This window comes from Taudactylus pleione, unplaced genomic scaffold (assembly GCF_031769625.1).
Source record: "Taudactylus pleione unplaced genomic scaffold, aTauple2 ptg000053l, whole genome shotgun sequence".
NCBI classification, from domain to species: Eukaryota; Metazoa; Chordata; class Amphibia; order Anura; family Myobatrachidae; genus Taudactylus; species Taudactylus pleione.
Genome location: NW_028284455.1, coordinates 436,921 through 509,009, shown reverse-complemented (window position 1 = coordinate 509,009; position 72,089 = coordinate 436,921).

Here is a 72,089-nt window from a genome sequence, read left to right as displayed (position 1 = left end):
CGCCTTCCTGCAAGCGGGACTAGATCATGGGCTTCGCCTTGCTTCTTTGAAGGTACAGGTTTCGGCCCTATCTGTCTGGTTTCACCGTAGGATTGCTACAATCCCGGATGTGCGCACCTTTATGCAGGGCGTTCTCCGCATTCAGCCGCCCTTTGTTCCACCTGTGGCGCCTTGGGATTTGGCTGTGGTCCTGAGGGCTCTCCAAGGACCGCCGTTTGAACCACTGGGCTCAGTGGATCTTAAATGGCTAACAGCTAAGACTGTTTTCCTTCTGGCCATTGCTTCGGCCAGACGTGTTTCTGAGTTAGGGGCTCTTTCTTGTAGACCCCCTTTCTTGGTTTTTTATGGGAACAGGGCAGTGCTCCGCACTCGGCCCGAGTTTCTTCCCAAAGTTGTTTCCCAGTTTCATATTAACGAGGAAATAGTTGTTCCGGCCTTTAACTCACCGGGTCTTTCCGTGGGTGAGGCCTCTTTGGATGTTGTGCGGGCCTTAAGGACTTATGTTGACCGCACTTCTTCGTTTAGGAAGTCGGACGCTTTGTTTGTCCTCTTTGGCTTCCGTAAAAAGGGTTGGCCTGCTTCAAAGCAAACTTTGGCAGCCTGGATCCGTATGGCTATTTCTGAAGCTTATCTTCATGAAGGCCTACCGGTCCCTCCTTCTCTGAAGGCTCATTCCACTAGGTCTGTGGGTCCTTCGTGGGCAGCTCGACGTGGTGCCTCGGCAGTTCAGATCTGCAAGGCTGCTACGTGGTCTTCTGTCCATACCTTCGTGAGGTATTACAGGTTTGACACCTTCGCCTCTCAGGATGCTTCCTTCGGGCGGCGGATTCTCCTTTCTGCACAGGAGCGTCCCCACCCTTAAAGGATACTGCTTTGGGACATCCCCAAGGTATCCTGTGGATACCCTATGGACCCTGAAGTAGAAAATATGAGATATGGTAAGAACTTACCCTTGTTATCTCTATTTCTACGAAGTCCATAGGGTTCCACAGGACTCCCGCCCTGTCGCACCTGTGCTGCAGATGGGCTTTGCTCTGGTCACCGGTTTTCCGTCTCCCTCTGGTGAGAATGTGATTCTTGTATGTGTCCAGATCTTTGTTCTCTCTCTTCCTTCTCCTCCTCCGGCCTATGGCTTGGTAACTAACTGAGGTGCCTTGGCCCGGGGGCGGGGTATAGGAGGGGGACCTAGTGCATCCTGGGAGGCTGAAAGCTTAACTCTTTGGTGCCCTGCGACTGACGTCACACCTATACCCCAAGGTATCCTGTGGAACCCTATGGACTTCGTAGAAATAGAGATAACAAGGGTAAGTTCTTACCATATCTCATATTTTCTTTTATTTATAACTTGAAAAGCTAGGTGTGGACCCTGATTCAACCTAACTGCTACGATCCTCTAGCAATTGCTAGGACCGAGATGGAGGTGTTGGAGATACGTGGCACATCGAAGAACAAACACAAGAAGTATAGTTAAATCATGGCAGTTTACTAAATAAATGATATGATGGACCAGTGAAAACACAACATGTCAATGGTGCAATAAGGAGCTGAAACCATAGGACAGTCAATAGAATATACTGTAGGTTTACAGTCCAAACTAAAGTTGTTAAATGGCCAGGAGGCCTAGTAGACAGCAATGCTTGAAACGTGGTGAAAAAGCAGGATTGCTGGATGGCCTGGAGGGCCTAGCAGACAGCGATGCTTGAAACCTGGTATAGAAGCAGGATTGCAGTATGGCCTGGAGGGCCTAGCAGACAGCAATGCTTGAAACCTGGGGTAGAAGCAGGATTGCTGTATGGCCAGGAGGGCCTAGTAGACAGTGGTGCTTGAAACGTGGTGTTGAAGCAGGATTGCTGTTTGGCCTGAAAGGCCTAGTAGACAGCAGTGCTTGAAACATGGTGTTGAAGCAGGATTGCTGTATGGCCTGAAGGGCCTAGTAGACAGCGTAGCTAGAAACGTGGTTTAGAAGCAGGATAGCTGTATGCCCTGGAGGGCTTAGTAGACAGCGATGCTTGAACCGTGGTATAGAAGCAGAATAGCTGTATGGCCTGGAGGCTCTGTAGACAGCAATGCTTGAACCGTGGTATAGAAGCAGGATAGCTGTATAGCCTGGAGGGCTCTGTAGAGAGCGATGCTTGAACCGTGATATAGAAGCAGGATAGCTGTATGGCCTGGAGGGCTTAGTAGACAGCGATGCTTGAACCGTGGTATAGAAGCAGGATAGCTGTATGACCTGGAGGCTCTGTAGACAGCGATACTTGAACCGTGGTATAGAAGCAGGACAGCTGTATGGCTTGGAGGGCTCTGTAGACAGAGATGCTTGAACCGTGATATAGAAGCAGGATAGCTGTATTGCCTGGAGGGCTCTGTACACAGCGATGCTTGAACCATGGTATAGAAGCAGGATAGCTGTATGGCCTGGAGGCTCTGTAGACAGTGATGCTTGAACCGTGGTATAGAAGCAGGATAGCTGTATGGCCTGGAGGGCCCTGGAGACAGCGTTGCTTGGACCCAGGGTACTTGGGTCACTTAAAAGCCGGTGAGCAGAATACACGCAGCATGTAGAAAATATAGCTGGAAGTCTGGATGCACAGAGAGCAGCTTGCATAACCAAAAGGCCTAGTAGACAGCGGTGCTTGAAACGTGGTGTTGAAGCAGGATTGCTGTATGGCCTGAAGGGCCTAGTAGACAGCGTAGCTAGAAACGTGGTTTAGAAGCAGGATAGCTGTATGGCCTGGAAGGCTTAGCAGACAGCGATGCTTGAACCGTGGTATAGAAGCAGAATAGCTGTATGGCCTGGAGGCTCTGTAGACAGCGATGCTTGAACTGTGGTATAGAAGCAGGATAGCTGTATAGCCTGGAGGGCTCAGTAGACAGCGATGCTTGAACCATGATATTGAAGCTGAATAGCTGTATGGCCTGGAGGCTCTGTAGACAGTGATGCTTGAACTGTGGTATAGAAGCAGGATAGCTGTATAGCCTGGAGGGCTCAGTAGACAGCGATGCTTGAACCATGGTATAGAAGCAGGATAGCTGTATGGCCGGGAGGCTCTGTAGACAGTGATGCTTGAACCGTGGTACAGAAACAGGATAGCTGTATGGCCTGGAGACAGCGTTGCTTGGACCCAGGGTACTTGGGTCACTTAAAAGCCAGTGAGCAGAATACACGCAGCATGTAGTCACTCTACCAAGCTAATTACCCCAAGTCATCACAATATATATACACACATATAATATATACACACACACACTATATATATATATATATAAATATATATATATATATATATATAATGTATATAGTGACAAAAGCACTGGAGACGATGTTGATGGGAGGCATATACAGGTTGTCCCAGGTTGTTTGCTCAGCCTTTAATCCCAGACCACCTGTGGGAGGCAGTTTCTCTGGCAGTGTCTCACTACCTGGGGAGCAGGCTAACAGACCTGTTAAGAAACACTGCTATGGCTTTCTGTAAGTGCTGTATGTAAATGCTGCTTTGTGTGAGTTGAACATTATTATAAATAATTGAGCATTCAGTGCTAAACCTTATTAAATATATGGTTAGTGACCATAGAATGACAGGATGATACACAGGTTACGATTGTAGGTGCGAATATAGTTTTACTTGTTAAATACTTGAAAATCAATCAATGTATTTGTAGACATAAAATCAAACTACATACGAATACATATACAAATGTTAAAACCGAAAGTGCTAGATGTGCACTATCTGGTATTATGTCAAATACCCACTGAAATCTCACATTGAATGCACTGTGCTGAGACCTTCCTGACATGAAACTTAATGGAAATGTCAATCGTCAGTGATTGGGCATGGAATGGGGGTGCAAGACTAGCACATCCCGCTACCTCTTGCAGTGCATGCAGTAAGGATATCCTTGTTTGACAAGTGAGGTATGGATAATAATTAGTCCTGATGCAATGTTGATGGTGGCTGGAGATATCTTTTGGTCAAGTAGGAGGAGACCACTCGTACTGGGGTACAGGGGCTCCGGACTGGGGTTGTGTTGGCTGGCAGCCTGAGTGAGTGGTACATCTATTGAAAGACTGTATCCTACACCCTGCCTGGGTGGCCTCACAGAACCCTGTCTGGGGAGGGGAACCGCTGGATGAGATCGCTCACGACCACAGCCTGCTTCCCCCTCCGATACAGAGACTCACCTGTCTGCCTGTCGCTGTTTATGGCTGGATCCCTCCTCCTCCCGTCCGTGTCCTCTGGTCAGTGAGTGCGGGTGCTCGGTGGCAGTGTCCTGGACTTCTGCTTCTTCCCGGGTCATGTGATCGGGGCCACTCACGTGATGCGTCTGTGTGTGGTCTCAAACAACAGTACCCTGGTGCGAGTGCCAGCGGAGAGAGATTGCAATACTGTTGTGGATGTCCCCAACGCGTTTCAACCCGCATATGGTCTTCCTCTGGGAGTGGTGTTTGAACATTAGGTCCTCCCAGAACAGGATTTGTGCTGCAAAATAAAACTAGCTGCAGGTACTTGTACCAAAGCCCTGGACTGCTGTGCTATTATTTAGCTGCTGCAAGAGAAATGCTGCCATTTACCCCAGGAGATGGCAACCCAGGGCCGGCTCCAGCAGGAGCTGCGTCCTGTGGGTCAAGGGACCCAGACATCGAATTGTCATAGGCCACGCCCCCTAAATGACTCAATTTGCGGGCTTGCCCATATTGCACGCCTCCCATTTAACGTCAGGCTGGGGGCGAGCCCAGAACTATGTCAGTAGCTGGGCTGCCCAAAGCTCTCTCCCTGCACTGAATGGATGCTGTGCGCGTGCGCATTAAATCTTGTTCCCAGGGGCCGGCACTGCCACACAGCTGCGGCGGTGGAGGTGCCCAACATCCCAACCGCCCGTGGGACACTTTGTCCTGTGGGTGGAACAGTGGGGCAGTGCCTGAAAAATGGGACTGTCCCGCTGAAATCAGGAATGCCTGGGAGGGGTGCGACCTCTATGGGATGGCGACCCTGTTCGACCTCACTGGTCGAACATGCTTGGAGCCGGCCCTGTGGCACCCCTTGAACTGATTTTGTGACACATGATTTAAATTGCAGCCATGAAAAACTGTGAAATGCTGCAATCGATGGCGCGTAGAAAGACACACTGAGACAGATTAGCGCCACTGCCTTTGCGCGTCTCAGTAGGAAGATTTTCAGTTGCAGCATTATCATAAAGATGTAGTCACAGCTGCAGGAATGATGCAGTAATGACTGCTTGCACTTCTGAATCAGGACCTATGTATCAATTGGTATGAACTAATCTGTTTGACAGCAAAGTGACAGCACCCAATATAGGGAGTTCTGCAAGTCATTAATTATTCTAAATAGTGGTCTTGTTTAGTTAACTATGTATTTTTCACTGTCGTATGTACTAAAGATGCTTGAAAATGCAGTGGACATTTTAACTTACCCTCATGTATATAACCGACTCAATAAAAGTATATCCTTCACACGCCTATGTAGCAAAATGTAAGTACAGGTTGAGTCTCCCATATCCAAATATTCCAAAATACAGAATATTCCGAAATACAGAATTTTTTTGGCATGACTCAGATAATGAAACCTTTGATTTTTGATGGATCAATGTACACAAACTTTGTCTAAGGCACAATTTATTAAAAATATTGTATAAAATTACCTTCAGGCTGTGTGTATAAGGTGTATATGAAACATAAATGAATTTAATTTCTGTACACAAACTTTGTTTGAGCCACAAAATTATTGAAAATATTGTATAAAATTACCTGCAGGCTGTGTGTATAAGGTGCATATAACACATAAATGCATTCTGTGTGTATATTTGGGTCCTATTCCTAATATATTTCATTATGGTATGCAATTATTCCAAAATACGGAATATTCCGTTATCCAAAATACCTCTGGTCCCAAGCATTTTGGATATGGGAGACTCAACCTGTACATATATTTCAAATTAATGATGGTGCTCACATTACTTCTATCAAATGACCAAACAGTTCTATACACAGACATGATTGCCGACAGCACAAATATTGGGGTGCTGGAGACACCACATAGCTGGCTCCATTCTGTATGTATGTATATATATTTACAGGAGGAGAACACAGAATGTCTGCTATACATATATATAGGAGGAGAACGCAAGCAAGTACTGTACAACTAGCAGAAAGAAGAGCCAACACTTACCCCAGATAGGGCTTCAGCACCATCAGATGAGGAGACGCCCTACAAAGGTCTAAAGAAACTCATTCTGAAATTATACCTATGATCAGAAGGAACACATTACCTGGAGTGATAAGCATTGGAAATTGCCTAGCTGGTACAATGCCATCTATATATATTTTTTGCACGGAATAAGCACTTTATTGTGTGATTCCCAAACTTCACTTCCCATTTCTTTTGTCTTAATGCTACACCATCTGTGGCCCTTTGATTCTCTCATCATAATTGGGAGCTCCGTGGAGATCACCAGTACCACATTTTGAAGACGTGGAACCTCGGCTCATCATTCACCATCTTTTGAAGAATACAGTTCGAACGACATACAGATAAGCCAAATCCGAATCAGGCCCATGGTGTCTGAATACAAGTATAGGTGCTCTCTCTCTCTCTCTCTATAGCAAATGGAGCTGGGGATTGGATCAGGATTAATACTGAGAAATACAGGCAGGTACTTATCTATCATGCAATACCATTAGGGAGGCGTCTGATTGGCTCCAAATTTATCCTGCAGCAGGACAACGACCCCAAACATAAAGCCAATGTCACTAAGAACTATCTGCAACGTAAAGAAGAACAAGGAGTACTGGAAGTGATTACACAGAGCCCTGTTCTCAACATCATCGAGTCTGGTCCTGGATGTGATTACACAGAGCCCTGTTCTCAACATCATCGAGTCTGTCTGGGACTACATGAAGGGTAGTGTGTATATATATATATATATATATATATATATACATATATAAAACATGTTATACTAGTATAGGTATATATATATTATATACAGTAAATATATGTATTAGTATAGGTGCTGTGTGTATATATATATATATATATATAATTGAAAACAAAAAGTGAATACTAACGTACAAATTTTTAATTCCTTGTCTAGATAGAGTCATAAAATATAATGGTGATGATACGTTGTGAAGAACAGGTGGCTGCAGTGGCTCAGTTTCTCAATAATCTGTGTGGCAATCGGAGAACAAAGTGCTGAAAAATAATGAGACGTGTGCCTAATAGTGTAGTATTTTAAAATAGAATAAACTTGTGCTCAAAATAGGTAATGTGCGTACCAAAAATTAAACAATTAAAAGCTTATCTGATGTCCAGGTGGTACTTTCAATGGTCAGATTAACCCAAAACGACAACACTTCCAAGGTTTTCCAAGGGGTACTCTTTCTGTAGTAACTTGCTAGGCAGGATCAGGAACAAAGAATTCTGAATTCTTATTCTCTCATACAGAGATCCTTGCAGACAAAATGTGTCCAGAAGGGAATTTGGGATGTGGGCAAATTCCCTTCTGGAAAACCTTGGAAGTGTTGTCGTTTTGGGTTAATCTGACCATTGAAGGTACCACCTGGACATCAGATAAGCTTTTAATTGTTTCATTTGTGGTACGCACATTACCTATTTTGAGCACAAGTTTATTTAATCTTAAAATACTACACTATTAGGCGCACGTCTCATTATTTTTCAATATATATATAATTATTTAATGAGACATTCAGAAAATAGCAGCACTGAAATTCTGGGATTCTAGAACTTTAATCAGTTATCACTTCTATTGACATTGAAATCTTCCAGTACTACAGTGAACTGCAGGAGATTTAAGGTTGGAGATGAAAGAGATCATAATATAATGAGCTTTGTCCTTACGCTGACTACACATGTGCAGCACCGGTCTTTTAGAAGAGGAGCCAAGTGACAGGGTCCATTTAATAAAATTTCAACCAGTGTTGATGGAAAAATTAGAAATATCTAGTCATTAGCTTATAAGTAAAGTGGATAGATGACTGCACAACAGATAGTGGTAACCAGTGGCGAAAGTTCATCCCAGACGCCAAGAGGCAAGTTATAATTTGGTCCGAAGTTACTCGATGTTACCAATGTTTTTGCCGACTTGCGGATGTATATAATATAGTGGTTGGCTTTATAAGCTGGGGGGCATCTTGATATAGTGCCAGTGGCGTAAGTTCATCCCAGAAGCCCGGAGGCAAGTTATAATTTGGTGCCCGCCCCCCCTAAAAAAAGGGAAAATAAATATGATGCATATCTATCTATCTATACCAGTGGCAGATTTTGCCTAGGGGCTGCGAGGCTGCAGCCCCCCCCAGTAATATCCGCCATCCACCGCAATGTAGTCCATGACTGCACTCTCTACACTGACTGGCAGTGGCTTCCTATTGGAAGCGCCACCTGCGAGTCAGATATACAACAGGCAGTCTCAGGGAGAGGTGTCTCCTGCCCCTGAGACTGCCAGTCTGGTCTGCTATTAGCAGAGAGCGGCTTCCAGTAGGAAGCGGCTACTCTGCCTTTTCGCTAGCCCTAACCGGCTCCTAGGGGCTGCAGACAATGCAGTCCTTTGGAAGCCGGTTGCATGCGCGGCTCCCAGCTGCTAGTGCCCATGCGCCGTGCCCGGCGCCTGACAGATTGATGCCAGGACCCGGCATGAAGAGGTAAGTGACCCTCTCATTTTCAGTGGCAGCAGACCCCCTCATCTAAGAGAGATGGAGCTGCTGCTGATCTATACATACTCACAAAAACAATAATATAGAATATGTGAATTTGTTTCTATTAGGCCTATTTACTAAAGTAAATTTGCAGGATATCCCCCCCAAAACACCCTTTTTCGGGTTTATACAGCTATGCACAGATAAGCTAGTGACCTGTATAGTGTAATTAGCATGAGGCTCAGAGTCCTCCTGATGGAGGCGAAAACCATATGATACCCCTGACCGAAGGGAAAACCAACTGATGTGGGTAGGGAGCCCTCCTAATATCCCAGATATACCTGTTGTTGGTGCTTTGAGGACTGAGGGTCTGATTCAGACCCGCTCGTGAGTGCCTTTGGTGGGCGTGCCGGGGGCGTGGCTGCCCAGATGGAGGCGTTCCCGTGGGAACGCCTACCCCCTGGGGCCGGCCCCACTGACATCACTAGTGATGTCAGTGGGAGTGCTTTTGGCTCTGATAGAGCCAAAAGCACTCCAGGGCTTGTGGCAGCGATACCCTACCACAGGGTCTCGTCGTAAGCCCGATGGTCGCGATGGTCTTGACTTGTAGTCACACAGCGAGTGTGACTAATACACTGTGAAAATGTAATTCATTGGTTGTAAAGTGGAAATAGTTTAGTTCACTGCGTTCTTTCAGTCTATAAAACAAGTTACATATACTGCATAATACTGTGGTGGTCAGGGGCAGAACTATGGGAGACAATGGAGGCGCCTGCTGCCAGGCTCCAGCTCTGAAGGGGCACCTTATCCACAACATATTCACCCCACTTAGGGCTGTAACTATGTACCCAGAGTGTACCGTCGTGGGCGCCTAAAACATGGCACCTCTTCCCAGCACCTGAGAAGCCACCATACACTAGTAGAGAGCTCCATGTCAGACCATCAGCTGCTGCCTTCGTCTATCTATAGCCTGTCTGAATGCGAATTGCCACATTACAGTGTCAGCGGCTGTGACGGGGGCACCAAATTATAATTTGCCTCCGGGCATCTGGGATGAATTTACGCCACTGGTGGAGGTTAGCATTACTGACTCATAAAACTAAGTTGAATTCACAACTAAGGGCCTACCTGTGTGGAGTTTGTATGTTTTCCCAGTTTTGGCACTGGCTTGGTACGGGATCACGGCAGTCGGGATGCCGGCATCACAATACCTACAGCGGCATCCCGACCCAACTAGGTAAGTACCCTAAAACTCCCCCCCCCAACCTTGCAGCCTAACCCTCCCCCCTTGCAGCCTAACCCTACCCCCCCCACCCCACAGCCTAACCTTCCCCCTAGTGCCTAAGCCTAACTCTCCCCCTAACCCTATTGGTTACTGCTAGCATGCGAGTGATTCTGGTGCCCGGGAGTCCGACTGCTGTCGGGATTATGGCGCAGGTATTCTGAGCGCCAGCATCCCGACCACCGGGATCATAACTACATCCCTTTGGCATGGGTTTACTCTGGGTAATCCAGATTCCTCCACACTTCAAAAACCTGTTGGTACAGTAGGTTAATTGACTTCAGACAAAAATAAAAACTAGTGTTTGTGTCTCCATGTGGCAAGGAACATAGGGCCTGATTCAGACCCGCTCGCGAGCGCTGTGCGCTCACAAGCGGGTCGATGGTGGCCCAGTGCACATGCACACGACGGAGCCGGCTCCGTCGTGTGAATGCGTGAGACCCAGATAGCGACGGGCAAATCGTCGCTCCGGGTCTCATACCAAAGGGGGCGTGCTGTCGATGTTGAGTGACAGCACGCCCCCTTTGGTGGGCGGGGCAGGGGCGTGGCTGCCCAGACGGAGGTGTTCCCATAGGAACACCTACCTTCTGGGGCCGGCCCCACTGACATCACAAGTGATGTCAGTGGGAGTGCTTTCGGCTCTGTTAGAGCTGAAAGCACTCTTGGGCTTGCGGCAACGAGACCCTACCACAAGGGTCTCGTCGCAAGCCCGATGGTCGCGATGGTCTTGACCATCGCGACCATCATTATGGCCTCTCGCTATAGCTGTGGGTGGTCACCCACAGCTACGCGAGCGGCCAGGAGGCCGTTCTGAAAAACCAGAGGGCCGGCCTTGATTCAGACCAAGCGCTCTGTCAGAGCGTCCAGCTCTGAATCAGGCCCATAGATTGTAATTTGTTACCTGGGGCAGGGACTGATATTAATGACTGAAATATTCTCTGTAAAATGCTGCGTAATATGTGTGTATGTCAGTACTTCCCAAGCTTTCTTGAACCACGGCACCCTAGAGTATCAGCATTCTTTTCACAGCACCCCTAGGCAAAAAGTTTCTTGTTGAGAAATTCAGAAAAAATATTAAATTAAGTAAATTGTGCACAACTATCATCTTTAGGTCAGTTATGTGATGGTGGACAGGGTTGTGCTTCTGTTTGTCCACATATTTTATGATTGACAGCCACTATCACTGGCTTTACCTATCGCATTGAACATAAATAATTTGAATTGGTCCTGGACCACCAACCTGTGGCACCTCTGCAAGCGCTCTGCAGCATCTCAGGATGCACAGCACCCAGTTTAGGAACCACTGGTGTGCGATATATATATATATATATATATATATATATCTGTTCATAAATAAATAATAGCATCCATCAAATCCTATTAAATGAGCAACTATTTTTTTACTGATATTTTCATTACCTCCTTTAAATATGTCAGTATGTATAGCAAATATAAAGAACAATGTACTGATTAATTACTGCAATTTGTACACCGAACACAGCAGGAATTTTGAAAATGTGAAAGCAGGAAAAGGAAGCCAGATACAATCAATACTTCACTATCGTGGGCAGCAAGGTGGAGGATTAGGCCAGTAGAAGTGTTTCTTGTTCCAGGAGAAAACATGACTTTTGGTATGTAACAGATCCTGTCACAGGTCACTTTAAACTCTCACATTTCTAAGTGGAATGTGCAAACTCCTCCACTTCAGCTTTCTGCTCAACACTCCAACGTCTTTCAAACAACACAAGAGGGAAAGAACAACCTGAAGAGAGTCAAAGGAATGTTATAAAGACGTCATGAAACCAGCCATCTATTTCAAGTTAGCAGCACTGTATCACAATGTATTCTACAACATTTAAAATATCATTACTCTATTCCAAATAGACAATTATTGCTATACTACACTGTATTTATATAGAAACAATATATTTCACAGCATTTACCCCTGTCAGAATAGAAAACCCAAATTTTGCACTCTATAATCTGATTTTAGAATACATTCTGCTGACATTAAATGTATGAACACAGAATGAATGTTGTCATATGAAGCCCTTGTGCTCTAATGGGAATTTGCAACATTTAGGCAAAATATTCCTGAAACTTGTCGTCTGTCTCTTGAGACACAAGGAGAATAAAGAGACCAGAACTGCAAAGGGCATCAACCTCTGAGCCCTATTCTTTAGATGGCATTATTTGCCAATCATTGAAAGGAACAGGGTTAAGTTAAAGCTGAACTCCTGCGTAAATATCTTACTTTAACGTTTTTTTTAAAGTTCCTTTCATTCATCTTGCGATAATGAAATAACCCTTGATGCTGATGAGGATGACAGTGGTTGCAGTCTAATACCTGGAAATGGGATACAGTAAAAAAGCAGACGGCCAGGAAGCCGTCTGACGCCGCAGGACTAAAGACAGGTGTCGATATTGCGACGACCGTCTATATCCCGATGCTGGAATCTAGACAGACGGCTTGCCGAACGAAGGTAAGCCGGGCAGTGAGGGGGAGGGTTAGGTTTAGGGACCCCCGGGGGGACTTAGGTTTAGGCACCACCCCGGGAGGGTTAGGTTAAGGGTGCAGGGAGGGGGGTTAAGTTTAGGCATCCCTGGGGAGAAGTTAGGGTTAGGCACCACCCTGGGAGGGTTAGGTTTAGGGTGTGGAGAGGGGGGGTTAGGTTTGGGCACTCCGGGGGGAGGCTAGGGTTAGGCACCACCAGGGGTAGCATGGGGTCGTTCATTAAATTGACAGATTGAGCATGCATGCAGCTCAATCTGTCGATGCAATGAACGACCCAGCAGGAGCGCGCAGGGTTGTCCATAGTGGGTACACATTTGCCGGATCAGGTGACATATCGTCTAATGTGTACCCACCTTAAGACTCTCAGTGGTATATTTACTAAAGTGCGGGTTTTACAGAAGTGGAGTTGTTGCCCTTAGCAACCATTCCAATTCTAGCTATTATATCCTAGAGGCTGCTAGATAAATAAGTAGAATCTAATTGGTTGCTATGGGCAACAACTCCATTTCTAAAAACCCGTACTTTAGTAAATATACCCCTTAATCTGAAAAGACCTAACGTCCCTCTGTCAAAGCAGAAGTATTTAGCACAGCACTTACATTCAGTAATAAGAGTGTCTCTCAACATTCCTCTGAGCAGTGAGAGAAGACTACAGAGACTGGTACACCCTCTATCAGCCTCTCACAGGTGGTCTGGCAATGAAGGCTGCTATTAAGCTTCTGTCTACCAGGGGCATATATATCTCCCCTCAACACATTTTCCAGTGTTTTTGTCACTCTATATATATATATATATATATATATATATATATTAGCGACCTGTCACGGCTTCGAATGGGAGCATTTTTGAATTTGCTGCAATAGTCTTTTTTAACCGAGGTCTAATAAGATTGCCTTGTAGACGACATTAATCATTTTTCTGCCTCACGTCAACATGAAAAGATTAAGTTTTCACATGACCCGCAAAAGGGCCATGTAAAGTTGTCCATGAACAAAACGGTCTCCACTTAGGTCAACTCCAGCCACAGTAAATATCTGACCCTATGCTTTATTTATTGTCATGGGAATTGGACTCATTTGAAATATAAGAATCATTTTTTACATAAATGAAATAGGAATGGTAAAAAAAGGGAAAAACTTAAATTGTGTATCAGTAAACAGGGCTTACATCAATTTTTCTGGAGAAACCAGATAATTTGTATCAATCTCTACATGGTATAAAATAAAGTCCATCACTGTGATATATCTTTAATGGTTTAGGCAGCTTAAGCCAAGAAAGTGCTCGAACGTCCATATTTCATTGACTTGCTCCCTTTGGTCATATCTTAATGTTTCATATGCCTAAACCTTCCTCAACAAATGCTCTATAGAATAGTGAAAACGGCATCAAAATCTGTCCAGTGGCTCTCAAAATTAGCCCGAACAAACAGACAGATGCCTACACAGGGAATTTTTTATACTATGTATAGCGATGTTCTAGTAGCACTAAAAAAGGTTAGCACACCTTATTGCATACAGAAAAAGTTCAAACCATATTGTTTAGAGTCACATTTGCCATTAGTTAACAGAAAAGTCGTGCAATTAAGTGCTCAAATACTAATCAAATGCCATTCAATAGATGTGACATCAGGCTAAGGGCCCGATGTCCATTTCGGTGCCCTTAGACACCTTTATCATGGGGCTAAGCAGCTGATCACTTCACAGAATAGCCTTAAAATACCTAGCATAATGGGCTACACTCTGTATCTGGCGCCACACCTATTGTGCACTCAGCCTGAAATTAGCAAACACAATCAGACTATGTTCTGTGTCATGTGCATTTCCAAATTGTTGCATACTGACTTCAGAATAATGATGAACAGTGGCATCACTATGGGGGTGTGGGCCGCATCGGGAGTCATCCTCCAAGGGTGTGACACCAAAATGACCTCAGTGACCAGGAGCTGGGTGATGCACTGTGATGTTATTGTGCAGCGCCAGAGTCTCGGTCACTGAGGAGGAGCCAGCAGTGTGGGAGCATCTCTAGGGGCAGCACGGCATCTCTGGGAGTGCTGTTCCCCTCCCCCAAAGTGATAAAACTGAGAGTGTGCCCCACCCTCCCGCACACAAGGCCACACATTAGGGTTAGGCTGCAGGTGGGAGAGTTAGGCTGCAAGGGGAAGTTAGAGTTAGGGGTAAGGATTAGGGATAAAGGGCCTCATTCAGAGGCGGTCGGAGGATGCAAGCGGTTGCTCAGAAACTGGGCGGCCACTTGCATCCTGACCGCCCGCCTCTGTTGCGGTCGTTAGGCTGTGGGTTAACACCCACAGCTCTAACGACCGCTCGGGTGATGGTCGCGATGGTCAGAGACCATCGCGACCATCGGGGCTTACAACGAGACCCTATGGTAGGGTCTCACTTGTCGTAAGCCCCGGAGAGCTTCTGGCTCTGTCAGAGCCGGAAGCTCTCCACTGACATCACTAGTGATGTCAGTGGGGCCTCCCCCAAACGGCAGGCGTTCCCATGGGAACACCTCCATTTGGGCTGCCACCCCCCCGGCCTGCCTTCCAAATGGGGCGAGCTTTTAATCAACATCGATAGCTTGCCCCCTTTGGAAAGAGACCCACTACGACCGGCGCTGTCGGTCGTAGCGGGTCTCACGCATGCTCACTGGCAAAATATCGAGGCGCCCGTGCGGTCGTGACCGTACGGCCGCCTCTGAATAAGGGCCAAAATGCTCACCAGAATGCCAGAGGATTGGAGTCTGACCCGGCAGTCACAATCACATGTCCACCAGGACCCTGACTGTGAAAGAAAAGCATACCCATCTATTGTACAAGAACCCCACTGATCAGCTGCTATTTTCTGCCAAGACAACAACCCAGACATAGCTACCTAATATAAACCATGTAAGATCAAACAGCAACAAAGCCTGAAACCCCACAAAGCTACCTAATAAACATACACCCAAATCTTAACTAACCCCACATCATTGCCCATTGGCATAAACCAACAGTCAAAGTAACCCATCATCACCTAAGCTCTCCTATACAATGCAATCAGATCAGTCCATCTCAGCCTCGGGGGTTTAACCCCCTTCATGCGCATGAGGAAGCCTTCTGTAAGCATACTGTTATTTTTACTTTTAGATTTCTGATCTACTATCAGGAAAAGAACAGACTAGGGACTTCCGAAGAGTAATACATTCCCTGAAGTGTCTAACATGGGGATCTAACTGTAAGTAAGGCAGGTAGCGAGTCATTTAAAACCTTCGCCCTGTGAAATGTTATAGGTCTTCTTAAGCACTTCAGCATAGCAAATATAATTGTTTAGTTTTAATTTACTTTTAAATAAACCTAATTGCAATTTAGGCTCATGAATCTCTGCCGCTGATTATCTACACTGATTTATATCTGCTACAGGCACTAAGTAAAAAATATCATTGTTTAATTTTAAAGAATGTAAAATATTGCAAGGAACACATGAATAGCAGCGAGTGTACAGATTTTCTGATTCTTTCAGAGTAGACGTTTACTTTTGAACTGTTGTAAAGGATGTCCTACAGTTCTTAAGCTGAGTAACTCTCTACAGTAAAAAGATGAAGTGCAGTCATTATTTCACATAAATGTTAAAGGTCTCATTCTGTCTGTTCAAAATGAAAGACTCATCACTCTGACTCACTGTTGTGTAGAAGGTAGGGAGGTCACACAGTGGGCACTACCCTAAGGAAATCTAAGTATACTGAAAGTGTTCTTTATTCTGACCTAACTACATGGGTGGCTGAATCTCTTGACTACACAGGAGGTCTGGAGTGAGGGTAAAATATTTTTAACCTGGTACAAATGCAATGGTTGGCTTATTTGGTTCTCCAGAAATCCTTTGAAAATATTCTTTCAGGGTTAAGTCTTCGAATGCTAAAAATTTCTCTCTTTGATGAGCAAACATGAGAAAAATCAGATCTTATTTTTATTGATCTCAGGAAGATGATCAAGAGACTGTAAAAATAGATAACATTTCACAAAAATATTTAATTATGAAAAGAAAACATAGGGATTAAAGTATTTTTATTTCCCACACTCAAAACTTTGAAAAATGTAGTATTATATATTGAATATGAAGCCAATCTGTTGAATTTGATCAAAACTTTTAATTGGTAAACATGATTAAATTGGAAGTAGTGCAGTAGAATTAAATTATCTATAATGTTTCCATATGATTCTATAAGTGTATAATATACATACAGAATTTGAAGGCTAATTACTGTACATGTCTTTATTAATATCATTTTCAGTATATTCCTACAAATCTCTAATGCTATTTACTTAATTGTAGGAGTTCTGCTTGTGTGCTGTTATTGGCCCTTAGTGTTGAGCATCCACAAAGAATATTTGTCATTATGTCTCAGTGGAGCACAGCATCAGCCCCACCTTTTGCTGTGTCTTCGTTCTGCTTTAGGCTTCAGATATTTAGGGGGAGATGTATCAAATCTTCTGAAGAGCACAGATGGAGAAGTTGCCGATAGGAACCCATCAGGTTCTAGTTATCATTTTATAGAATGTGCTAAATAAATTATAGCTACTGTAGTAGCTGACTGGTTGCTATGGACACTTTCTCCACTTGCCATCTTTAGAAGGTTTGATACATCTCCCCCTAAAATCATCATGCCAATAGTTATTGAGAAAGGATCTAATTGCAGTGATGGCCTGAAGTGGCATGAAATAAGACAATATATCAATTTTGACTAGTCATAAATGATCAAGATCTGCTCTGTGGATTCTTCAGGGAACACAACTGTGCAGAGTGGCAGGTCTCCACATTTCAGTCAAACGGAAAGATTATTTTTTAAAAATACAGGAGGTAATTTATGAATCTCAAACACAGTTATACTGCTTGGCAAAAGCAGCTTTGGACCGGCGATTTGCCAAGTATGCCTAAAATTTCATTAGGCATCAAGGTCTATGGCACAAGATGGCCGTGTTTTGCATAAGAGAAGCAAATTATTGCACGTCATATTATTTTTCATATGATTTATTACATTTAGTGTTTTCAAGTATGTATATGAACAGTAACATATGTATGTTATATAGAAGCTATGAGTTTGTTGCTGAATATTGATACATGATAATGTAACACAACAGAGTATATTGAAGTTGTTGGGAATATGGCGACTACCAAAAAGCCTTTAAGATCAATTTCTGGCCTTCGGACTTTCATTGGACAGACCTTATTTGGACCATATGGAAAGTCTTTGGTGTGTGCAGCATATTTAATTAGAGTATGCAAACAGGGTACTCCAGTGAGAGATAATCTGTGTTAATGGGCATGACTAGCAGTATGTCATCAATCTGTCCTCTCATCATTATGTCACCTCAATCTACCTCATATCATACCTCGCCCAAATTTCTCCTATAACATCATATTCCCAGCAATTACTCCAACACCTCAATTACCTATTACTAAAATATGCCACACAGTAGTGTCTCCAATTCATATTAGAGATGTACATGGACCACCGTATTTTAGTTTTGGTCAAAACCACCCTCATATGTTTTGGTTTGGATTCGGTTTTGGATTGTTTGAAAATTGATAAAAACAACTAAAATTATGTAATTGGACCTGTTTACTTGCAATCCAAAATCGAGATTTGTTTTTTAAATCAAAGTTTCAAACTTACAGCAGACCTTTGTTGGGATAGATTCTGTTCAGAACCCCAAAAGTGATCAGACACGGGATTCGATTTGACTCGGAACCCCAAAGTTCAGGTGTGTTCAGATTTCAGGAAAACCAAACCGCACATCTCTAATTCATATTATGCCAACAGAACTGGATGGTGTGTTTTATATAGTACAACTCTTTGCACGGCTCTGTCCTCAGCTCCTCCCGGGGTGGGGATAATTAGGGCAGGAAGTGAAGGAGAGGGCTCCACTGCGTTGCTACATCTTCTGAATCATTGCGTGATGCTTTCACTGGCACTGTTGTCAGACATTACTACATGCCTGAGCACTCCTGGACCCTATGGGTGCAACCTATGTGGACAGTATAGCTTTGCAATGACTTCTGTTAATCTAAACACTATTGCTCATCACCATATTAAACTGTGAACACACTGCTATGGGGGCTTTCATTACTGTACTCTAATCCACTTGTATTTTAAATTGATCATTTTAATTTGCCCTTAAATATGTTGGCTAATTAGAAAATTTATAATTAAAGAATTGGTTAGTTCCTTGTATTAAAATTCCTATTAGTATCATTAGCTTGAACTGGTGAGAGACGGTTAATTGACATTTACATTGTGTGTTATTATCTAGCATTTCAATTACCATTTTACCTCAGTATTAATGATCTGTGTGATTAAGCAGCGGATTTCATTATCATTGTATAGAATTGGTTAGTCCTGTATAAATTATCTGGCAGTAATAATGCTATACAAAATATTATTTCCTTAATGGTGCATATTACTGCAAAATACTGTTAATCCAGGAAATTACATTTATTGAGTAAATACAGTATTACAGCAGAAACTCTTAAGAAACTAGGCTAGAAAATAAAATAAAGAATACATTTATAATTTAAATATTTTTTTTCTATGTTGTAAAATTAATTTTTGGAAAATCTGAACAGTTTATGTTGCGTTTAGTTTGGGATTTAGTGCAGATATTATTTTCTGTAAGATTTAATTATATGGGAAATAAATATTTTTGGTATTACATATCGCCCTCCCTTAGACTGCATACTGTCACTACTGAGTGCCGAGAGGAAAGTAGTGTCTGCAAAAACTGGGCAGTACATTCAAACGCTCATTCCATATGCAAATAGTGTGCAGCTTCAGAATGTATATGAGGAGTGGCTGATCCAATCAAAATAAAATGGAAATATGAGAGAAGCAAGTCCCTGGCTTCAAGTAATTCAAAGTGAGCGGGTGCCACACACTTCTGCCACTGGTCCGTGCAATTATGCAGATGTGATTTTAGGGGAGAGGGTTTGTGAGCCTAACACTTCAAGTGGCAATGTGAAAAACTTAGAGGGGTTTCCTATTGACCAGATGCCGCCATCCCCTTCACACACTAAAATAATTCTGTGGTATAAACAGATTTAAAGCTCTAGGGGGTAAATTTATCAAAGGTCGTTTTGACTTTCGTTTTGAAGTTCGATTTAGCTCACTTCAAACCAACTCAAATTGAAAGTTCAAATCCCTCTGAAATCCCCTCATTTACGAAGATTCGATTTGAGAAGCATTTCTCATATCGACTTCGATTTGGTTTGGAACAGTTGCCCTCATTCAGAGGCAGTCGCAAGAAGCGATTGCTCTCTGTGAATGAGGGCGGGCGCTTCATTTTTTAAAGTGCGGCCTCCTGGTCGCAAGCTAAGCTGTAGGTTACCACCCACAGCTTAGCTTGCGACCAGGGTGATGGTCGCGATGGTCATCACCATCACGACCATCGGGGCTTACGACGAGACCCTAAGGTTGGGTCTTGGCACTCATAAGCCCCAGGGAGCTTCCTGCTCTGTTTGAGCAGGAAGCACCCCACTGACATCATTGATGATGTCAGTGCGGCCACCCACAAAACGGTAAGCGTTCGCATGGGAAAACCTCCATTTGTGCTGCCACCCCCCCCGGTCCGCCTACCAAATGAGGCGAGCTGTCGATCACCATCGACAGCCGCTCCTTTGGTAGCGAGCTCCGGAGCGAGAGAGTTTCTCTCATTGATGTGGTTGCGAGCGCATCGGCGCTTGCGACCGACTCTGAATGAGGTCCAGTGATTTGCTGTTCGATTTGACATGTTCAGGTACAAATCGTGCAGCAAATCACACTTCAAACCGAACTGCAAATCCCCGTCTGAACATGAACTGCTACATGCTTTCACTTTCAGCATGAGCAGTTCTCACACAGACATAAGTGAGATGCATGCATGTATGACTGTAAACAGCTTATAAATAGTTAAATTTAGAAAAAAAATGACATGTGGTGTCCCCCCAAAACAGAACCAGCCCCGGACTTTAATAGCCAGTCCTGGTTTACTAAGTACAGGGAAAAAATTGTGTAGGGTTCCCCTGTACTTAGTACAACAAGCACTGGGCTCTGGGAACCAGTCCTGGTTCTGGAATTGCAGGGAAAAACATTGCGTAGGATCTCCCTGTAATTCCCAGAACCAGCACTGGGCCCTCTCTAGCGGGGGACTGATGCCACAGCAAGGGGAGCCCTAGCACTGGACCCCCCAAGCCGCAGCATCAGCCCTGACCGCTAGTCAGCCCAGACCAGGGATCCCTGGGGAGTTGGGGACCCCTCCAATAAAGGGGTCCCCCTCTCCAGGGCACCCCTAGCCTAGGCTGATAGCCCAGGGCTATCCCCGCCACCCCTGGGCGGTGGGTGGCGGGTTGATAGTGTAAGTGTAGTGCATTTGAAAAAGTATAAAATATTGTCTTTTGCTGTGAAACTACAGGTCCCAGCAAGCCTCCCCTGCATGCTAGTACTTGGAGAACCACAAGTACCAGCATGTGGGGAATTAAGGACCCACTGGTACGTGTAGTTCCACTGCAAAAGCAATATTAAAAAAGGACACACACCGTACATAGTATCATTTTATTAAACATACATGCACTCACACATGCACACACACGTACACATACTCACCTATGTATCCCTGTAGCATTGGTCCCCTTCTCCAGTAGAAATTCAATAGGGTACCTGTGGATAAAAAATCATACTCACCTTCTCCTACGCGTGGTTCGGTCCTCTTCGTTCCAAAGTAGGCATCCAAGGCCTTCTTAAAATAAAAAGACGACAAACGCGAACCACACACTTCAGTAATAACCAGGATGGTTATTACTTCCCGACTGAAGCACTTAGATGCGGCTTCTTCCTTTGAAGGTCCGTGTCTGAGCGTTCACTGGCTGAGAGAGGTCAGCCCCGGCCTCTCAGCCAATGAACGAATCCCTCCATTGAACTCAATGGAGAGCCGCAGGGTAACTAAAGTTTATTCTGCGGTTCCCATCATTGAGTTCAATGGAGGGAGCCGTTCATTGGCTGAGAGGCGGGGGCTGACCTCTCTCAGTCAATGAACACTCAGACATGGACCTTCAAAGGATGAAGCCACGTCTGAGTGTTTCATTTGGGAGATAACAACCATCCTGGTTGTTATCTAGTGCGTGGGTCGCGTATTTCGTTTTTTTATTTTAAGAAGACCTTGGATGCCTACTGGACAAGGGGACCACTCCAGGTAATGTAGGTGAGTATGTGTGAGTGTGTATGTATGTATGTATGGCTTAAAACTTTACTGTCACAGTGTGTGTGTTTATTTCAACATTTCTTTACAGGTGAACTACAGATACCAGTGGGCCCTTAATTCCCCGCATGCTGGTACTTCTGATTCTCCAACTACCAGCATGTGGGGGAGGCTTGCTGGGACCTGCAGTTCTACTGTAAAGACAATGTTTTTATTCTTCTATTTTTACACTACATTTACACACTCCACCCACCGCCCAGGGGGTGGTCCCCAACTCCCCAGGGATCGATGGCCGGGATGACTAGCGGTCAGGGCTGATGCTGCAGCAGGGGGGCCCGGTGATAAGGCTCCCATGGCTGTGGCATCAGTCCCCTGCTAGAAAGGGTCCAGTGCTGGTTCTGGGAATTACAGGGAGACCCTACGCAATTTTCTCCCTGTAATTCCAGAACCAGGACTGGTTCCAAGAGCCCAGTGCTGGTTGTATTAAGTACAGTGGAACCCTATGTATTTTTTTCCCTGTACTTAAACAACCAGGACTGGCTTTGCAAAGTCCGGGACTGGTGCTATTTTTTTTTGGGGGGGGGTACCTCACATCATTTTTTTTTAACATTTAACTATTTGCTTGCTTTTTACAGTCAGATACATGCATGCATCTCACTGATGTCTGCATGTATCTGTGTTGATACGACCTGCTCATGCTCAAATCGAAAGCATGAAGCAGATCTATTCATTTGGGGATTTGAAGTTCGATTTTCTGTTTGATTTCAAATCAAATGATAGTAAATAAGGGATTTGTGTGTTGGTCTATGTAAAAGTACCAATGTTTTCCCGATGTTCGAGTTGAAATTCGATTTGGCCCTTAGTAAATACGCAAATGCAAAATCACAAACAAATCACATACAAATTGCATGCCAAAATACTCAAAATGCCAAATCGACCCTTTGTAAATTTACCCCTAAGTTTGCATTAAATAAACTCTAACACTTTTTTCTTTTAATTATTTTTTGTAGGGTATCTGCTTATGGACCTGATTCAGACCCACTCGCTAAGGCGTGATCGCTCGCAGCTGCGGCGAGTGAGAAAATGCAAAGCGAGCGATCGCTCGCAACACAGCGCAAGCGGGTAAACACCCACCACAAATAAAGCACACCAACCGGACCACGTAACAGAACGAGCGACAACTACACTCGTAGTAGTCTGACGGACGCAGCAGTCACCCTATGCGGCCATCGTGATTACTTGGTAGAGTCATGTTTTCTCATCTGTGCTTTCGATGGACCCTTTAATTGCTGCATCAGAAGCAATTAAAGGGTCCATCGAAAGCGCAGATGAGAAAACATGACTCTGCCAAGTAATCACGATGGCCGCTTAGGGTGACGGCTGCGTCCGTCAGACTACTACGACTGTAGTCGATGCTCGTAAATTCACACCTGTTGTTTTTTTTTTGTTTTTTTCACTTCTAATTTATATAGACTGGAGTTAGCAAATTGGACTTCCCCCAACTTTGTTTGTCAAACTATATATTGTCGCTCTCAATATATGGATATATATATATATATATATATATATATATATATATATATAGCAGGCTGAACCCCGGCACTCACCAGTCCTTAGGATAATGAACTTGCTCTGGTGCCCTCCAACAGGGTAATAATTCCCCATAAGTAGTCCAATGAATCCAAAAAGCGGCACTCACAGACTTAGGAATAGCAAAAAAAGGACCCCCTCCGAGGTAACTTTATTCGGTCATGGTCGACGTTTCGGGGAGCTTGTCCCCTTTCTCAAGACAACAATAAAGTGAACAAGACAAACACCAAATATAAATATGCAAAACACTCACCGATACCTCTAATCAGGTGTGCAGAGCTCCATCCACCGCCAGAAACACGCGTCACCACCCAGAAGAGCAGAATAGCACCAACCGGATATGACGTCGCGTCTCCCGGCGTCTGGAGCTATGACAACCAGAACACCATGTTAACATTGCTAAATAACAAAGCGTGGAGCTTGCGGCCAAAAAACATTATGTACATTTAAACAAATGACATACATATACCTGACTTATAAGTGAGGTATATGTATGTCATTTGTTTAAATGTACATAATGTTTTTGGCTGCAAGCTCCACGCTTTGTTATTTAGCAATGTTAACATGGTGTTCTGGTTGTCATAGCTCCAGACGCCGGGAGGCGCGACGTCATATCCGGTTGGTGCTATTCTGCTCTTCCGGGTGGTGACGCTTGTTTCTGGCGGTGGATGGAGCTCTGCACACCTGATTAGAGGTATCGGTGAGTGTTTTGCATATTTATATTTGGTGTTTGTCTTGTTCACTTTATTGTTGTCTTGAGAAAGGGGACAAGCTCCCCGAAACGTCGACCATGACCGAATAAAGTTACCCCGGAGGGGGTCCTTTTTTTGCTATATATATATATATATATATATATATATATATATATATTTATATTGAGAGAGTGAGAGAGAGAGATTTCCAGACAAATATATATAAATTTTGATATATACATATACTTAATTTTGAGGGAGTGCTGCATATTTGTGGAAACTTGTATATACATATATCTAGATGTGGAACTATCTAATATCCGCACATATATTTGTTTACAAAATATTTATAGAGATATATATCTAAACATATATTTGTTTTTATTTAAAATATGTATATATATATATATATATATATATATACACACATATATGTGTTTGTACAAACAAAATTTACATATCTATGCAAACATTGAATCAGATAGTACAACTTTATTAAGATGTTACTTATAGAATATTTGACTATTTAATAAAAACACCACACAAATGTTAGGGAAAAAATATTTATTTTTTATTTTTTGTACAACAGAAAATTTAAAGTGCATTTTGTATGCGTCTAATGGCCTCATAAATTTGTTGAACACATGTGGCTATTGTGGCCACCTCCCTCCTTAGAACCTCCTGAAGTGGCTCCTCTTGTTCAACTGAAATGTAAAGAAAAAGAACAATTATTTATTAAGTATTTGTTATTAAAGGCAAACAGTTTGATATAAAAACCACCCACCATAGCCATGAATAATTGGTGTGTATCCCTTCGCCAGATAGTACTGCATAGGGGTTTCACATTGGCTACTGTGGTTAATGCTGCTTTCACATTGCATTCTTTTCTGGTTCCTACATTAGATATACATTGCATAATGGCATCTGTGACATATGTACCTTCATGTCCTTGGTCCGGCACTTCTTGGGCTGAAGCAGCCTAATTAGAGCTTCCCGAGGAGTGGGTGGGGAATGCAGGTTCAGGGATGGGTGAGAAGGAGTGGGTGGGGGAGGCATCTTCAGGGGTGGGTGGGGATGAGTGAGTGGGAGAGGCAGATTCTGGGGTGGGTGAGGAGAAGTGGGTGGGGGAGGCAGATTCTGGGGTGGGTGAGGAGGAGTGGGTGGGAGAGGCAGATTCTGGGGTGGGTGAGGAGTGGGTGGGGGAGGCAGGTTCAGGGATGGGTGAGGAGGAGTGGGTGGGGGAGGATGGTTCAGGGATGGGTGAGGAGTGGGTGAGGGAGGCAGGTTCAGGTATGGGCGAGGAGGAGTGTGTGGGGGAGGCAGGTTCAGGGGTGGGTGGGGAGAAGTGGGTGGGGGAGGCATCTTCAGGGGTGAGTGGGGAGGAATGTTGGCGGGAGGCATCTTCAGGGGTGGGTGGTGTTTCGGCTTGCCTAGCCCTTTCTCTTCTTTGACGTAATCCTAAGAATTAAATTAAAAAAATAAAAAATATTTTAAAATTTTGCAATGTCCAATTAACATCAATCCAGATCCCTAGTTTAGCAGAGCAAAGGCATGAGCAAGTTTTTTTTTAAAGCCAAAAACTATAAAAAACAGAGAATTACATACAGGACACCTGTGTCACCCATGTGACAATAATCCAGAGACACTGCGTAAAATGTAGCCTGACACTCAAATTGTCAGCCATCTTATACATTTAAACACGTCAGAAACCATGTAGATTTTCAAATAATCCCACACACACACAAACTCACACACACAAACTCACACACACACCTAATGACTACAACAGTTGTGCTTATTTTTCAAACACAGTATTGAAATTAGGGCTTGAAACTTGGTTGGAGCCATTTTGTAAAAACAAATAAAAATGTTTGCAGACCTTAAAATGAAGCTAACAAACAGGCCAGCAAAATCAGAAAATATACCATAAACACACACACAAGGGCATACACAACACAAAGCATACACCACGCAATGCATATAAAACGCATTACTTACTTTGGCGGTTATCCGCCCACACTTGATCGAGGAGGGCCAGGGTCCGCCACCAGAGATCCGACTATCTCCTCTCCTGCTGCACAACAGTACGGCGGAAGCCCATGCGCCAGAGCCTCCTCCTCACCTCCGCATTTTTAGGCGATTGGACACATGCGGGCCCCAGGTGCCGGTCCATAATATCTGTCAGGATGCACAACTCCCGTCTACTAAAACTGGAGGATCTCATGATGACAATGACAAATATTACAGTGTGCAAACCTTATATCAACTATGGTGCAGTCTGATTGGTTGGCCATTCAAAATGGTGGTTAAACACAGGACATTTGTTGATTTAATACATCTATAACAACACAACACCTATCATACATCATGTGACTCACCTCATTCCACAGCTAGGATATGCCTGTGCGGACAGTAGGACACTCCCAACACTATGCAGCTCCTTGTGAAAGTGTTTGGAATTGTGAAGGGCGCTTTTAAAGGGTGTGTTGGTCGCTTGTGCATTGCGTAGTGCACTGCATGGGAGTGGCACACAATAGCAGACGTGTACGCATATTGCTATAAATAGCAATGCCAGATTTTTTAAAAATTGCTGTCATGGATTCTGAGGAGGCCAGTGTAGAGGACTGCATGATTGATATACATGAGTTTCTGGACGAATTTGATTTTGGAATTACTTCAGAATTTTAATTAGTGGATAAACTTCCAGATGAGGCTGAGAAAAGTGTGCCTGATCCCACACCAGATGATCCTCCTCCAGCACCTACAAACACATCACCTCCAAATGTGGCTGGCCCATCAGATGGAATGATACAAGGTCAAGTTAAACCTTGTCGGGTTACAGTAACACTCATCCAGGTGGCACTAACCAGATTCATTTTTGGACATAAGATTCCTTTTTGTGTAAGGAAAAAAATCTGGGTGAAATTTACAAAGATCATCAATCGGAAGCACTCCACTCATTTTCAGTCCTATTTTCTTCGTAATAAGTAAGTTTTATCCTAAAACTTTTTGGGGGGGATACTGTCAATGAAATATTTTATTTTTCTCTAGTTTACAAAACAAATAATTATTTAAATTTAAAAATGTTAGCCAAATGGTCTATATAGCTATATCACTCATAACAAAATGTTTTTGCAAAAAACTAATTGAAGCAAAATTTATCAAAGGGTGGAGTGACCTTTGCAGTTGACTCAAGACAAAGCTGAATTTGCAGATAAAACACTTTAATGGGCCAGGGGGTCCCCTCCCTGACAACTTGGCTTTGACCAAAAGGCAACATCTACTTTTGGGGGCCTTAGATTGGAGGATAGTGGTGGAGGCAAAACTAGACCATCAGGAGCCTCCACAAGATGACCCACATGCTGAGTCTGGTAATTATTTGCATACACCTGGCTCGGTATCTGTCTTTCTTTCTATTACTTTATAACAATTTACATTTTTTTCACCCATTTTTTTAGGAAGTAACATGGCTGAATGCCTTCAGATGGATGGGGTGACAGCACAACCTCCATCAATTGTGCCTCCCCCATCCTCCACTGCCACCCTTACCCAAGTCCTGGATGGGCTTAGGGTGGCAGTGTTAAGGCAATCAGCAGCCATGGAGGCTGTCCAGGCCAGCATGTTGGAGCAAAACTCCTTTCTAAGGTCCATAAGCCAAGATGTCAGGGAGATAAAAGAACATCTGGCTGGCCCAATAGAAGGTAAGGTGGACCAGTGCCCTGCTGTGGTTGGACTGAGCACCCAGCAGGGTCCACGACGGTCCACCCGGATACGTAAATTCAGCTTACCAGAGTCGGTTGCAAAGAAGAAGAAATCTGATTGATGATCTTTAATTTAGTCACCCAGAACTTTCCAAATGTATGTCCAAAAATGTAATCTGGTTAGTGCCCCTGGAAGGCCCACAAGGAATATCTTGATTTTGTATTGTTCCATGTGATGGGCCTTCCACATTTTGAGGTGATGTGTTTGTAGGAGGTGGAGGAGGCTCATCTGGTGGCGGCACAGGCACACTTTCCTCACCCACATCTGCAAGTGTGTCCACATCTTCATTTTCTGATGGTAATCCAAAACCAAATTCGTCCAGAACTCCATGCATGTTTAATGAATTAAATTGTTTGCTTTCTTATGTTTAAAATATATATTTTCAATTATACATTTTTTAAAAATAAAATTTCTAAGTATTATGGATTTTGAATTCTCAAAAATCCAAAAATTGTTAAAAAATAAAAAATTTCATATTCAATGACAGAATGTTTTTTGTACCTTCTTCCAACATAAAATATATATATATAAAAAAAAAATACTATGGTAAAACAAATCCGGCCCTGGCCTGCAACAGTATTGCAAAAAAGGCATGCATTTACTCTGGAATGGCATGCTGGGATGTGCAGTTCCACAACCAAAAAAGCACTTTCACTTTAAAAACCACAAAAAGAAAATAACATGTATTTGTGAACTTTAAAAATATAAGGACTATTGTTTGTGAATTTAAATTTCTTTGGGTTTGGTAACTTACGTAATATCCAATTAACAAACAAAAATAGGCAAAACAAAAAAAAAATGCTAATTTACGCAACCACTTTGCTATTATATAATAAAATGAGTAACACCTGTTACTCTATTAATTGACTGCATACATCGTGAGAGGAAGAAACCATCGCCTGCACACGCAGTGCTTGTGGTAGACCTTGGGCTACCACAAGCACTGCGAGTAGTTCCATTGTAATTAGGGGTGTGCACCGGCCACTTTTCGTGTTTTGTGTTTTGGTTTTGGATCTGGATCTTTCTTCGTGTTTTGGATCTGGATTGGTTTTGCCAAAACCACCCTTGCGTGTTTTGGGTTCTGGGTTTTGTGTTTTGGATCTGTATTTTTTTGAAAAAAAGCATAAAAACAGCTAAAATCACAGAATTTGTAGGTTTTTCTGCTCCTATGCTATTATTAACCTCAATAACCTTAATTTCCACTCATTTCCAGTCTATTCTGAATACCTCACACCTCACAATAGTGTTTTTATGTCCAAAAGGTTGCACCGAGGTAGCTGGATGACTATGCTAAGCGACACAAGTGGGCGGCACAAACACGTGACCCATCTAGGCGTGAAACTGCAGTGGCAGACAGGATGGCATTGAAAAACTAGGCCCCAAACTGTACATAATGCAAAGAAAAAAAAGAGGTGCAAGATGGAATTGTCCTTGGGCCCTCCCACCCACCCTTATGTTGTATAAACAGGACATGCACACTTTAACAAACCAATCATTTCAGCGCCAGGGTCTGCCACACAACTGTGGCTGAAATGATTGGTTCGTTTGGGCCCCCACAAAACAAGCTGGCAATTTATCTGTCCCTGCACAAACTGGCTCTACGGAGGCAAGATGTCATCCTCATCCTCCTCATCCACCGATTCCTCACCCTCTTCAGTGTGTACATCCTCATCCTCACAGAGTATTAATTCGTCCCTGCTGGAACCACAGGTCCCTCTGTACGTTCTGGAGGCTGGTCTCCCTGGAAGAGTTGATAATTCATTTTATGAACATCATCTTCTCCACATTTTGTGGAAGCAACCTCCTACGCCTTTCGCTGACAAGGTTCCCGGCTGCACTAAACACTCTTTCGGAGTACACACTGGAGGGGGGGCAACTCAGGTAAAATAGAGCCAGTTTGTACAGGGACCTCCAAATTGCTTCTTTTTCCTGCCAGTACAGGTACGGACTGTCTGACATGCCTACTTGGATGCTGTCACCGATGTAATCCTTTAACAGACAGACGCACGCTTGTCGCTGCTGCTTTGAGGATTCAAGTGCGGCTACAGCCCACACAATTCACAAAGACAGAAAAAAAAAAGAATATTTTTATTGTTTGTGGAGCACACTTTGAGGGTTACACCACCCTTTAACAGACAGACGCACGCTTGTCGCTGCTGCTTTGAGGATGCAAGTGCGGCTACAGCCCACACAATTCACAAAGACAGAAAAAAGAAGAAGAATATTTTAATTGTTTGTGTAGAACACTTTGAGGTGTCACCACCCTTTAACAGACAGACGCACGCTTGTCGCTGCTGCTTTAAGGATGCAGGTGCGGCTACAGCCCACACATTTCACAAAGACCAAAAAAAAAAGAACAATATTTTAATTGTTTGTGTAGAACACTTTGAGGTGTCACCACCCTTTAACAGACAGACGCACGCTTGTCGCTGCTGCTTTAAGGATGCAGGTGCGGCTACAGCCCACACAATTCACATAGACAGAAAAAAAAAGAACAATATTTTAATTGTTTGTGTAGCACACTTTGAGGGTGTCACCACCCTTTAACAGACAGACGCACGCTTGTCGCTGCTGCTTTAAGGATGCAGGTGCGGCTACATCGCACACAAGTCACAAACACATTAAAAAAATAGTTTTTTATTTTTTGGAGCACTTTGAGAGTTACACCACCCTTTAACAGACAGACGCACGCTTGTCGCTGCTGCTTTAAGGATGCAGGTGCGGCTACAGCCCACACATTTCACAAAGACCGAAAAAAAAAGAACAATATTTTAATTGTTTGTGTAGAACACTTTGAGGGTGTCACCACCCTTTAACAGACAGACGCACGCTTGTCGCTGCTGCTTTAAGGATGCAGGTGCGGCTACAGCCCACACATTTCACAAAGACCGAAAAAAAAAGAACAATATTTTAATTGTTTGTGTAGAACACTTTGAGGGTGTCACCACCCTTTAACAGACAGACGCACGCTTGTCGCTGCTGCTTTAAGGATGCAGGTGCGGCTACAGCCCACACATTTCACAAAGACCAAAAAAAAAGAACAATATTTTAATTGTTTGTGTAGCACACTTTGAGGGTGTCACCACCCTTTAACAGACAGACGCACGCTTGTCGCTGCTGCTTTAAGGATGCAGGTGCGGCTACAGCTCACACAATTCACAAAGACAGAAAAAAAAAGAACAATATTTTAATTGTTTGTGTAGCACACTTTGAGGGTGTCACCACCCTTTAACAGACAGACGCACGCTTGTCGCTGCTGCTTTAAGGATGCAGGTGCGGCTACAGCCCACACATTTCACAAAGACCAAAAAAAAAAGAACAATATTTTAATTGTTTGTGTAGCACACTTTGAGGGTGTCACCACCCTTTAACAGACAGACGCACGCTTGTCGCTGCTGCTTTAAGGATGCAGGTGCGGCTACAGCCCACACAATTCACAAAGACAGAAAAAAAAAGAACAATATTTTAATTGTTTGTGTAGCACACTTTGAGGGTGTCACCACCCTTTAACAGACAGACGCACGCTTGTCGCTGCTGCTTTGAGGATGCAGGTGGAATCTAGACGGGATTTGGAACCGAGGACACACTACCTCCATCAATTGTCTAAATCCCACTGCACTAATGTCGGATACCGGACGCACGTCTAACACCAACATAGCAGTCAAGGCCTCAGTTATACGTTTTGCTTCAGGATGACTGCTGTCGTACTTCATCCTCATCGCTAGGGACTGTTGGAGGGTCAATTGTTTAGTAAAAGTAGTGATGTTCCTACTTCCTCTCTGGGATGATGAACAACTCCCAGCAGCAGCAACAGCACTAGGAGGAAGTGGTTCTTGATCTTTCCCTATTTTATTTTTATCGGAGAAAGTTTGGTCCTCCATTTATGTTATATTGATATATATACGTGCGGCTAAAGCGCACACAAACACAGAAAATATTATTTTATTTTTGCTGGAGAGTAGTGCACTTTGTGGGTTACACCACCCTTTAAGAAATGAGCCAGCCGGCTCTTTACTTATGGGACACAGGCGCACGCTTGGCGCTGCTCCTTTGTTGATGCACGTGCAGCCACAGTGCACACAATTCACAAACACAGAAAATAATTTTTTTTTTGGTTTGGACTGGAGTGTACTTTCGGGGGTTACAGCACCCTTAACGGTCAAGCCAGCCGGCCCTTTACTTATGACACAGGCGCACGCTTGGCACTACTTTGTTGATGCACGTGCGGCTACTGCGCACACAATTCACAAACACAGAAAATATATTTTTTTTTGGTTTGGACTGGAGTGTACTTTCGGGGGTTACAGCACCCTTAACGGTCAAGCCAGCCGGCCCTTTACTTATGACACAGGCGCACGCTTGGCACTACTTTGTTGATGCACGTGCGGCTACTGCGCACACAATTCACAAACACAGAAAATTATTTTTTTTTTGGTTTGGACTGGAGTGTACTTTCGGGGGTTACAGCACCCTTAACGGTCAAGCCAGCCGGCCCTTTACTTATGACACAGGCGCACGCTTGGCACTACTTTGTTGATGCACGTGCGGCTACTGCGCACACAATTCACAAACACAGAAAATAATTTTTTTTTTGGTTTGGACTGGAGTGTACTTTCGGGGGTTACAGCACCCTTAACGGTCAAGCCAGCCGGCCCTTTACTTATGACACAGGCGCACGCTTGGCACTACTTTGTTGATGCACGTGCGGCTACTGCGCACACAATTCACAAACACAGAAAATAATTTTTTTTTTGGTTTGGACTGGAGTGTACTTTCGGGGGTTACAGCACCCTTAACGGTCAAGCCAGCCGGCCCTTTACTTATGACACAGGCGCACGCTTGGCACTTCTTTGTTGATGCACGTGCGGCTACTGCGCACACAATTCACAAACACAGAAAATAATTTTTTTTTTGGTTTGGACTGGAGTGTACTTTCGGGGGTTACAGCACCCTTAACGGTCAAGCCAGCCGGCCATTTACTTATGACACAGGCGCACGCTTGGCACTACTTTGTTGATGCACGTGCGGCTACCGCGCACACAATTCACAAACACAGAAAATAATTTTTTTTTGGTTTGGACTGGAGTGTACTTTCGGGGGTTACAGCACCCTTTAACGGTCAAGCCAGCCGGCCCTTTACTTATGACACAGGCGCACGCTTGGCACTACTTTGTTGATGCACGTGCGGCTACTGCGCACACAATTCACAAACACAGAAAATATATTATTTTTTTAGCACTTGGGGGGAGCACCCCTGATGGACAGAGCACCCCCTGGACAACACTGCAGCACTCCTTTAGGACTGGGACACTGCACAGGACTTTGGAGTGGACACAGCCCCTATGGAGAACTGACTGCACAACACAGTCCAGCCAGCCCCTATGGACTCTGAAGTAGTGGACACAGCCCCTATTAACAACAGCAGCACAGCACAACACAGCCAGCCCCTATGGACTTTGAAGTAGTGGACAACAGCAGCACTACACTACACTACACAGCCCTAACTCCCACCCTCCCTCTTCACTGTCCACAGCCGAGTGAGAAAATGGCGCCGACGTGGGTACCTTATATAGGATCCAAAACCCGCGAGACTCGGAAGGCGGGATGATGACGTTTTGCCTCGATTTCAGATCCGAGTCAGGCGGGAAAAGTCGAGCCTGATTCGGATCGGACTCGGATCGGGGGGGTTCGGATTTCAGAAATCCGAATCCGCTCACCCCTAATTGTAATGGATGCGAACTGACGTGTACAGTGATGCGGCCTTTAAATTATGCATGCTCTTAAAACTCCATTTTGACGGTCAGACACGCCTACCTTCGCAGCACTACTCCTCCGTTCACAAGCACCTTCTCCTGTTACCACCCACAACCGGTACTATCTGTCACTCAAAGCAGCGACCTGATAGTTGCTTACGAGCAACCAAAATCAGATCGCAACAAATGGCTTGCTCACGCACACTGCGAATTATAAACATGCGCAGATGGGCAAAAATCGCTCAGAGCGAGCGATCGCGCCCTAGCGAGTGGGTCTGAATCAGGTCATATGTTTTAAAGAGCCTTGACCTCAACAAAATGACTGCTGTTATTGTTCTTACTTATTGTTTGACTCTGGCATATTGTTCCTATGTTTTGGCTCTAGTGGTTTTCTGTGACTTTACAGAAAAAAACAAATTGCAGACACTAGCTACCTGGGTACCTTCCCAGTTAACTGGAATACTAATTGTAACTTGTTTTTTTTATTATTTTTTATTTTAAATGAATGTGATGAGAGGTTGGGGTTAATTTACAAAGTATTACATTAATTTGTCAAGATGGAGTTTATTTAAAGTAGGATCATTGTAATTATTTTTTCTACTTTAATGATTAGCTTACTCCATGCTACATGCATAACATTTACATTACATCACCATCAAGTGTTTTGGTTCAGTTTTCATTTTGTTTTTGGATTTCTTTAAACAATTATAAAAACAGCTAAAATCATGTAATTTGGATCTGTTTTTGTTTCTATAGCATTATTAAAATCAGTAACATTCATTTACAGTCAATCTTGACCACCTCATAGCACCTGAAATCACAGACGAGGGACTTACATGCATTCCAAAACATGCGAGATCCGCCTTTTAGATCCGAGTTCTGAACTTGGCGAAAAGACCCGAGTTGGGACTTGGTTCTACTAGGAACCCCAAAGTGATCACAGCCAGGACTCTGTTCGATTTGGAACCTCAAAGTACGGGTATGTTCGGTTTTCAGCAAAACTGAACCACTCATCTCTAATTTATATAGAGTGTGCATGCCCCTAGGTATCTTGGTGCCTAGGCACCTCTCCCAGTAGGGCATCACAGTGTCCCCTTTCATCACTGTCCAGCAGGGAATAAGCCATACCAATATTACACCCAAGTCTCCCAAAAATCTAGGCACAGCACAGGTGACACCTTAACGTGTTTCTATATGTGCGGATCGATTTTCCTGAAAAATGAACATACTAGTACTTTGTAGTTCCGAATCGAATTAAGGACCTGATTCAGACCCGCTCGCTAAGATGCGTTCGCACGCAGCCAGCCGATTGTTTACATTCTGCGCATGAGTATGCATCACAATGCGTGAACCGGTGCGAGTTTGCTTGCTGCGTATAGACAGCCCAGCTGAATGAGTGACAGGAGAAGCCATTTGTGGGTTGGGACAGGGGCTGGCTACTAGAAACGAGGGAGTGGAGGTGCGAACGCAGGCGTGCCTGAGCATCTAAACGCCGTTTCAGAGGCGTACATAACTAAGAGGCATGTAGTACACGTCACATGGTTGAAAATCACACTGAATCACTCGCAGTGCTTGCGGTAGGATATGGTCAGCAACAAGCGCTGCAATCGCATCCTATGGTACTCGATGTTACAGATGGTTGCATACACTTCCTGGAGATGACGTGCGCAAGTGGGCATCTTAAGTCAGGCTGGTGGTCGTCTGCATACACAATGTGATCGCACGCTAAGACATAGTGGGCGTGCTAATGCCTTGCCATGCGATCACCTGCCTTGATGAAATTTGCATACGCATCTAGCGTGCGAACGCATCTAGTGAGCAGGTCTGAATCAGGTCCTGAATCCCAGCTTGGATCACTTTTGGGGTTCCAAGTAAAACCGAATCCTGACATGGGCCCGCTGTAAATTCGGAACACAGATTTAAAAAAAATGATTTTAGCTGTTTCAATCAATTTTAAATAAATCAAAACCCGAATCCAAACCAAAACACTTGAAGGTAATTTTGCTAAAACCAAAACATTTGTGGGTGGTTTTGAGGGGGTCTGCGCACATCGCTAGTTTCTATACACTTTTTTTTTTAGACTATTGAGAATGCTAATTTAAAGGTTTTTTTTAATCTAGTGACAAAACTGTTTTGTGAGTCAGGCACTTTGGTAAAAATGACTTTTTGGACAGGCTGCATAATATGAAAAGATGAAGCCTTGGGTAACTGTAGCAGAACACATTAATTTACATTTTAAACTTAGTGGTGCTCTGCATATATATAATACTGTTGAAATTCATCTTTACAATACTTTAATTAAAAAAGTAATTTGTTCTGAAATCTTTTCAGCCAACATTAAAGACGTAAAACAGGTGGGTGTTTACTTAAGTAGACAGTTTAATTAATGTGTAACATAGCAATAGTGAATGCAGATAACACACATGGAGGGATATTCAATATGAAAGGTTAACTTCCCTGGCGAAGTTAACGTTTCATATCGGAGTTTTTTTCTGCGTAAAGGTATGGTGCGTGCTCCCGCTTATCCCCGTATTCAAAATTAAATGAACGAAAACGGGAAACTCCGAAGTTGGATTTGCGTAAAGTTACAAATTTTTCCTTAAAATAATTGTAAGACCCCCCGTAAAGTTGTAAAAACATGGGGGAACACTATGGGTACCCCCGTTTTAGCCTTTTATTGAAAGTCGGGGATTTAAATAGCGCAGCAGGTGTTTTTTTTCCGACATTGAAGAAGTGATGCAGAAGAGCACTTAGGTTATTTTTTTCATTTTTTTAAGTGGTCCCGTCAAATTTGGGGTACATGAAAATGGGTACTAGCATGTTTTGGTGTCCCTAAAGTAATTTTTTAAAAATTCTGCATTTGTGCACCTGCCGCTATAATTCTATTCTAGAAAACACCTGCCGCATACTTGCAGAATAGCCCTGAACCTATTTCCCTATTGTTTAACAATTTTTTCCCATTTTTTTTTTGCACCCCAATATTTAAATAAATTTTTTGGGGTGTCCCTAGTTTTTTGTAACTTTTTTTGACAGTTCTTTTTTAAATGTCAATCTCAGGGGTGCAGGCTATTTTTTTAAGCCTGCACCCCTAAACCCCAATTCTGCACTTTTTTTCGACACCTATTCAATGGTGAAAAGTTATCACCGTTTTTTATCAAAGACTTTTCAAAACTGCGATAAGTCTTTGAAATTGAATACGGTGTAAAACTAAAACAAGTGATATTAACGCAGAAACGTTAAAAAGTGCGATATTAACGCAAAAAACGATGTTATCGCACCCATATTGAATACCCCTAATGGAAGGGTAATGAAGAAAGGTGTAAAATGAAACAACCTTTGTATGCATCTTTTATCATATCTTATATTGTATAAGGGTCAATTAATTAAACAATGTAGTTTTAGAATTTAATATATTACACATAAAGTAACTAAACCATATATGCTGGTTGTGTGAACTGTCATAAAGACGTATATTTTACATATGAGTATTTTGTGCTGATTCTGTTGTAGTCGATACAAATTTTTACCTTGGAGATGTATCAAGCAGTTTATAGAGCGGAGAAATTGACCAGTCGAGAAGTTTCCCATAGCAACCAATCAGTATCTAAAAATATGCTGGTAGGTTAATTGGCTCTTGACAAAAAATTAACCCTAGTGTGTAAGTGTGTGTGTGTGTACATGTAGTAGGAAATATAGATTGTAAGCTCCACTGGGGCAGGGACTGATGTGAATGGCAAAGTATTCTCTGTAAAGCGCTGCGGAATATGTGTGCTACAGTCAGGTGCATAAATATTGGGACATTGACAGAATTTTCATATTTTGGCCTCTATTTACCACCACAATGGCTTTGAAATGAAACAAACAAGATGTGCTTTAACTGCAGACTTTCAGATTTAATTTGAGGGTAATTACATCCAAATCAGGTGAACGGTGTAGGAATTACAACGGTTTCTATATGTGCCTCCCACTTTTTAAGGGGCCAAAAGTAATGGGACTATCAACTCAAAAGCTATTTCATGGACAGGTGTGGGCTATTCCCTCATTATTTCATTATCAATTAAGCAGGTAAAAGGTCTGGAGTTGATTCTAGGTGTGACATTTGCATTTGGAATCAGTTGCTGTCGACTCTCAATATGAGATCCAAAGAGCTGTCACTATCAGTGAAGCAAGCCATCATTAGGCTGAAAAATCAATACAAACCCATAAGAGAGATAGCAAAAACATTAGGTGTGGCCAAATCAACTGTTTGGAACATTCTTAAAAAGAAAGAACACATCGGAGAGCTCAGCAACACCAAAAGACCCGGAAGACCACTGAATTTAACTGTGGTCGATGACAGAAGAATTATTTCCCTGGTGAAGAAAAACCCCTTCACAACAGTTGGCCAAGTCAAGAACACTCTCCAGGAGGTAGGTGTATATGTGTCAAAGTCAATAATCAAGAGAAGACTTCACAAGAGTGAATATAGAGGGTTCACCACAAGATGCAAACCATTGGTGAGCCACAAAAACAGGAAGACCAGATTAGAGTTTGCCAAACAACATCTAAAAAAGCCATTACAGTTCTGGAACAACATCCTATGGACAGATGAGACAAATATCAACTTGTACCAGAGTGATGGGAAGAGAAGAGTATGGAGAAAGAAAGGAACTGCTCATGATCCAAAACATACCACCTCATCAGTGAAGCATGGTGGTGGTAGTGTCATGGCGTGGGCATGTATGGCTGCCAATGGAACTGGTTCCCTTGTATTTATTGATGATGTGACTGCTGACAAAAGCATCAGAATGAATTCTGAAGTGTTTCGAGCAATATTATATGCTCATATTTAGTCAAATGCTTCAGAACTCATTGGACGGTGCTTCACAGTGCAGATGGACAATGACCCGAAGCATACTGCAAAAGCAACCAAAGAGTTTTTTAAGGCTAAAAAGTGGAATGTTATGCAATGGCCAAGTCAATCCCCTGACCTGAATCCGATTGAGCATGCATTTCACTTGATGAAGACAAAACTGAAGGGAAAATGCCCCAAGAACAAGCATGAACTGAAGACGTTTGCAGTAGAGGCCTGGCAGAGCATAACCAGGGATGAGACCCAGCGTCTGGTAATGTCTATGCGTTCTAGACTTCAGGCTGTAATTGCCTGCAAAGGATTTGCAACAAAGTATTAAAAAGTGAAAGTTAGATTTAGGATTGTTTAGTTTGTCCCATTACTTTTGGCCCCTTAAAAAGTGGGAGGCACATATAGAAACCGTTGTAATTCCTACACCGTTCACCTGATTTGGATATAATTACCCTCAAATTAAATCTGAAAGTCTGCAGTTAAAGCACATCTTGTTTGTTTCCTTTCAAAGCCATTGTGGTGGTGAATATGAAAATTCTGTCAATGTCCCAATATTTATGCACCTGACTGTATATAAAGAACTGATAACAAATAATAATAATAATAACAATAATAATAAATCTACCTATGATTTATAGAATATACTTGATAAATGCTACCTCAAAGCTGATTGGTTTCTATGAACAACTTCTCCCAGAGCCGGCCCTAGCCAAATTAGTGCCCTAGGCATGATTTTTGGTGGTGTCCCCCTCCCCGTTGGATCCTGAAAAGGGGTGTGGCCAGCACAGCACAGTATCAGCACCCACCCTCACCCACCACCACTATCCCAGCAGTGAGCACCCAGGGCTCTCCCAGTTCCAAACTTACTTTACTTGAGCGCAGCCTGCAGAGCTGTCTGACTTAAGGTACAGCAAGATGCGGGCGGCGGACCCGCTTTTCCCATCTCTGGCAGGCAGGCCGCAGCTGTGTGTGATGATTGCTGGAGGCGGAACCTAGAGCCGTGATGTGTGACTCACTACTCCGTGCTCCGCAAAGGCCCATGGTGCAGCAGCCCTTCCGTGACCATTTACTTACAGTCCCGATTTAGCCTCCGCCCATGCGCAGAACCTCATTCTGCTTGTGTGACGCCTCAGAGCTGGCCGGCTCTAACCACAAGCCACCGTCCAGGTGCTCCGCCCCCGCAAACTGTTGCCGACTGTTACACTGCTGCCCACTCACTGTTTGCTGCTGCCAGGCCCTATCGGATCTGTCAGCTGAGCTCCGTACGTGGACGCTACATGGCTGCGATAGCAGCTGCCAGAGTCTCTGCTCAGCCTGCACCAAACCTGCACCGGCCCTAGGCAGGCTTGGATGCCCCTAGGCATTTGCTTAGTTTGTCTATGCCTAGGGCCGGCTCTGAATTCTCCACTAAAATATTTGCCTTGCTCTGCTTTTAGCTGCAAAAATTAGCACGTTCACAGGCTGAAATTGGCCTTAATGTTCCCAGTCCTACCCAAATCAATCTAGCTCTGTTCATATAAATTCAACATTATGCAAATTTGCAAATACCGTGGATAACATTTTAAACTGGGTACATAGGCAGCTATAAGATATTTTTTTTTTAAATGTAATTATTAGCAAAAGTATAATTCATAGATTTGTTTAACAATGGTCCATACAGCTATTTGAGTTTACCTGTGATTTTCGCAATCTGGGCCTGATTCAGACCCGGTCGCAAGCACTGAGCGCTCGCTACCGGGTCGATGGTGGCCCAGAGCGCATGCGCACGGTGGAGCCGACTCCATCGTGTGCATGCACGAGACCCGGATGGGGACGGGCAATCTGTCCCTCCGGATCTCGCACCAAAGGGGGCGTGCTGTCGATGTTGAGTGACAGCACGCCCCCTTTGGTGGGCGGGCCGGTGGGGTGGCTGCCCAGATGGAGGCGTTCTCATGAAAACGCCTACCGTTTGGGGGCGGCCCCACAGACATCACAAGTGATGTCAGTGGGAGAGCTTTCTGCTCTGTTTGAGCCGAAACCTCTCTGGGGCTTGCGGCCACGAGACCCTACCACAAGGGTTTCGTCGCAAGTCCGATGGTCGCGATGGTCTTGACCATCGCGACCTTCATCCTGGCCGCTCGCAATAGCTGTGGGTGGCAACCAGAAGGCCGCTCCATAAAAAAAAAAAAAAAAGACGCCCTGATTCAGAGCGAGAGCTCTGAATCAGGGCCTCTGGCCTGTATCTGATCGTTTTCAACAAATCTCATTTCAAACCATTTAAAATGATTAGATTGAATGAGAAGATCTAGAGGTGTGAAGACATAAAGGCGGGTATCCACTACAAGATCTGAAAACGACTGCACGATTATGACATTGTAATCGTTCAGTCGTTTGTCAGTCGTGTGATGAGCCTGCACTGAACGAGCAGACGTTCAGTGCATGGTCATCAATCATCTGGAAACATACTGAACCTGACGATATCGTCAGGTTGACCAGCATGTTGGAAAGATGAAAGATGTCTAAACGACGAGCGGGCACGCTCATCGCTGGTCGTTTTAGACACTTTTGCAAACTATTTGCAAATGATTTGCAAACGATTGAATAATCAAACGATCATTATCGTTCAATCGTTCATAAAAATCGCTAAGTGAATACCCTCCTTAAGATATTGCAGCCTGGTGTCTGCCATGAGGTTCTCTCTCAGCGTTAGTGGTATTTATTGTATGTTCAGTGTTAATGAACTGTGGAAACATTATTATGTATAAATAGTATTTAAACTACATAGATACATTTAAACAGTTTATTTTTAAGGTCACAAAGTGCAATCGTTTGGGAACTCACAATAGTTACATTATTTCTGGATGAAATTTGAATGCTAAAGTGCTTTTACTTTCTTTTTTCATTCAGAAATCCAATAATCAATTAACATATTATTCGCTATTAAGAGATGGCTAACAAAATGACTCTGTGCTAAACTGGGCCTATGCTCAATTGCTAAGCAAATAGGTATAAACACATTATTTTTACATGCAGTTTTTAGAGGCTATTTTTTTATGAACATGTCTCCCACTCAGCATGAGCCCCAATGGGTTCCATATAACTAGTGATTTTGGTGACACACACATGGCACTGATATCAATGTGTGCACTTGGGATTAAGTCATAATGTGGACATTCATAATGTTGAATTCGCAATATGGTTAGGCTACGGGACGGCTAGGCTTAGGCTACGGTAGGGGAGGGATAGGGTTAGGCTACGGGAGGGGAGGTTAGGGTTAGGCACTAGGAGAGGGATAGGGTTAGGCTACGGGAGGGGAGGTTAGGGTTAGGCACTAGGTGGAGGGATAGGGTTAGGCTACGGGAGGGGAGGTTAGGGTTTGGCACTAGGGGAGGGATAGGGTTAGGCTATGGGAGGGTGGTTAGGCACTAGGGAAGAGATAGGGTAAGGCTACGGGAGGGGACAGCTTAGGGTTAGGCACTAGAGAAGGGATAGGGTTAAGCTATGGGAGGGGAGGGCTAGGTACTAGGGAAGGGATAGGGCTAGACTATGGGAGGGTTAGGGTTAGGCACTAGTTGGAGGGATATGGGTAGGCTACGGGAGGGGAGGTTAGTGTTAGGCACTAGAGGAGGGATAGGGTTAGGCTATGGGAGGGGAGATTAGGGTTAAGCACTAGGTGGAGGGATAGGGTTAGGCTACAGGAGGGGAGGTTAGGGTTAGGCACTAGGGGAGGGATAGGGTTAGGCTATGGGAGGGGAGGTCAGGCACTAGGGAAGAGATAGGGTAAGGCTACGGGCGGGGAGGTTAGGGGTAGGTACTAAAGGGATAGGGTTAGGCTATGGGAGGGGAGGGCTAGGCACTAGGGAAGGGATAGGGCTAGACTATGGGTGGGTTAGGCACTAGTTGGAGGGATATGGGTAGGCTACGGGAAGGGAGGTTAGTGTTAGGCACTAGATGGACAGGGTTAGGCTATGGGAGGGGAGGTTAGGTTTAGGTACTAGGGAAGGGATAGGATTAGGCTATGGGAGGGGAGGTTAGGGTTAGTCACTAGGGGAGGGATAGGGCTAGGCTACGGGAGGGGAGGTTAAGGTTAGACACTAGGGGAGGGATAGGGTTAGGTTATGGGAGGGGAGGTTAGGCACTAGGGGAGGGATAGGGTTAGGCTATGGGAGTGGAGGTTAGGGTTAGGCACTATTGGGATGAATAGGGTTAGGCTACGGGAGATAGGAGGTTAAGTTTAGGCACTAGGGGGAGGGATAGGGTTAGGCTCCAGGAGGGGAGGTTAGGGTTAAGCACTAAGGGATGGATAGGGTTAGGCTATGGAAGGGGAGGTTATGATTAGACACTAGGGAAGAGAAAGGGTAAGGCTACAAGAAGGGAGGGTTAGGCACTAGGGAAGAGATAGGGTTAGGCTATGGGAGGGGAGGGTTAGGCACTAGGGAAGGGATAGGGCTTGGCTATGGGAGGTTTACGGTTACGCACTAGTGGGAGGGATCGGGTTAGGATATGGAAGGGGAAGTTAGGTTTAGGCACTAGGGGAGGGATAGATTTAGGTTAGGGGAGGGGAGGTTAGGGGTAGGTACTAGAGAAGGGATAGGGTTAGGCTATGGGAGGGGAGGCTAGGGTTAGTCACTAGGGGATGGACAGAGGCTACGGGAGGGGAGGTTATGGTTAGTCTCTATGGGAGGGATAGGGTTAGGCTATAGGAGGGGAGATTAGGCACTAGGGGATGGATAGGGTTAGGATACGGGAGGGGAGGTGAGGGTTAGGCACTATCAGAGGGGTAGGGTTTGGCTATGGGAGGGGAGGTTAGGGTTAGGCACCAGGGAATGGATAGGTTTAGGCTATGGTAGGGGAGGTTAGGGTTAGGCACTCTAAAAGAGATAAGGTAAGGCTACAGGAGGGGAGGTTAGGGTTAGGCACTAGGGAAGGGTTAGGGTTAGGCTATTGGAATATTAGGAACTAGGGAAGGGATAGGGCTAGGCTATGGGAGGGTTAGGGTTAGGCTACGGGAGGTGAGGTTAGGGTTAGGCACTAGGATAGGGCTAGGCTACAGGAGGGGAGGTTAGGGTTAGGCTCTAGGGGAGGGAAAGGGTTAGGCTATGGGAGGGGGGGTTAGGCACTAGGGGAGGGATAGGGTTAGGCTATGGGAGGGGAGGTTAGGTTAGGCACTAGGGAGAAGGGATAGGGTTAGGCTACGGGAGATGGGAGGTTAGGGTTAGGCACTAGGGGAAGGAATAGGGATAGGATTAGGCACTAGGGGAGGGATAGTGTGTTCGGCTACAGGAGGGGAGGTTAGAATTAGGCACTAGGGGAGGGATAGGGTTCGGCTACAGGAGGGGAGATTAGGGTTAGTTACTAGGGGATGGATAGGTTTAGGCTACGGGAGATGGGAGGTTATGGTTAGGCACTAGGGGAGGGTTAAGGTGCGTACACACGGACAGATATATCATTACGATATGAACTATAACGATATCGTTCAACGATATATCGTTCATATCGTTCATTTTTATGCAGTGAACGACCAATGATGTGCGTTCCCGCATGAACGATAACGATATCTATGATCTTCGGTGCATGCAGGCCAATCCGGACGATATCGTCAACTTTGCATGTTCAGAGATGTGGCAGGATGACTCACTGAAAAGATCTTTGAAAGATATCTTTCATGTCGTTGGTGGTACAGATCGTCCAGTGTGTACGCCTCTTTAGAGTTTAGAATTAGAGACATACTCACCTCTGGAAGAGCTGGACCCTTCGGAAGTCATCATCAACTGATCGCCAGACCTGGAATACATAGCTGGAGCGACTGGACCCATGGTACCACTACAAGATCATCACTAGACCATCAGCAATTGTTGTCGACATTCTAATCATGTTGACATTTCATCAGTGTCAACATGATTGGATGTCATCATATCAAGCATGTCAACATGTGTGTCGCCATTATGACCATGGTGACATTCTCATGTCGATATTATGAATGGTGACAAGATGAATGTAAAAAAATATACTGCACCATTCTGACCTGTTATAATGTGCTCTATAGGTTTTGACCTGGTCTGGGTATTATTTGTTCTTTTGTTTACTCCTGTGTCTACCCCTTATCTCTCATCTGTACTGGCACATATAGACAATAGTGCACAATCATGAAATGAAAAAGGTGGCGCTGTCTAGAGATTCTACCTCTAATATTTTATTGTACAATCTTTGAAAATGAAAATATATATCATATTTGGATGCTATGGGCGGTATTCAATTGTTTTCGCGGTGTGGATCTCCCGTCTAAAGTGACAGGAGATCGAGGGGCGCTATTCAATCGTTGCTGATTTTTGCACTGATCACGCCCATAGTGGTCAGGTTTATCCGCGTAAAACGGCTACCTGCGACCAAAGTGTTGGGCGTGATCGCGAAGTGCTGTTTGGGCACCCACACAGGTCACTTTTTGCCCATTTCAACTCGCACCCCCCCAGGGGCTGTGAGCTGAAATGGTGCATCGGCAGCCGATCGTGCCCGACAGGAGCAACAATTGAATAGCTCCTTTCGGGCGCGTAAGGGAGCAAAACAATTGAATATGTGTAACCCCAGATATTTGCTTTGCACCATATCTGCCCTTGGCACTATTTTCCATGGTTATACGTATAATATTAAGCCATGGAGGCACTACAGGTAGACCACCTAAAGTCTATGTTCTGTTGATTATTTTGGTGATGTCACTGCACATGTTACATTTCACTACACAAAGTGTAGTCTGTATCAAAGTTTGGGCCTGAGTCAGACCCATTTGCTAGGCTGCGTTCGCACGTAGCTTGCTGATGTTTGCAGGCTACATGAGAACGCAGATTGAGTGACAGGCCAAGCCGTTTGTGGGAGGTAACAGGCGTTGGTCGATAGAAACGGGGGAGTGGTGGTGCGAACGCAGGAGTGTCTGAGCGTCTTAACACCATTTCAGAGGCGTGCATAATTAAGACGCAGCGTCATAGTACACGTCACATGGCTGAATTACACACTGAAGCGCTTGCAGTGCTTGCGGTAGGGTATGGTCAGCCACAAGTGCTGCGTATCGCTCCGGTGATACTCGGCGTTACCAATTGTTGCTGGAGATGACGTGTATCACTAAGGGAAAGTGGGCGTCTTCAGGCAGGCTAGTGGGCGGCTAAATACACACCGCGATCGCACGCCAAGACATAATGGGCGTGCTAATGCCTTGGTGTGCGATCGTGAAATTTGCATACTTTGGTAGCTGACGGCTGCGTGCGAACGCATCTAGCGAGCGGGTCTGTATCAGGCCCTTTATTTCTTATACTAGAACTATGCTACATGCAAGATTTTACAAAAGCCAGATACAATAATTTTACCTCAATTTCGTCTTGTTTTCAAATTATAAGCACAATGTTGTTACATTTGTAATATGTGTGCATGGAAAAGCCCAGAACTAAAGTTTCCTGTTTATAAATATCAGATGCTTTACCGTTAGTTATATTTTCATGAAGTTAATAGTCAAGTTTTGAGGTTAGATAAACAGTTTTTTTTATAACAGTCTTCACCAGATGTAAAAAAAAAGACCTTACAAAATAACTCACAGGATTATATCAAGATAAACATTGTTTTCTGATGCATACAGAGGGATTCATTTGGCAGGTATCGTCTGTGTTAAATGGCCGTATATCTGCAAATCATGTAGTAGAAATCATGCACATTTGTTTCTCAGAAACACTAATCACGCACTATATCCACCAAAGGAGAGGTCTCAACTGCCCCATTCATCAGTCTTCTCTTACATATTCAGGTAACATTGCTTACAATTGTTTCAGTTTAACTGAAGCATTTCAACATGTAAAATCCAGTCAATGCAGATTGTACATTTTACTAAAACAAACTGTATTGCAGGTTCCATATAGATTACTGTGTAATCATGGTGTGTAAACAGTTGGTTCAAAATATTTTAATTGAAATAATGTGACAAACAGTCCAAGTGGACTGAAACAGATGTCAGTATGTCTGTTCCGCCTTGTGCGGCATCTGATGTACTCAGTACCTGACGTGACCATGGTTGGCGTAGTGGTTAGCATTATTATTTCACAGCTCTGAGGTCATGAGTTCAAATCCTGATTTAAGCGCTGTGTGGAGACTGCATGTTCTCCCTATACTTGCATGGGTTTTCTCTGAATGACCCAGTTTTCTAGTACACTCCAAAAGCATACTGGTAGGTTAATTGGCTTCCTACTAAATAAATTAACCCTAGTGTGTATGAGCAGGGGTAAGCAATTTGCAGCATTCCAGTTGCTGTTAAACTACACATCCCAGCATGCCCTACCGCAGCTTTCTAAATCTGATGTATAGTTCCATAGCAGCTGGAGTGCACCATGTTCTCTAACCCTGTGATAGAGATGGGAATCTAAATTGTAAGTGCCACTGGGGCAAGGTCTGATGTGTATGAATAAATATTATTCTCTGTAAAACGCTGCATAAAACAGTATGTGTGATTGATGACATGTTTTTGTGGGTTTGCCAATATCTTCCACTGCCTACAAACATATAGGTAGGTTAAATAGCTGCTGACAAATATGGACACTAGTGTGTGTAATAGAGAATATAGACCATACTTGCCGACATTTATTATTGGTGGCAGATAGATCCCCTTCAGTAGATGTACCGACATCATCAGTTACTGGCCAACATCATTAGTTACTATCCACATGGACATAGAAGGGGAATACAAACCTGCCTGAAGCGTGGCAAATGAAGCGAGCCCGCAAGGGGACAAATTTCTTCTTTTGGTGGTGCTTACGGGCATGGACCACACTTCCGCCTTCACTCCACGTCTCTTCCGGGTACATCTACTGAAGGGGATCTATCCATTGCCATTTATTATCTGCTCCCTAGGAGATGCCTGGAGAGCAGACACAGCAGGCAACTTTGGGTTGCGGGGCTGGGTTTATATGTCATTCGGCCTGACCCCGCGAATCGCGGGAGCGCGAGGAGGGGACAGGGATAAATGATGTGGGTTTGCACCATTAGCCCCGCCCCTCCATATGGAGCCGCGATTCCCGACAATCATCTTCCCATCCTGCCCACTTCACTAGGAAGTGGGATGGAGGCGGGAGATCCTACCGAGGGTGCGGGGGACTATGCAAAAAAATCGGGAGACTCCTGCAACTTTCCGGAGAATAGATAAGTATGATATAGACCTGTATGTCTGGTACTAAGTTTAATGATGCAATATTCACTGTAGAGCTATTGATAATATAGAGCTGCTTTATAAATTAAAAATATTAATTATAGCTCTTTGTAGTGAGGGGATACAGAATTGTGCAGTTTGTGGTAGTAAAGAATCAGTAGAAAGTTAGAGAAACTTTAAACATGTTATCTTACCCTTCTGTTTACATGAATACAGTATTTACATTTTTGGGATCAACTGTCTTAACAGAGTTTCCCATCTATATTGAACATGTCCCCCATTCTTGTTCTTTCAATTTCACAATAATAATATTAGACATAATTTAAAGATAATGTACCTTTCCATGGCGTATTTAAATCCATGTCTGTTCGCCATGAATGAGTAAATGCTTGTGACAGCTTATAACATATGACGTGCTTTCCTTATAATGGTATCTGGGTCTGGGGACTAATAGGAGAAGTCATTTCTTGTTATGGAGTTTTGAACTTCAAAGTTCACCCTGTACTCTGTCATCAATCACCATCCTGATTCTCATTAAGATCAGCAGAGACCACAGATCGGCAGTGACTCTTTCACTAACTGGAAGCAAGATAACAGAGTGTACAAGGATACAAGTTTATGTTGTTTCTTACAACTTCATTCCAAGCTGATTAATTACAGCAGAACTGGATTTAAGGCTTTAAAAAAATCAATTACCTTTGTACATCATACATAAGTAGAGTTAGTGGACAAGTGCTTATACGGTACATACTAAAACATTTGGGAAATCATTTGATCCCAAAAAAAAAGTGAAATGACATATGCTACAGTATAAATCACAGTTAAATATGACATATGCCCATCAAACACGTGGTAAAATGCCCCCCTTATTAGCTTCGTCATTAAAAGTGAAGTTAACCAAGCACTAAAAAGAGAATGAATATTTGTTTTTCACAGTAATGGCTCAATCACGCAGCCATATTTATCCTGTGTATAATCTGCTGCATACCATATTGAGCATTTAATCAGACACAAGAGGAAATTTAGCACGTGCTTTGGGAAACTGATTACAGAGGAAATGTTTTCCCTAGTATAAGGTCCATGTTTACCCATATACTCGTAGCTGGGGCAGTGATGCAAGTAAGGCGGTACAGGCAGGTATGGCATACCATTAAGAAAATAGTATCCGGCACACTGTACTGCCCGACCACCTTTGCGTCAACATTTGCTGTATAACCAAATAAGTCACAGCGCATGCCGGCAAGACAGAACCCGGCACGTGGGCATCTCTGTGAGTGACCAGGGGCAGCACAGCAGCTCCCAGAGCGCTGGGCATGCCCCAAAGTGCCATGAAATGAGGGCCCCCTCGTGCCACGTGGCCATGTTTATTTTACGTACAAGCCTTTCGGATGTGCAAACTTAATTTTCCTCAATGTATGATCCATGCACAAGTTATGCAGAACGCAAATGATATGAGATTAAGGGGCTATACAGAGTTAAGAGAAACCAAATACTCAAGCAACATAAGGCCCCCATACATCAGAGATTGATTGCACCAATTGTGCAATTTGCAATCAATTGTGTATAAAAATCTTTCCCTTTTTCAAACGATTTGCAGATTGCAGAATTGCCACAATTGCTGCAATCAATCTCTGATGTATGGGGGCCTTAAGTCTCACCTGTGATAAGAAATAATTACCTGCTGCAGTAGAAAAAAGAGGAAATTGCTAACCCCACAAAACAAATTATCTAAAAGAATATTGCGCTGGAAAATTACAGTTCAGCCAATATATAGAAAAATCTATATTTAATTAGATCAACCTGCCAGTGAAATTGTATACTAAATAGCAGACTTCAAGAATAAAATACAAAATAACAATCTCATTTAATACCATGTAGCAGCTCAGTCCCAAAAGTAGACTATAATTATCCACAAATACACATTAAATGACAACAGATATGTATATCTACATATACAAAATAAAAACAGTAAAAATTGTTTAAAAGTTCATATACTGTGTCCAGTTTATCAAATGTAAATGCAAAGAAATATTTATATCCAGTGTTCAGAAAAGGAAATGTCCATAAGAACAATTATACCAGTGTACCGGTCAAAAATTCCAATATAAAGTACTTTGGTCACACACATATATTGCGCATATATATGTGTGCACGTGTACAGTATGTATGTATATATGTGCTTGTTAGTAAATATGAGACATAATACAATACAATGGTTTCTATGTATATATGTTTTTTATGCTTATTGTTTTTTATATATTTCATACATTCATATATTCTATAAGATATTATGCAGATGGATAAGTTCCAGCTCCTCATGTGAAAGTAAAAACATATGGACTATAATCAAGAATACCTATGGACTATAATTGGGAACTTATTGGCAAATCTCCCAATGATTAAATCAAATTCCTCCTTTATAATGGGCGCTGTGCTCTATGTTGGCAATAAGCTTGAAAAAGTCCACAGGCATGGATGAAACGCGTTGTTGCCCACCACGTCTGTCTCCTGTTTGTCCAAAGACTTCTTTATACAAAGTACCGGTAAAAGATTTTGTAAGATCTCTCCTTTCGCCGCTGTTTGAAATACAGCTGGCGGGTCCCTCTGTGAAACAAGGCGGTGGGTCGACTAGTACAATCGACCCACCTCGTGACCGAGGGGATGAGTGGCTAAACAACTGACAGCCGCCGTAAGCGCCTCTAGCAAGCAGGTGAGTCCTGCAGTACAAGTGAGCCACCCTTGGACCGAGGGGACAAGGGGCTAAAAAAACTGACAGCCGTCGTAAGTGCTATGAGCAACTGTAGAACAAGAGGTTAAACACAGCGCCGGCTGTTAGCACTCAACAAATCCTGCAGCAGTCTGGCTCTTACCATTATGGGACATTAGTTTACATTTGATATTTATCAACTGGACACAGCATATGAACCTTTAAACAATTTTTTCTTTTAATATTGTATATCTAGATTTATATATATATATATATCTGTTGTATTTTAATGTGTATTTGTGGATTATTATGGTTTACTTTTGGAGCTGATCTGCTATACAGAGTTAAATCTACAGTAGGCCTGTTGGCTGAGTGTAGTCTGTAGGAGAAGGCCAGAGGGGAGATGTAGCTGACTGGAGGGGAGGGGCCAGGTGATTTTGTCATTAGGCCATGCCCCCTCTCAGCCTATTGATGCAAATTATGGGTCTATGAAGAAGAGCAAAATGACACAAATCTGACAATTTGGAATCCAGGAGTTTCCCGGACATACTAGGAGAGTAGGTAAGTATGCAGTGTGTATGCTCCAGAAACAAGCGTATGCAAGTCACATGCATTTAATAGCATCTGCTTTGCAACTGAAGGGGCATAACAGGGCTGTAAAGGGACTCTCACATAGGCAAAGTTCTTGAGGGTGTGGCAACGCAACTGCAGGCTATGCAGAGCTGAATAGAAGAATAAATATGCCTGGTTTCATATTGATGTATGCCACTTTGCACATTGACAGCTACTGTATACCCATTTATTTTCAGAAATACAATGCAGGAGCAATTTCAACTGACTTGTGTTCAACTTTGAATAACCCCTAAGTATGAAAGAGCCCTAAAAATCTCACTTTAAAGAACTAAGGCCCTCATTCAGAGCCGTACGCTCTGAGCAGAGCTCTGAATGAGGGCCGCCCTCCATAATTATGGAGCGTCCTCCTGGGCGCTCGTAAAGCTGTGGGTCACCACCAACAGCCTATACGAGCGTGCAGTTTGATGGCTGCGATGGTCTTGACCATCGCGACCATCGCCACTGCGAGCCGGAGCCTGCGGTTGAGTTTTTCAACCGCAAGGCCCGGAGTGATTTTGGCTCTATCACTAGTGATGTCAGTGGGCCGGCTTCTGACGGTAGGCGTTCCTTTGGGAACGCCCCCATCAGGGAGGCACGCCCCCGGCACGCCAACCAAAGGGGGCGTGCTGTCAATCAACATCGACAGCACGCCCCCTTTGATCAGACACAACGAGCGAAGGAAAGTCCTTCGCTCGTCGCGTCTGGCGCATGCGCATGACGGAGCTCCCGGCGTCGTGCGCATGCGCAGTGCACAACATCGACCCACTTGCGAGCGGACAGCCGCTTGCGAGTGGGTCTGAATCAGGCCCTAAGAGTGTTTCAGAGGTGGTCGCAAGTAAAACATCTGGTGCAAGCATAGACCATAGAGCAGTATAGGCATAGAGCAGAATTGCCTGGATACCAATGCAATTCGTGTTGGGTATGTAATGCCGACAGTCGGGATCCCAGCATTGAGAATCCCGATGCCGGGATCCTGACAGGGTAAACATACTGACACTTGTTGGTCTGTATGCTAACCCTCTCCCTACCCTAACTCTCCCTCTTTGGTGCCTAAGCCTAACCTCCCCCCTTAGTGCCTAAACCTAAGCTCCCCCTCGCGGGTGCCTAACCCTAACCCTCCCCCCTTAAGTGCCTAACCCTCCTCCTAGTGCCTAACCCTAAACCTAACCCCCCGATACATACCTTCGGCATGCCAGTGGTCGGTATTCTGGAGCCAGGATTTCGACTGCTGTCGGGATTCTGGCGCCAGGATATAGTCTGTCAGCATGCCGTGTGGGGGCATGCTGACTACATCCCTTGCAATTCGACAGGCATTCCAGGGCAGGGACTTGGGGGGGAGAGCCAGCGGCAAAGGGCAAGCTGTGTGTGTGCCGGTGTTAGGGACTGTGACTTTGCAAACTGATGTCAGCCTACATTTATGCACATTTACAAACTGTGTAAATGTATCTAAAATAAAGGCTGAGAGACATATTGGCAGGGATTAGGGTCAGTTTTATGGAATAAATGGGGAAAAGAATGGTGGCAAAAAAAGAAAAGCCCTACAATTAGTTGGGGGGTGGGAACGAATGCCAACAACAGATCGCTCAGTACAGGGAATGATAACATGAATAGCAAAAAAAACATGCCCACAATACTCCCTAGCCCATATAGGACAACTATGAACACGTTTGGTTGAGCACAGATTGTTAAATCAAAAGACTGAGGTACTAGTCACCTGTGCTCAAGGTTATCCTTAAAACCTGGACCGGTAGGGTGCCTTGAGGACCGAGTTTGGGAACCTCTGGTTTAAGATAACCTAATAACTTTTTGCAGGCTACTATAATTTTTTAAGACAAGAATTCTCTGGTCTTCCTGTGACACACCTTACATTTTAAAAACCTTTTTGCAGACTCCATTGTTAGGAAATGTAAATGTTCCCTCCTAATGGGCCCATAGCAATTGCCCTTTTAGATTATTTAGTAAAAAGGCACTGAGTGAGCTAGGAAAACCATTACATGCATTTTAGATACAGTTACATTGTTTTATTTCTTTAGGGCTCAAACTTCTATTACTGTTACTGTATGTTTTTTTCAGTTACAATAATGAAACCACTTATTGTAAGCATACATATTTTATGCTAAACTTAACAAAGTACAGTACCATAAAAATATAATTGGTTCTGGAAAAACATTAGTGAAGTGTACAATGAACCTTCACCGGAATCAAGGTTGTAACTTTGCAGTGCGACAGTTAAGGTCGCTGGCTGTGTTCAAGTACAGTCTTTTAATGCCAGCTCTAGATATAATGACAGTTTGATTATTAACAAGTGAATGAACTCAGAAAGACATATATACCACACTCTCAGCTTATGTACTAAGGGAGACTGCTGACTGCTCTGAAAATTATAGTAAAGTACAGTTATTAAATAAAGAACATCTTGTTCACACAAAGATGTCACATCAGATAGAAAGCTCACCTTTACTTGCAGCGCTAAGTAGGGATTGTATTGACTCCCTCAAGCTGCTAACCTTGAAGAAAGATTTTAAAGTTCAATTGAAGTTATTTGTTGTCTTGAAAGTGCAAAGGATTTTTGAAAAGGACATCCCCATAGAAATCTATAAAGCATATGAAAACTCACAAAAAATATATTCCTTTCGGCATTACCACTGATGGATCTTGACATCTAGAACTTGTTTACAGTCATACATCCATCAAATAGGACATTAATAACATATGTAGAACTGCCAAGACATTACACAAATGCTCGCGCTACAGCTAATACTATAAAATACATATAATACTATAGGCTGTAAACAATGATACAAGACTTGCACCAACAGTGGAAATTTTGAACATCATATAAAGAAAATGCAAAAGATTTGAGTTTGAGGTAAATAACATTTTGGGTGGAGTATACAATAAGTAGTAATACTTACCTGTTAAAACTGGCAGTGGTAATAATGCTTCTGTTTCCAGTATGTGCAACGGGGACATTCACCGAGGAGGTGTACCAACAAACTGCTATCTGCCTGATAGCAAACTGCTATCTGTTATTACCCTACAGTCTGAGCAAACAGCAGAACATCCATGGAATCTTGAAGGCTTCTGTTAGAATTAGAGCGCGGACCCCCATGTCTTGGTTTTGGTTCTAAATCACTGTCGGGTTTTGATTTTGGTCTTGGCTAACAGCTGTGGCTATCATGTAACTTGGACCACAGCTACAGCTATCATGTAACTTGGACCGGTTTTGTTCCTATAGTATAGTTAACATCAATAATATTAATTTCCAATTATTTCCAGTCCAATTTCAAGTTCTCTCCTGCCAACTGATTACTTCCTCCCACTCCTGCCTCCAAGATTTTGCCCGTGCTGCTCCCTACCTCTGGAACTCTCTCCCTATCAGACTCTCCAGCTCTCTACAAATCTTCAAATGGGCTCTTAAGTCATTAAAGCCTTTCAGCTCTCATCCTAACCTGCTGCTCCATTCTTCTTCCTCATTGTCTCCCCCATCTGTGTCACGCCTGTCTGTCTGCCCCTCCCCTTTAGAATGTAAGCTCTCACGAGCAAGGCCCTCTTCCCTCATGTGCGTCTCCTTCCCTTACTCATAAGATCGCCTGCTCCAAACTCCCCACAAAGGCACCTAACACTTGATTGCTGATTTTTTGAGTGTTATGATTGCTATTGCAGCAAAGTTTATAAACGCAGGGCCTGATTCAGCAAGGAACGCAGGGCCTGATTCAGCAAGGAACGCAGGGCCTGATTCAGCAAGGAACGCAGGGCCTGATTCAGCAAGGAACACAGGGCCTGATTCAGCAAGGAACGCAGGGGTTGATTCAGCAAGGAATGCAGGGCCTGATTCAGCAAGGAACGCAGGGCCTGATTCAGCAAGGAACGCAGGGCCTGATTCAGCAAGGAACGTAGTTGCGTATATTCATGCAATCGGTCGATAAATTCGCACTGCGCATGCGTATGCATTGCAGTGAGCGAGCCAGACGCTGGGGTCAGAACTGCATACGCAGAGGCTACGTAGACAAACGACACAGTGATTGACAGGAAATGCTGTTTGTGGGTGGTGACGGGGGAGAGTGGCCGTGCATAAATTATCCACTGCGATACCAGACGCCTCCTGAGTACTCATAGCGTGGCACAAAAGTTAGCAATTCCTGATTGAGATCTGGGTTTCCTTAACTGTGTCTGAGTTTGACGTTACTCGATGTTACCGATTGATTTGCTATGTTGGGCAAGTGTATGGATGTGAGTAAGGTGATGTTGGCGTCGTTATGTCAGGCCTGTGACCGCAATGCAAATGCACACATTTAAATATCACAGTTGATATTAGCAACTGCGGTGCGTGCGTATAAGCAGAATTGTGATCCATGCTGAATCAGGCCCACAGTTACTAATACGCACGAAATTAGTTGATTCACATTGCGCATACCTATGCATCGCAGAGCGCATGCGCAAACTAGCAATTGCGATGGGGACGGCATTTGCAGGGTCTACGCAGACCCAGAGCAGAGTGATTGACAGGAAGTGCCTTTTGTGGGTGATGATGGGGGGTGGTCAGGCGAACACAGGTGTGACAGTGCATTTCAAATGTAGCATGGGCGTGCATAAATTACCATAGAAACATAGAATTTGATGGCAGATAAGAACACTTAGTCTGCCCCATTTTTAAACATTGTTACCTCAACCCTTATTGATTACTTCTTCTGAAGGATATCCTTATGTCTATCCCATGCACGTTTACATTGCTCTACTGTCTTAGCCTCTACCACCTCTGATGGGAGGCTATTCCCTTTGTCCACTACCCTTTCTGTGAAGTAATTTTTCCTCAAATTTCCCCTGAACCTACCAGCCTCCAGTTTCAGAACATGTGCTCTTGCTCTAATACTTCTCTTTCTTTGAAGAATGTCTCCTTCCTTTACCTTGTTAAAACCCTCTATATATTTGAACGTTTCTATCATGTCCCCCCTTTCCCTTCTCTTCTCCAAACTATACATATTAAGATCTTTTAGTCTGTCCTGGTACATTGTGGTGTAGACTTTGCACCATTTTAGTCGCCCTTTTTGTACAGTCTCTAATGTATTATTATCCTTCTGGAGATATGGCCTCCAGAACTGAACACAGTATTCTAGATGAGGACGTACCAATGACCTATACAGTGGTATTATCACTTCTTTGTTTCTGCTACTGATTCCTCTCCATATGCAACCAAGCATCTGACTTGCCTTCCTCATTGCTTTGTTACAATGTTTGCTTGCCTTTAAGTCACCTGAAATAGTGACTCCTAGATCCCTTTCCTCTTCAGTAGTTTCCAGTATAGTGCATTTGGCATTAAACTGTAGTTGCCATGTTCTTGACCATTCCTCTAGTCTACCTAGAAGAATGGTCAAGAACATGAAAACTACAGTTTAATGCCAAAAAATGCAAGATCATGCACTTGGGTCTCAAAACGCCAAAGGCTAAATATAGTATTAATGGCACTATACTGGAAACTACTGAAGAGGAATGGGATCTAGGAGTCACTATTTCAGGTGACAATCCACTGCGATACCAGATGCCTCCTGAGGTCTCATAGCGTGTGCAGAAGTTAGCAATTCCTGCGTGAGGTCTAACCTGCCTTAACTGTGCGTATGGGTCCGATATTACTCAGTGTTTTCGATTTGCTTTGCTATGTTCCCCAAGAATATGGATGCGAGTATGGGGAAGGGCGTCCTAATGTCAGGCATCTTTGCAATGTGAATGCACAAATTTAAATATCACCGCTGATATTAGCAACTGCGGTGCGTACGTATAAACAGAATTGCGATCCTTGTTGAATCAGGCCCTATGTCCTTGTCCGGCATTGTTTTGTACTGTAAGTTGCTGTTTTCTTGTTTGCTCATTTGTTTATGTACTTTGTGAGGTGCTGTGGAACCCTTGTGGTGCCATATGATAATAATAATAATTTTGACTACCTGACAGCACCTGAAATCATGAGGAAGGGACTTAAATGCAATCCAAAACACTCAAGATCTGGGGTTTAGATCTGAATTCCGAACTTGGCAAGAAGATCCAAGGACTCGGTTCTTCTCAGAATCGCAAAGTGATCTGAGCCGGGACTCGGTTCTACTAGAAAACCCAAAGTTCGGGTGTGTTAGGTTTTCAGCAAAACCAAACCACTTATTTCTAGTTAGACTAGGAGAGATGATGGCAAATTTATAAGTCAACTAATTATATTAGTATAAATAATTTTTTAAGCAAACAGTTTTGAATGTTGAAAGAAGTGATAATATTAACCAGACAAATAATAATAATTGTACAAACAAACAATAAGCAGCGCTGATGATATACAATAAACACCCAGTACTGAGTAAAAAAACCCCAATAAGAATGTCAATTATTCTACATCAATAATTGACATTCTTATTGTTTTTTTTACTCAGTACTGGGCTTTTATTGTTCATTTGATATTTTATATTTACATCATTTATTATTTCATATTATTAAATTGTGTATATTGTATATCATCAGCGCTGCTTGTTGTTTGCACTGTTTTGCAAGAGGCTGACTACCTCCTCTCCAGCAGCAGCTTGGAAAATTGACACATGACAGTGTCCTTTACACTATATTCTTTATAGTCATTTCTCCTGTAAATAATAATAATTATAGGATGGGACTATGGGCAGGGTGAGGCATGGTGTGACATAAAAGGGTGAAGCTGGAGTGAAAAGGGATTATCGAGGAGGGCTTATCATACTGTAGGTGAGAGAGTGACTGTATTCAGAGTGTAATCCAGCATACAGTACAGGGAACCTGTATGTTGTTGTATAGAGCCCATGATTCCCAGGTTTTCCTGAATGATCTAGAGGAATTTTAATGATTATTGTCACACTGTAACCTCAATTTGATATGTGTGCCACAATCTAGATGTGATTGTGTGAATAGTGGAGGAAAGAGTTTTGGCTAATGATGTGTACACACGGTACAATATCTATAAATAATATGAATGATAATGATATCGTTAACTTTGCCTGGTCGGAGATGTGGCAGGATGACTTGACTGAAAGATATCTTTCAAGTCGTTGGTGGTACAGATCGTACCAGGAGATAGTAGAGAGGAACATGCCGAAATCAGTTTGTTCTTGTGTTGCTTTTCAGTGGGGACATTCAATGGGAGAAGGTATTGTTTGGAAGAAAGTGGGAAATTGGTATTCAATACTGCAAGTACTAATCTCCTTATGTCCTGGCAAGAAGAGGAAAAAGTATAGGGCATTGCCACCAGATGTGAAGAAAAGTTACATCCATGGGACAATCTCTCCAGTATCAGCGATTGGGCATTTTCTTTTGGACACTGGACAGAAACCGCTAGACTGTTCTGGCTTTTGACGAAGTGGATGAAGTTAGGTGGTCTGATCATGCTCCTCCTTATTCAGTAGTTTTTATAAGAAACTCTGCAATAGGGTGTGCTGATATGCATTAGTAGATGACTTAAGTAGGGCACCCAGGATCCCTATTGGCTGCTCAAATCTGTTGAAGGAAAAAGCAGTCTCTGTATGGAGAATTCGGCATCAGCTGACAGAAACAAACTTGGCAACACCCTTGGAGCACTGGGATCGGGAAAGTTACAGAAAGATGCTAACCTCAGAATTAGTTAGCAAACTCAAGTGTTATGGAGCACTGCAGAACCATGGTGGCACCCCAGGAGGCAAAATGCGGGGCTGAGTCAGGTAACAGGGTTTCTGGGTCTGATGTGTGACAGTACCCCCCACCCTTACGAGTGGTCACTGGACACCCCTGGGGTTGGATTGGAAAGTCAGAGTGGAAATTGCGGCAATAACCATTACAATCAAGTAAGTACTGTAGTTGACCTTCACAACAGCGAGAGTCCACAATATCCTTGATCTCCTATTCAACCACTTGTTGAGTTTGCACCTGGGGTGACTTAGAAATGCCAGAATGAAACCAATTGCTGAGTAATGGTGTTAGTAGGGAGATGTGGAATGAGTTAGGAATTTCAAGATATGGTGGTAATTGCAATCTGCACAGGATTGATTGCTTAGGAAATACGGTAATAAACTGGGAGTAAACTTCATAGAAGGGACGCTGAGCCTTAAATTGCATGTGCAAATCCAGACTGGTTCCCTGGCTTTAGCTTAAGAACTGCTCATCGCCTCCTATCTGTGAATAGCTTGCATAGTTTAGAAGCTTGACATAAAGGGGAGCGAACTTTATTTCAGTTCTCTGCGAAGTGACGTAAGGAAGAATCAAAAGCTGGTATGGGTGCTGCAGAAAGTGGAGTACCTGAGGTTGTAGCCAATAAACTGTATGGAATGCTGAGAACTTAAATGAAGTGTGGTAATGATTGTTGTGAGCAAACTCAGCCCATGGTAATAACTCAGACGAGTCAGCCTGGGAAGAGGAAACATTTATTAGAAGGATTCCAAGTTTTGATTCACCCTCTCTGTCTGTCCATTAGAGAACTTGAGTATGATTTGCAAGACTGTACAAGGAGATCATCAGAACTTGGCTACGAATTGCACTCCGCGATTTGAAATAACTTTTACAGGGCATCCGTGAAGTCGAAAAATCTCTTTTTTGAAAAAATGGACCAAAACAGGTGCAGAAGGAAATCCATGCAGAGGAATGAAGTGAGCCATTTTAGAGAATGGAGCTGTGACCAAGATAGATAGTGGATTGATGATTGGATGACCTTTTGAGGGCTGAAGAGATCCCCTATTCCATGGAACGTGATAATGCATCTACTTCGTGATTCTGGGTGAATGGACAGAAGGAAACCTGTAAGTAAAATCAGGAAAAGAAAAGCGCCTGATGAGGATTTAAGCACTGGGCAGAATTCAAGCATAATAAGTTCTTATGAGCAGTAAATATGGAAACCGGAAATGTAGCCACTTCCGGAAGCAGCTCCTTATCATCTATAGTGTAGTTGATCTCTGTAGGCAGAAATTTTCATGAAAAGAATCCACATGGGTGAAGTTGACCACCCTGAGCTCTTTGGGACAGAACTGTCCCTACATCCATTCTCCAGGAAAAATGGTTTAGTAGTGTTGGGTTGATTTAGGGCAGGTGCAGTGATAAAGGCTTGCTTGAGTAGGTAAAATGCTAATTGAGCCTCTTCTGACCAATGAGCTGGCTCTGAACCTTTGTGAGTGAGCACAGTAATTGCGAGCTGTAGAATACAGTTATCTCTAATTTACCTCTAGTAATAAATAACAAAGCCCAATAATCACTGGATTGCCTTCAGGATGGTGGGCAGAGACCAGGTAAGATGGCTTGGACCTTAGCTGGATTCATCTGTAACCTGGTGCTGGATACGATATAACCCTGAAATGGTATGGACCCCATTTTTGTAGTTTGCTATATAGTTTGTTTGTCCTGAGGTATTGAAGTACCTCCTTCACATGTAGACAATGGGATTGGAGTTTTGATGTGAAGATAAGTATGTCATCGAGATAAACAACCACACAAATGTACAGAAAGTCTCAGGACATCTTGTTGGCGAATTTCTGGAATACAGCTGGGGCACTACTTAAGCCAAAGTGTATACTACTTAAGCCAAAGTGTATAACCAGATATTCATAAATTTCATCGCAAGTGTTGAAGGCTGTTTTGCAATTGTCACTGGCCTGTATGTGGATGAGATTATACGCCCCTCAGAGATCCAGTTTGGAGAATATGGTTGCACATTTGACTCTGTTGAAGAGTTTGGAGATGAGTGGAAGCAGATATCTGTACTTGATAGTAATCTCATTTAAGCTGTGATAGTCTATACATGGACAGAGATGCATGTATTTTTTTTCATAAAGAAGAAACCAGGGCTATACAAAGAGGAAGAGGGACTAATAAATTCCCTGTCAAGATTTTTCTTTATAGAATCCAACATGACCTGAGTTTTAGTTAACGAATACAAGTATACCCGCGCCCTAGGAGGAGTCTTGTCTGTAAGCAAGTCGATGGGACAATCCCAGTCCCTATGAGGGGGAAGTAACTCTGCCGCTTGTTTATTAATGATGTCTCAATGCTTTGTAGGAAGTGGAAAAGTTACCTCCTTGGAGAATGCTATGGTTTGATGAGGCCGAACTTGCTAAAGGCAGGTTTCTTTGCAAGTCGGGCACCAGGATACAACTTAAAGAATGGACCAGTCAGTGTTTCTGAAGCCAGGGGTAGCCAAGCACTTCCAGATTTGAGGCTTTGGGTATGATGAGGAAATTGATCAGTTAGGAGTGCAGAACCCCCACTCTGAGTTTCACTGCAAATGTTTGGGGGGTAATGATCACTCCTGGGATGTGACTCTCATCAATGGCATTGAAATATATAGGCACGGGCAGTGGAGTCATGGGTTAAGCAAAACTTTTGGCTAACTCTGAAGTAATACAGTTCTAGTCTTCCCTGTAGTCAATTAATGCAGATAAGATCTTGGATCCCAGAGGGTTCTCTAAAGTAATAGAAAAAGTACAGTCAGGTCGGGCCGGAGAGTGTACTGAAAGACCTAGGCTAGCCTCTTCAGGAACCGCTAGGTGCTTGAGTTTCCCAGCCTCTTGGAGCAGGTTCACAAAACATGTCCCGGGCCTGCACAATATAAGCAAATAAGCAAATGTTTTCCTGTAAATATCTCTAGTGATCCTCAGGCGAAAGCAGGGAATAGTAAATTTGCAAGGGTGCTTCAGTACTTGGAGGCTGTTGCTGGAAACAGAGTACAACTTTGGTCTTAAGTTGTTCACTCCTTTCTTTCTCCTGAAGATGTTCACTAAAACGTAGAGCCACCCTATTGTACAATGAAATTAGTTAATCAAGGTTAGTGGGTAAGTCCCGAGTGGCATCTTTAACTCTGTCAGGGAATACTTGACAAAAAACAGCGAGCAAGGCCACTTTGTTACAGCTTAATTCGGAGGCCAGTGTGTGTAGATGTATAATATACTGGGCACAGGGCCGGTCCGACCGTTATACCAGGTACGCGACCACGTAGAACGCTAAACAGAGTAGGACGCGCGCAGCAGTCACATACAGTGAGTCACTGTTACTCACTTGGTCTCCCAGGTGCCCTGACTGGATGCTGATAGCCTCCTCTGACAGGCGGACAGCTGTTCCGCTATTCAGAGGCTTTGCACTCATAGCTCCACCTCCCGGGAGACTACTCTGACTGGGGGCCTCAGGCAGCCCTGAGCACACAGCAGTAGCCAGAAATATGCTTTATGCTAACTGGCTGAGTTTTGTTACTTCCGGGTCTCAGCGGGGGATGGGAGAGAGCATGGCTAAGGCTGCAGCTGGGCCAGGGGTGGCCACGGTGATGGAGGAACGGTACTTCAACGTCCCCTACTTAGGTGAATGGCCTCCCCAGCCCTCTTCCGATGCCAGGGAATAGAGGGAAGGAGAAAGAGAAGGGGAAGCCTCTGGTGATGAAGAGGAGCTGGAGCTGCACTTTCACAGAGATGGGAAGGTTTGTGCCTCTGCTGGCTGTATATATGCATGCTGTCCTGTTGTCAACCTCTTTGTGCAGCACCAAGCTCATAAATGTCAATATGTTTGTTGGTGCCATAATTTTGCCTGTAACTCCCTAACTCAGCTACCCATTTTTTCTACCCACTACATTGTAAAATATTTTTAATCTAGTTATTTTAAATGCTTTATATCTTTTTGATATCTCTCTCTTTTCTACAACACCCACCCCATTTTCTCTGTTACACCACCCCCATTCTATCTCTCTGCCTCTTTCCTCACCCCCTGTCATTTTGCTCTCTCTCTTCCACCCTCATGTTCTTGCTGCCTCTCTTACCCCATCCCATTCCTTTATCTTTTTCGGGTGTGCGCAACATTACCGTGCTCACCCGAATAATAATCGCTTACCTAAAAAATTGGACTCGGGCCGGCCCTGACTGGGCCAATATGTGGGAACTTTGACATAATTGAAAGATGTCAATGGCAGATGAAATTATTCTCCCAGGTTCATCAAAGATCTTTTGAATGGTGAATAAGAGCTGGTCATAATCAAAGAGAATAACACTTCCAAAGTATAGAGGCCCATGCCAAAGCCGGCCTGGAAAGCAAGGTGATAATATATGCAACCTTGGTTCTGGCCATGGGAAAGTTACTTGGTTGCAAATCTAAATGAACCCCACACTGGTTAAGGAATCCCCTGCAAAAGTTGGGGACACCATCACATTTATCAGAAGTGGGCAAATGGAGCTGAGAAATGGAAGTGGAAAAAGAGGATCTTGCTTGGCAAGTTGTAGAGCAGAACTGGATCTGTCAAGGGTGTCCATGTGAGAGTAGAGCTCTTGGAAGAATTGCTTCACTTGACCATGTATCACTTATTGTTTCTCCATCTGACTGGCCAGGCTCTGCATAGAGTCTGCCCCTTGGGTTTGTCTACCTGCTGTATTTGGTATTTCTATTTGGCCAGAACAAACTGTCAGGGCTCAGGATTTTTGTGAACACTGGACTGGTCTGACTGGTGGTGAAGTGTATGAAGATAGATGATCTGAGAATGCTCTTCCTCATTCAGTAGTTCTGAACTCGGCAAAAAGGTGCACTTGTATGCAAGAGTAGCTGGTGAAAGGCACTGTGGGTTGGCACAGTAAATAACTGATAAGAATAGCAGGAGTAATACACTGCATAAGGAATGCTGACACCTTCTGGAGCACCTGAGGATTGTGCACAGAAGGCAGAGAGCTGGTCTTCAGATGGTGAAATAAATGAAAGTGCACCAGGTGGACTGCTGGTGTTTGCTGGATGCTGCACAGAAGTGCCAGTGTTCTCTAAAGAGACCTCACAGCAGGTGAGATGCTGGCACTTGCTGAATGCTGCACAGAAGCACTGATGTTCTTTTAAGAGCACACTATAGGTGAAATGCTGATGCTTGCTGACTGCTGCACAGGAGTACAGGTGTTCTCTGAAGAGAGTGTTCAGCAGGTTGAATGCTGCTGCTTGCAGATTGCTGCACAGGCACTGGAATCACACAGGGAGCACAGCACACTTTAGAAGCTGCTGAGACTGGAGCCAGGTAACTACAGTAGTCACAAGTGAATCTGTTCTAGCAATGTACTGCTGCACAAGAGGAGTTTACGTAGGGCACCCAGGATCCCTATTTGCTGTTCGTCAGCTGGAGGAAAAGCAACCTCTGGTTGGAGAATCTGGCGTCAGTTGACAGAAACCAACATGGCAGCACCCATGCAGCACTGGAACCAGGGAAGTTATAGAAAGATGCTAACCTCAGAGATAGTTACAAAACTCAAGTGTCATTGAGCACTGAAGAACCCATGGGGCACACAAGGATGCTAAGCGGCAGTGCTGAGTCAGGTAACAGAGTCTTAGGGCCCGATGTGTCCTATCCAGCAAGTGCTTGGGACATCTGAAGAGATTTTTTTAGTCTCACTGAAACATAATACCCATGTTATTAAAATGTATAACTGGTATCCCCATCCAAGATCTCACCCAGATCTCTCATTATATCTTTAATGACTGAGCTGGTGAAGTTAATCTTGTTACATTATATAAAAATGAGACATTTAGCTGATGACTGCAAAATATTCTGTTGAGGTTAGGGGTTTGTTGGTCACAAGATCAATGCTGGAATAATACAAATCTGAAGGTGCGGTAAAAGTGCGGGTGCAAAGTGTCTGGATGTCTTTTTACTGCTGTATTTGGTGCAGATATAGTACCAAAAGATATATTGTGAACAGTGCTGACAAATTTGAGCTAGTTGAGTCCTATCATTAGAGGCAGCAGCACCAATGGTAGAAATAGCTAATCTCCCACAGTCATGAGGTTATGTTGGCAGGTACAGTACATCAGTATAAAATGCCAACAGGGCCTAGTATGCACATTATCTGTTGATTTGCGGAATGACAGGAAATCACTCTCAAAGAGAGGAATAAAACCCTGAGCTGGAATGGTAAGATCAAAAACTAGCCCACACCAAGGATAGCCAGAAGCAGTAGTGTGCAGTTCACCAGTAGAATAGTCAGAAATTGCTGTGATGGGGGTGGATAATCAGCAAGTTTGATGCAGAGCAATCATGAAGATAAACACAATCTTGATATTCACCCAATGCAAATTGTTTTCTACAAAACAAACCATAAGACATTTGTAAATTGTATGCAATGGCATAACTTCAGGGAGTGCTGTTGATGTGGTCTATTATGGCCCAAGAGGCGATGGGGGCCCACCATTATAGCCTTCACTCGGCTCTCAAAAGATGTACCCCTTTTTAGATAAGAGCAAGTTATAGTGGCATCACCATGCCCCTACCCAAATTCAGCACTGTTCCCAACAGTGTGCTGATCATGCCTGCTTGAGTAACCTGTGACTTTCCAGTTTGGCCATAGAGTGATTTGATAAGATACATTATCAGGATGTATCATATGGCTGCCTAAGCTGAAACGTAATGATTTCCAGGACAAAATAATTGGATATTATATATTTTGGGTGTGACCCAAGTAAATGAGAGACTGCTTTGGATGAATAGAAATGTGTCTCAACTTCTTGCCCTGAAATGTTGGGTGTAGAGATTATGGTTATCAGGGCATATTGTGATTTGGGCCATTCCATGTGATGGAATGGGGCATTTGGGTAAATTTAAAATTAAGTCCCAGTCCATGAATAAGGTTGAATAATTAATCTATAACTATCTTGCTTTTATCATAAATCAGTTAAAGCTTGAAGTTGATTTTGTTAAAATAATAGTTACAAAAAAAAGTTAGTAATTGTTGCAAAAATAAATTACAATGTATTTGTGATGGGACAAAATACAAAATCCTTCCGAGGTAACATAACATTAAACTTCTGTGAAATTAGACCGGGCTGGGCTCTGATTTTTTCTGTGCAGGGTAAGCAGACTCAAAGGTTTAATAATACATTCATCTAAATATTTGTGCATTTGTTCTTTGTACAAAAAAACAATTGTTTTGGTGACTGAGTGGGACATCCAGTGTGGCGAAATGGGACATGTGCATTTTCATTGTCCAATGTAGCATGAACATAAGCCACATAGTTAATTATTTTATATATATTATTATTATTACATTTTATTTATAGGGTGCCACAAGTGATCTGCAGCGCCGTACATACAGTAAAGGGTACACAGAACATTACATTACAATACAGTAACCATAATATAAACAGAACATAAGTAACAATTAGCAACACAATTCTCCATACACAGTACAGCTCTGAAGGTGAAGGCTGTCATAGAAGTGCTAGAGAAGAAGGCTGTGAGACAGCGGGGAGGAGGACCCTAGGAGCTTACAATCTAGGAGCTTATTAGTAGTAAATGTACTAAAGTATGTGTTCAAAAATGTATATTATTATTGAGTCATAACAAATCTTTTAAATTTCCTTTTAGCATTTACAGAAATACTAGTAATGCCACATATCTCTTCACCAGTTTAGGAAACACTGATGTTTTTTTTTACACCAAATTTACCTTGAAAAAGCCGTGATGTAGCAAATTTACTTTTTGTCAGTTTGGTTTCACTTTCTATGGAATGGCCCAGTTATGTCCTTTAGATGTTCTGTTATGATTCTGCCCACATATCAATAGAAGTTTAATCACACTCAGGAAGCCTGCGAGAGAGATGCTTGTGAAATTTAATTAGTGTGTACATTCAATTATGGTTACCAGTGAGCAGGAAAAGCAATTACCTGGATAAGAGAGTTGTAAACTTAAGGGGGGTTTTCCAATTAGCCGTGGTAAATTACTTCGCCCGGGGCTATCCAATTAGCCTCGAATTCGGCCCAATGCCGGCACTTATCGGGAGTTTTCTTTCAGGACCTGATGTGTCCTGAAAAAATAATCCACGATAAGTGCCGTCTTTTTCACCAAAAAAGAGGCGAAAACACAAAGGTCCGCAAGCTTATTGCGGCTCCTATGTGTTTTCGGGAGAGCTATCCTATTATTTTGACCGAGATAATAGGATAGGGTAAAAAAAAAACATCAGCAAAAATCGAGGATAATTGGCAAAAAACAGGGATTTTTCACCGATTATTCCAGATTTTTGCCGATGTTTTTTTTCAACCTATCCTATTATTTTGGGGATCAATTAGCACCCGAACAATGTTCAGGGCTAATTGGATTCCGCTCTTTGTCTATGACTGCACATAGAGTACTTGATGATGCTTAGCTGGCACCAAAGTTAGCAGGGTTATTCAAATAGCCATCTGATCAAAAGGTGTGACTGAATGTAAGTAGTGAACAAATGCCTGTATTTGGCTAAAAATGTATATTTCTACCACAGTTAGGGATTTCCAAAATCATAGAAATATACCTGAAGTCTGTATGCTGGTTTGGTGTGATTTGAGTGTCCCTAGGATGTGTGGTTTGGGAGAAATGAGGTATCTAACCAATTACACATCCCAGAGCAGTCGTGTTTGCAATCATTTTATAGCTTAAATAATAGAGATTAATGTGAACATACCATATTTCATGTGGATACAACAGGACTATCCACGTATGTCTACATATACGTGGACAGTCCTTGCATTGACTCTGGGTTATTATCTGACCAGTCAGTCATCAGGGACTGGGTAATGACATCACTACAAAGGGGAGGGAGCTAATAAAAGATATGGGAGCACTTTGCTCTGTGTCAAACTTTGGGGATCAACTCTAAGTTGAAGCCTGGACCTGCATTTCCTGCAATTCACCACCAGTCCAGAATAAGCCAAGTGTATTTCTGTTTTTCCTTTTAATTTTCAAATTTTACACATATTTGCCTATGTAATCTGTAACAGTTTTTACTTATATAATTTCTGTAACTAAGCATTGTACTTTCTTAAATAAAGTGTTCCTTTATTAGTCTATTTTCAATTCATATATGCTTCAGAACCCAGTTTTGAAGAAGCTATTAGATCACTAAAATTATGCTCTAACTATTATTGATTGCCAGAAGCAGGGGAAGACCAACTTACTGAGTGCTAGTTTGTGTCACAGAGACTGCACAATTGTGATAGAGGGTTAGGGGAGGGGACCTGTGGCCCCTTGGTATTTTCCATGGGTAGTGGCAGGGGTGGTTTTGCTGCTAGGCAACCTAAGCGGATGCCTAGGGCCTGGCAAGTCCCAAGGGGCCTGGCAAGTCCCAAGGGGACTGGCAAGTCCCAAGGGGCCTGCAGCCAGGCCCCCCTGAAATACGGCTCTGGAGAGTGTACCAGCCAGGGAGAAGAGGACCGGAGACAGTCTGGTAGCAGCAGCCTGTGCTGAGAGGGCAGAAGGGGGGCCTGTGCCGTGAGGGAAGAAGGGAAGCCTGTGCTGAGAGGCCAGAAGGGGGTCTGTGCTGAGAGGCCAGAAGGTGGGTCTGTGCTGAGAGGGCAGAAGGGGGGTCTGTGCTGAGAGGGCAGATGGAACTGTGCTTAGTGGGTAGATGGGGGATCTGTGCCGAGAGGGCATATTGGAGAACTGTGCTGAGAGGGCAGAGGGGGCAACTGCTGAGAGACCAGAGGGGGGAACTGCTGAGAGGGCAGAGGGGGGAACTGCTGTGAGGGGAGAGTGGGTACCTGTGCTGTGAGGGGAGAGAGGGTCTTTGCTTTGAGGGGAGGGGGTCTGTGCTGTGAGGAGAGAGTGGTGCTGGGAGGGGAGTGGAGGTCTGTACAGTGAAGGAGATGGGGTCTGTGCTGTGAGGGGAGTGGTTCTATGCTGTGAGGAGAGAGGGGTGTTGTGCTGTGAGGAGAGAGGGGTGCGGAGAGCGGAGAGGGGTCTGTGTTGTGAGGAGAGAGGGGTGCTGTGCTGAGAGGGGTCTGTGCTGTGAGGAGAGAGGAGTGCTTTGAATGGTCTGCGTTGTGTGGGAGAGGGTGGTCTGTGCTGTGAGGAGAGAGGGGTGTTGTGCTGTTAGGAGAGAGGGGTGCGGAGAGTGGTCTGTGTTGTGAGGAGAGAGGGGTGCTGTGCTGAGAGGGGTCTGTGCTGTGAGGAGAGAGGTGCTTTGAATGGTCTGCGTTGTGTGGGAGAGGGTGGTCTGTGCTGTGAGGAGAGAGGGGTGTTGTGCTGTGAGGAGAGAGGGGTGCTGAGAAGGGTCTGTGTTGTGAGGAGAGAGGGGTGCTGTGCTGAGAGGGGTCTGTGCTGTGAGGAGAGAGGTGCTTTGAATGGTCTGCGTTGTGTGGGAGAGGGTGGTCTGTGCTGTGAGGAGAGAGGGGTGTTGTGCTGTGAGGAGAGAGGGGTGCTGAGAAGGGTCTGTGTTGTGAGGAGAGAGGGGTGCTGTGCTGAGAGGGGTCTGTGCTGTGAGGAGAGAGGAGTGCTTTGAATGGTCTGCGTTGTGTGGGAGAAGGTGGTCTGTGCTGTGAGGAGAGAGGGGTGTTGTGCTGTGAGGAGAGAGGGGTGCTGAGAAGGGTCTGTGTTGTGAGGAGAGAGGGGTGCTGTGCTGAGAGGGGTCTGTGCTGTGAGGAGAGAGGTGCTTTGAATGGTCTGCGTTGTGTGGGAGAGGGTGGTCTGTGCTGTGAGGAGAGAGGGGTGTTGTGCTGTGAGGAGAGAGGGGTGCTGAGAAGGGTCTGTGTTGTGAGGAGAGAGGGGTGCTGTGCTGAGAGGGGTCTGTGCTGTGAGGAGAGAGGGGTGGTTTGAATGGTCTGCGTTGTGTGGGAAAGGGTGGTCTGTGCTGTGAGGGAGAGGGGTCTGTGCAGTGAAGGGGGGTTTTGCTGAGAGGGGAGAGTGGTCTGTGCTTTGAGTAGAGAGGGGTGCTCAGAGGAAAAAGGGGTCTGTGCTGTGAGGGGAGAGGGGTTCTATGCTGTGAGACAGGTAGTGAAGGGGCAGTACATGGTGCTGTGAGGGGACAGGAAAGAGGGCAGTATGTGGTGCTGTGAGGTGGATAGTAACTAGGTCAGTGTGTGTGCTGTGGGTGCTCAATGTACTATAGGGGGGCAATAAGTGAGCTGGGATGGAGGGCAGTGTGCTGAGTTAGTGAGTGAGTGAGTGATTGCTGTGAGAGGGCAGTAAGTCAGTGTGATATGGAAATGACTGGCAGTGAGAGCTATAGAGTGGGCAATCAGTGGGGCCAAACTCAGAAAAGCTTAGCAAAAGCTAGCAAAAATCAAGTGTATTATACAGTACATGCATACTGCAGCCGCGGTGGACTTTTTCTTCAGGGTGCTGTACAGCGGTATGAATTAGGAATGAATGCATAGTGCTATGGACTGTTTGAGGGAGGGGGGCCCAGAACCATGACCTAGGGCCCCATGATGTCTAAATCCGGCTCTGGGTGGTGGCAGAAAAGAGAAATGTATGGTATAATGGGCAAAGTGATAGAATATTAAATGAGTGAGTATAATATTAGGCTGTGCACTCTCTGCAACAGGACTTGGGGATCTGTGCGATTGCAGTCCTGGTGCTAGTGTAGTACCAGTCAGGGTGAAGAGTAAAACAGAGATACCTCTTGGGTCTGTGACATTAGGTATGGCGCTGTGTGACAGTGATAAAATGTGCACTAGTTATAGCAAGTCTGTAGTTCAGTTTCTCATGACAATGAATTATATATAAAATTAACCTAGAAAATATCACAATACCAGGAACTTATCCTTCCACCACATGATGAATAGGATTGTAAATCTATTTTCAATTCCCTTGTGATTTTGAAAAGCTATGTATAATATTATTGGCATTCATAGAACACCCAGTGGCCAGGCCATCAGTAAGTCAAATGTTCACAATATCTTTAATTAACATGAAATAAATTAATGATTCTATCTGCAATTAACTTCAAGGTAATTTTCCTGAGTGTATATTGCCATGAAAATATGGAACATTAAAGCTATTATTTTTTTTATTCTTTCTGTAAAACTGGTAGGTGATGTGTGGGCATTGTAACGACATTATGACTGATTGCAATGCGGTTTTTTGGCAGTAAGTGAACTGTAGGAATTTATATTGGGCATTAGAAATGATGATATATAAATCTCATAGATGCATATTTCAGTTCAGAAGCTTTAAAAGAATAAAATCATGAACCTTCAAGTTTTGTTTTTTTATGGCAGAACCTAGCCTTGGGATTTATATATATAATATTTATTTATTTTTATCTGCCAACATCCACAGTTCAAACTATTTTAGAAAGAAAAAATAAAACTTTAGCAGAAAGTGACACATAATGTTGCTTAGAGTACTTAGTTTGTGCTGTAGATTGTGGTTATTCTCCCACAAGCTGACTGTGTAATTCATACTTGCTTATATTTTAACACATGTTTGCAGCTATGACAGGTGTCATTTTATGGGACTGTGCCAGAGAAAGCTTTGAGAATGCCAGGATACAAGGGAAGAGTGAATACACCATGGGACAATTTACTGGTGTGTGTAAATACTGTAGATGCTCCAGAACTGGTTCTTCATTAGCCTCTCACATGTAAACTTATAGCTGATAGCCAATGAGTGTTCAGCGATAAAAAAAACAAAAAAAACTTTGAGATCGAATGATCAAACCATCTGGCACCTATGTACTAGTTCATTTTTCATATGGCATTTTGTGGTTGTTAATTACCTGATCTGCGCAGAACTTTTGTATGTATACAAATGTTTGTTTCAAATGTGTTCTTAAAATTTGATCGCCCAATATATTGTGTGCCCGTTGGCCAGTGCGTACCAGCGATATGTCTGTGAACGACATTCACAGACATATCGCGTTGGCTGTGTTGCACAGTCGATAGCTGATATATCTGCAGACATATCTGTCTATCGTGCTGTGTGTACGGGCGATTAGCAGCGGCAGCCATGGGGAGGGGGTCATGTCGCGACCCCCGGTCAGCGGGACCCGCTGACAGATGGAAGATGGTGGTTGCTCAGTGTGTATGAACAACCATCATCTGCAGATATATCTACTAGGTGTGTACCCAGATATAGAGACCAATTTAAAAATGTGATATAACCCCTTTAGCACTTGCTAAAGGGGTCATGTCCTCCTCTCAGTATTTAACAAGTTAAGCCTACCGCTGTGTGTCGCTTACGCCATCTATAGATAGCGATATGGTGCCCAATGCCAGCAATGGGGATCCAGCAACAGCCTTTCCGGTTTAAGTAAGGCCTCCCAGGCATTGCCGACTCACTGCCAGATAAAAGTATTATGTGCATGTGCGAATGCGCATGACACAACAGCCTGCCAGCAACTGCGTGGATTTGTTAGGCTTTAGAGACTGGATTTAGAGAACGGTTTTCACTGGCGAAGATGAAAGATAGGGTTACTGTAATCATTGCAGAGAAGATATAATAGAACCTTTAGGTAGGAGGAAGTCAATATTATGCTTTAATATCGGGTGTTGTGGAATTACACATCCCAGCAAACCCTGGTAGGGCATGCTAAAACTGTTGCAGGGCAAGCTGGGATGTGTAGTTCCACAGCAGCTGGAGTGCCAAAA